Source organism: Coptis chinensis, chromosome 7 (genome assembly GCF_015680905.1).
Source record: "Coptis chinensis isolate HL-2020 chromosome 7, ASM1568090v1, whole genome shotgun sequence".
NCBI lineage: Eukaryota > Viridiplantae > Streptophyta > Magnoliopsida > Ranunculales > Ranunculaceae > Coptis > Coptis chinensis.
The window spans coordinates 32001461-32073549 of record NC_141462.1 but is presented as its reverse complement, the minus strand read 5'-3'; the positions used below and the strand labels follow the sequence as shown (position 1 = coordinate 32073549).

General features: G+C 37.1%; 2 protein-coding genes and 1 long non-coding RNA gene across 4 annotated transcripts; all 3 read left to right on the top strand.

Annotated features, from left to right (window-relative positions):
* The first annotated feature begins 26861 nt into the window (after positions 1 to 26861).
* On the top strand, positions 26862 to 59212 carry LOC147487145 (putative CDP-diacylglycerol--inositol 3-phosphatidyltransferase 2). Its single transcript, XM_086569975.1, has 11 exons — positions 26862 to 27171; positions 27259 to 27409; positions 27494 to 27578; positions 27650 to 27699; positions 36954 to 36993; positions 37196 to 37240; positions 37341 to 37406; positions 37610 to 37724; positions 37809 to 37865; positions 38068 to 38166; positions 58865 to 59212. Exons 2-11 carry the CDS (start codon positions 27349 to 27351, stop codon positions 58922 to 58924), a joined length of 678 nt encoding a protein of 225 aa, XP_086426101.1. The 5' UTR covers positions 26862 to 27171; positions 27259 to 27348; the 3' UTR covers positions 58925 to 59212.
* Positions 59213 to 61795: 2583 nt separating this feature from the next.
* SEX4 (dual specificity protein phosphatase (DsPTP1) family protein) lies at positions 61796 to 68190 on the top strand. Of its 2 annotated transcripts, none has more exons than XM_086569682.1 (14): positions 61796 to 61950; positions 62053 to 62146; positions 62222 to 62266; positions 62365 to 62467; positions 62713 to 62789; positions 62874 to 62950; positions 63120 to 63200; positions 63533 to 63665; positions 63845 to 63904; positions 64507 to 64563; positions 64741 to 64836; positions 67349 to 67408; positions 67530 to 67637; positions 67767 to 68190. In XM_086569682.1, the coding sequence occupies exons 1-14, from the start codon at positions 61925 to 61927 to the stop codon at positions 67890 to 67892; spliced, it is 1143 nt and encodes a 380-aa protein (XP_086425808.1). In that variant the 5' UTR covers positions 61796 to 61924; the 3' UTR covers positions 67893 to 68190. The 2 variants fall into 2 exon arrangements, with proteins under 2 accessions (XP_086425808.1, XP_086425807.1); XM_086569681.1 differs by having other exon boundaries at positions 61797 to 61950; positions 67885 to 68190.
* A 903-nt stretch (positions 68191 to 69093) lies between these two features.
* LOC147487143 (uncharacterized) lies at positions 69094 to 71120 on the top strand. Its single transcript, XR_015200657.1, has 3 exons — positions 69094 to 69304; positions 69702 to 70043; positions 70160 to 71120. It is a non-coding gene; the product is annotated as an uncharacterized LOC147487143 (long non-coding RNA).
* Positions 71121 to 72089: the final 969 nt, after the last annotated feature.

Below are 72089 nucleotides of genomic sequence, written 5' to 3'. Positions count from 1 at the left end.
CTATTTGTTGGGGAAAACGATACCAATCGATCCCCGTTAAAATAGTTTGTATATGAACACTCTAAGTTCCAATCAAAATCTAAATTTTCACTACAACCAACAACTACGTACAAACCTAAACTATGGAATTAACTATTACAAACAAACAATAGCAATGTAGAGTAAAAGCATAACACAATAAAACACAAGATATAACGTGGTTCGCCAATAATACCTACTTCCACAAGAGCAAATTTTTTATAAGAGTGGGAAGAAAAATTACAATCACTTCTCTCAAGTCTTTCCAACACTTACTAGATCTCTCTTCTACAATCTCTCTCCTTACAAGTTTTTTCTCTTTGCAAGGATTTTCTCTCAATTGTGATTGTTCTCAAAATTGGTTTTTCTCTATCTCTTGTTACGGGTCAAAAACCATAACTTCTTTTATATAGTGTGCTAAAATTTCGGTGAGCTATGAAATTTCAATTCATCTCGATTTATCTACAAATAATCGAAACTCTCTTCTTCTCACATGGTGAGGGACACCCAACAATCTCCCCCTCCCGAGCCATAAGGGGGATACATCCACACATTCCCAAATCAATAGGAGGAGTGTGCTACCAATCCAGTGGTAACATAACAAACATCAAATTTGCCCTAGACAAATTTTGGTCAATATATCCAACCCATTTTTGTCGGTATGAATCTTCTCAATGCACAATCGATTTTCTTCGAAAACTTTTATAATCCAATGATAACACAGATGTATGTGGTTGGATCTAGAATAAAAATTCGGATTCTTGCTCAAATATATGGCGCTCTGACTATCGCAAAGAACCGCAAATTGTTCCTGCTTTAGCCCTAGTTCATTGAAGAACCTCTCCATCCATATCATCTGTAGTGGAGAGGGCAACACATTTTTGCAATTTCGATTGTCATGAAACTGCTCCCCCTGTAAATGTAAGCAGATATCCGGAAGTGGACTTCATTGAGTCAATATCACTTGCCATTTTTGCATCTGTGTAGCTTTCAAGTAAGGTCTTACTCCCACCAAAACACAAAAATGCCTTGGAAGTGCCCTTAAGATATCTTAATATCCACTTAACACCTTCCTAATGCTCTTTACCCGAATTTGACAGAAATCGGCTTACAACACCAACGACGAAAACAATATTCGATCTTGTACACACCATTGCATACATCAAACTGCCTACTGCGGATGCATAAATAATATTTTGCATTTCTTTCTTCTCATGTTCACCCTTCGGACACTTACTTTTGGTGATGCGGAATTAGCCACCAAGCGGAAAACTCACCAACTTCGTTTGATCCATGTTGAATCTCTTCAACATCTTCTTAATATAGCTTTCTTAAGAAAGCCATAATTTCCCACTCTTTCTGTCACGAGTGATCCGCATACCAATTATCTGCTTTGCTTGACCCAAAATTTTCATCTCAATAGACTTACTCAAGTCTTTCTTCAACTTGGATATCTTGTTGATGTTTTGGCCAACTATCAACATATCATCCACATACAGCAAGAGCATTATGAACTCCCCATCTGGAAACTTCTAAACAAACACACAGTGATCGGAAGTAGACTTTTTATAGCTATGTTTCACCATAAACGACTCAAACTTCATATACCACTGTCTTGGTGCCTACTTCAAACCATACAAACTCTTTATCAGTTTACATACCAAATGCTCCTTGCCTTTGACCTCAAAACCTTATAGCTGGTCCATGTAGACATATTCCTTAAGATCACCATGAAGAAAAGTTGCCTTGACATCTAGTTACTCAACCTCTAGGTTTATACTTGCGGCCAAACCCAATACCACCCTGATAGAAGTCATCTTAACCATTGGAGAGAAAATTTTATCCAAGTCAATACATTTACTCTGACCGAATCTCTTCACAACAAGGCAATTTTTGTGCCTTGGATGTAGATTACTCTCTTCATGCTTAACTTTGAAAACCCACTTGTTCTTGAGAACTTTTATTCCTTTCGGTTTCTCAACTAAATTATAGGTGTGGATTTTATGCAAAGAACCTATCTCATTTTGCATAGCCTTCAACCACTTCTCTTTATTTGTACCTTCAAGAGTCTCTTGATAGTTATATGTTCTCCACCATCGGATAGTAATACATACATATGTGGTGGGTACCTAGTTGAAGTTTGTCTTTCTCTCTCGGATCTCCTCATCTCATCTTCTTGTGGCTCAGGAGGATGCACTTCTACTTATTCAGGCGGTGGCTCATGCACATCTTTTGCATCTTCTATCTCAATAGGTTCAATCTCATCATGAATAATAGGATCATCATCATGAGCATCAAACCCATGCTTCTCTGCATTCTCAATGGCATATGTCGCTTGTTCCATTGCAGGAACTTCTGGTTCTAAGTCAACGAGGTCATCAACAAAAACTTCTAGTTTCTCACCATTCTCAAAGTCCTATATTACCTGATCATCCAAGAACACAATATCTCAACTTCGGATTACCTTTTTGTTAATCAGATCATAAAGTTTGTAACCAAACTTCTTGTCCCTATACCCAAGAAAAATGCATTGCTTGACTTTGTTATCAAATTTGGACCTCTCATCCTTGAAAATATGAACGAATGTTCTGCACCCAAATACCCTCAAGTATCCATAATAAACATCTCTGCCTGACCATACTCTCTCTGAATAATCTCTATTCAGAGGCTTTGAAGGTGAAATATTGATCACATGTACGGCTGTACGCATTGCTTCTACCCAGTAACTCTTTGGTAACTTGGAGTGGGACAACATGCATCTTATTCTCTTTACAATGGTATAATTCATCCTCTCGGCTATACTATTGTGTTACGGTGTCGTGGGCACTGTCTGCTCATAATGAATCTCATGACTCTTGCAATACTCCTCAAACGGCCCAATATACTTGATTATACTCTAAATGTGTGTTTTATTACCTTTACAATGCTTCAAATATGTCCTTATTATGCTTAATAAATAGTCAACTCGTAGTTTTTGCTACCTTTTGTAGGTTACATGCCTTTTCATACCACTTATCGTAAAATATGCATTTTAGCGCCAAAACGAGCTCTATTAATGCTTGTTATGAATACTCTAGTTTATAAGAGAAAATGTTGAAAAGTCAAAGTCAAGGTCAAAGTTAGCGATCAAGGACCCAAACTCAGAAGACTAAAACTTATGGCCTTGTCTCAAAAGTAGACTTATTTAACCAAAACTTGCTCAAGAAAAAAAACCAAAAGAAAAACCAAAAAATATAAAACATAAAGGAAAAGCAAACTCATGAGGTGTCTTGCATCTAAGAAAAAACATAAAGCAAACTCATGAGGTTGCTTGAATCGGAAGGAAAATCTATAACTTGGAAAAGGTGATGTAGTATATAAACCAAAAAGTGAGATTGCATCTAAGAAAAAACATAAAACAAACTCATGAGGTTGCTTGAATCGGAAGGCAAATCTATAACTTGGAAAAGGTGATGTAGTATATAAACCAAAAAGTGAGAGGAGAGAGAGCACCAAGAATTAATCTGCAGACATGTAGGAGTAGTGTAAAATTTTAATTCAAGTACTTTACTTTTCAATTAATTTGCTTTATTTCCATTTTTTTGTTATCAAGTTCTTCAATCTAATTTGTTATTCAAGCTTTTCAATCTTGTTTCTTTTATCATTCTCTACAAGTCTTATTCATTCAATCATTGCAATCAAGTTATTTCTTTTCATCTCAAGCTTTTAAATCTTGTTTTCATTTACATGCTTTCAAACCCAATCATTAAGTAAGTAGAGTGACACTATAAACCTAACAAACTACCTTCCTCTCTTCATCAAAACTCTCCATTCTCAAAACACAACTCTCCATGGTGAATCTCTACTTCCCACTCAAATCTACTTCATCAGTACTCTTCCCCATTATCTGAACGAATACACTTCAAAGGCTTTCCGGTCTCTCTTTCCACCATACTATAGAAAATCTTGAACACACTGAGAACCTCATATTTGGTTTTCAAACAATATGTCCATACATTACTTGAAGCATCATCAATGAAAGTAAATAAGTATACAGCTTCCCTGTAGGACTTCACTTTTATGGGACCACATAAATCTGAGTGTACCAGCTCAAGAATATTCTCTTTGCGGTAAGAGGGAGATCTTTGGAAAGATACTCTATGCTGTTTTCCAACTAAATGAAGTTATTGTAGTGGTTGAGTTATTGTGGGTTGTCATTGTTCATCTTAAATCTTATGTTGGAGAGAATGGTTTGATGGCTAAAAACAAAAACTTATCTAAAACTTCTCATTTTCATGTTTCTAATCTCTAAAAGGGATTGAAAACAAGTTGTTTAAAGTGCTAGGAAGATAAAAACATTGAAAGTTGATTGTTTTGAATTAAAAACTTGAAATAACAAGAGAAGAAAAAAAAATAACTTGGTTAACAAGTCATGCACACTCATTTGATTGATTCAAATGAGTGTAACATGCTTCTATTGATTGAAATGACAAAAAGGAAGTGTAGAAAACAAGTTGTTTTATAACAAAATTGAAGGACAAGTATTTAAATGTAAGGAAAGACTTTAAAGTAAAGAAAGCATAAATCTTGAATAATGGAAAATAGCAAAACAAGAAATAAAACTTGAAATAAAATAAATCTATCTATTCTTTACTTCTAGTTATTTCCTAAAAGCATGAGTAATGATCTCAACCCTTGGTTTGTCAAGCCAAGAATTGAATAATGATTTCCATCTACACTTTTTGTTTATATACCCCTACTTTTACATTTACATATTTGCCCTCCTCCTCTAGATGTAGGACACCTCTTACAATTGTTTTTGCTTTATACTTTATCTTTTCTTCTTGAGCAAGCAAGAGAAATTTAAGAACACTTTTGAGATAAGGACATCATCTTCAGTCTTTTGAGCTAAGGACATAATCTTCAGACTTTTGGGTTTGAGACCTTAACCGTTGACTTTGACCTTGACTTTTCAGCACTTTATCATATAAGCTCGAGTCTTCCTAATAAGCATCATTAATAGAGCTCCATTTGGCGCTACAGTGCATCTTTTACGATAAGTAGTCTGAAATGGCTTATAACCTGCAAATGAAAGTAAAAGGTATGAGTTGTCTATTTATTATGGATAAGAATATCTGTAATGCAATAATGTAAGGGGATAAAAATGCACATGGGGTCTAATCACTAAACAATGAGTACATCTATTTAAATATGTACCTTTGATGTTTGACAACACATTTTGCTTGGCAAGAACGTCCATGTCGTTCTCTCCCATATAACACAATCTCTTATGTTATAGTTCGGTAGAAGCTTTTTCTTGTGCCACAATTAACTCTATTTTATGCAAACTAGTTTGTGTCTTATAAAACGAACAACACTTCTTCTTTTTGGCTACCACAAGAGAACCTCTGCTTAGTTTCCATACCCCATTATCAAACGAGCTCTATAAACCATCATCATCTAACTTTTCAGCGGAAAAATTAGGCTTAGTCGAAGATCGGGGACATGTCTTACATCCTTGAATGTCAAGGTGTAACCGGCACTAGCTTTCACATGAACATCACCAATCCCTGTAATCATCAAGACTCCATTATTACCCATCTTCACCTTTCCAAAATCACCACAATTGTCGGTAGTGAAGAAACTCTTATGCGGTGTGACGTAATAGGACGCTCCGATATCTACCACCCACTTTGTATCCTGACATGAGGTACTAACATAACACTTACCACAATATGACACAATTCCTAATAGATCATCATCTGAAACTACTGCTGTAATATCTCGGCTTATGCTTCCATTCCTCTTTACCATGTCTTCGTGTACACAGTTATTTTTCTCATCCCTCTTTAATGATCTACACTTATACTTGAAATGACCATTGGTGGCATAGTAGTAACATTGTCTCTCTTTCTTAGAAGTTCTAGATTCACCCCTAGATTTACTTCTGTCATCACCTCTAAAATGAGGTGGTTTTCTACTCCGTGAACCCCCTTCTTGTCTGCTCATTCAACAATACACCGGTAACCATTTCCATTGAAATGATTCCATCCTTAGCGCTCCACTAAGAGAAACTGCCAAAGTCTCCCAACTATCGAGTAGAGAGTTTAATAGTAACAAAGCCTCAACTTCATAACCCATATCACTATTCATCAAATGTAACTGATTGATGGTATTATATACCTCATTAAGATGCTCAGACATTGAAGAACCTTCTTTGTACTTCGAGTTAACAATTGCAAACTTCTTAATGAGTAACACTTTGTCTTCGACAGACTTCTTCTCATAGAGGTCTTTGAGTTTCTTCCACAAGCTAAAAGTAGTAGTCTCTTGAGATACATTATCGTCAATCCACTATTGAATGTACCCAATGGTTTTCTATCAAACTTGCTCTACTCGACCCGGATACTTCATCCAGTTTTACTCTTTCATTCTCAATGGGTTGTACCAAATTCTTGCAATAAAGCAAGTCTTCCATCTTGGTTGTCCAAATGGTGTAGTTACTTCTACTTAAACCAGTTATACAAGTGTTTATAGAATGATCCATCTCAACAAACTATTTCAACTCAAACCTCCTCTTAAGAATTTAATCGAACACCTTTCGAGCAAGATTTGGAATAACAACCTTTGTGATGTATCTAACCACGACTCTGATACCATATGTTGGGGAAAATGATACCAATCAATCCCTGCTAAGATAGCTTGTATATGGACACTCTAAGTTCCAATAAAAAAACCTAAGCTATGGAATTAACTATCACAATTACAAGCAGTAGCAATGTAGAGTAAAAACATATCACAATGAAACACAAGATATAACGTGGTTCGGCCAATGATGCCTACTTCCACAAGAGCAAATCTTTTATAAGAGTGGGAAAGAAAATTACAATCACTCCTCTCAAGTCTCTCTAACATTTACTAGATCTCTTTTCTACAATCTCTCTCCTTATAAGTTTTTTTCTCTTTGCAAGGGTTTTCTCTTAATTTTGGTTGCTCTCAAAATTGGTTTCTCTCTCTCTCTTGTTATGTTATAGGTCAAAAACCCTAACTTCTTTTATACAGTGTGCTGAAATTTTGGTGAGCCACGAAATTTCAGTTCATCTCGGTTTATCTACAAAAAACTGAAACTCTCTTCACACCCAACACTTCTCCTGATACCATGACTGTATATGTTACAATATGTAGTGGAGAAAACTGATAAGCAAAACTTTGTACCGTTGATGAACAAGGTAAGCGAATGAACCATTTCGATCCAAACACCTAGTACAGTGTTTAAAGAACCATCTGGTAAGTATAAATCACCTACACCTTGGTTCTTCCTTAGAAGCTTCCCTGGTACAAAAACAATCAACCAGAAGACGTGCAAGTATGCAATCATAATGCACCCATAAGGTTATAACCATTTTCAGTACCAGTGGCATCACTTATGTCCCCATATCACAAACACATAAAGCCTTCCAAAGAGATAACATCTACAGGAAAGTTCGATCACAATGGAACCGAGTGAAGCATAAAACTAACATTATTCTCACAAGCACTTGGAGGGAATTAAACTTTGTTGCCGACTAGTGTGCTAAGAGAGGAGCAACGCTGCCTAAAGGAGGGAATCAATGGTTTGTCGAACAGGCCTACTTTTGTGCACATGGTGGAAAGCCCTCATTCGACATATTTCAGAGTTCTGTTTTGAACTCTTGTAATGTTGGAGAGCCTACTCAAGGTTCTTACCAGCACACAATGTAACATTATTTCATTTTTGCTATCAATAAAACCAATTACCCTTAGCAAAATAAAAACAAGCACATACAATAGAACATATACATGCAGATGAGGGACAAAGATTTTGGTCAAGGATGCACACGACTCGTGATAGAAACAACACCACTTAGTTGTTGGGGATGATTTACTTAAACCGTTGATTCTTCTAACACTTTCTCCAGAGTATTAGATATCAAGATGAAAGCAGATCTGAACCATCAGACAAACTTTAATATTATAATGCAGGTTCAGTCACTTCAATACTGAGGTTGTTACAGGTTAAGGTATCATCTTACTTGAAAATAATTGTTAATGTGTCCATCTTTGTTGGCGTTTTGGTTTACGGCTCCTCCTTATTTGTTCACTCACTATCTACGATACACCTGTACTCATATCCACTATTCTGTAAGAATGAATGAGCTCGGCTGACACACTTTTTTTTATCCATTTGTACAAGTGCAGGAGCTATTCAAGATTGTTTGGAGGTGCTCGGAGCAAAAATTAAGCTTTTGCATGGTAAAGTATTAAATTGAAAGCAGGCAGAATGCACTTACAAGCAACTCCCTTTCAAGAATCCATGACCCTTTTTCCTGGTCAAATCTTAAAGGTATGAATGTATCCTCTAGAAAATGGCTTTGTCAAACTCAAAGGCATTGATAAATGTAAAAACTATCATTTACTCCTACTTAACTAGTTAAACTTAAACAAAAGTAAATAATAATAATTTACTCTAAACTATCAAAGTTATCTACTCTTTTGAATCATGCAATAAATGGAGTAGAGAATTCGTTCCACTCCTATTCCTTTAAATGTAAGTTTCCGCTAGTTTAATCGATACTAACAAAACAGAATGAGAGTAATGAATTGAATTACACTAATATGGCAATTGAACTTAAATAATATGTTTAACTTATACTATGATAATAGAATATTGAAATGTGAATATGGATAAGGGATTAGGGAGATTTGAATCCACTTGATGTATTCTTAATATGCTAGTGTAGATTATTGCAGTTCTAATCAAATAAGATTAAGTGTTGATCCCTAATTACTCATGGCAATCTCTGCCAACTAATAATTAGCATGTGAGGAAGTCCAACTCATTCTCATGGCGAATCAACTATCCTTCTAGAGTGAAACTCTTAACAAGCAATAATTCTAACTAACATGTCAAGTCTTCATCAAGCTTCATCAAACCCCTCTAATGGAGGTTTAGTTAGATGTCATTAGACTATCATAAACAGATATATAAGAAGGAGACATAATGAAGAACAATAATGAACTTTTATTAATCTAATGAATTCTGAAGAACAATGATTAACTAAGGTTTAAACTAATAACTAAGTCTAAATCCTAACTATTTATCTCTAATTAATTATATCTATCTAAGTCTAAGTATATCCAGAGTTATTCCTTAGTCCTCTTTATATAAGAGAGGTTAGGTCTACATTTTCATGCATGGGCTTTGGAGCTATGTTTTGGGCCCTTAAATCAAGCCCAAAACCTAACTACATAAGTCCAAAAAGGGTTTCTCTGCTAAAAATTACTGTAATAGCATTTTCGTCCACTTTTGCTCTTCTTATTGGATCAAGACCTAGATCGCTAGAAATCTCTTTCTGAGCCGGTCGTTTTGACATATAATAGGTCTAATTCCGAGGTCTAAGTCCAAAGATACGGCCTACGAAAGTTTTGTTGACTTTTCTACTCTATTTACGTCAAGTCAGACTTTTTGACTTTTCAAATTTTGACCGGGATTTAAAAAGGTTTTTTCTCCTTGAATCTTAGCCTTTAATCATAGAACTTCTTAGCAACCAACCTTTGCTCCTTTATCTCGCAAAAGTGATATATTTCTTCACATATTTGACTCCAATGCCTGAAATACATAAACGCACGTAAACAGTACTAACTCATATTTATTATACACATAATTAGTCTAAATGTAATGATATTAATGGGTTAGAACTACAGTTTTGGGCTCTTATCAGGCATCCTCTAGAAAATGTCTTGAGAATAGTATTCATAGATAACTCAAAAAAATCCACAGTTGTACCCTTTAAATGTAATACCAAAGAACAACTACTAACTACACATTTTTTGACTGACGACAAATCAATGTAATTTTTACCTATGAAAGGATAAACATTATGATTTAAGAGTACATCAAACCAAGTCGATGGATTTTCAAATTAAGTACAAAATTTAGTGTTGCTATTCATTTCAAGGCATTAGAAATAGAAGCCAAGTCGCTAAGCCACACCTTTCATTTTTCTTCCTCCAAGCTTGAATATTCACACCAACTATTTAATAGGTAATATAGTTTGGTTTTATGAGATGCTATGCATGTCCTTAGCAAGTGCGAAAATTGGGGATGTTCATTTTGAAATGGTAACAACAGAAAAACTCTGTAAAAGACATGTTAGAACATTTAAAAGGTAGACATCAGATTATATAAATTTACAATGACATTGCAAAATGATCATGCAATTTTTCGAACAAACTCTTCATAACAAAACAAGTACATGTTGGCATAAACGACTTCAGAAAATTAATTTGGCTAGCAAATTTCTATTTATTATGAGTATACATGTTTTTTCCAGCTAATAAATTCTAGCTGAATAGCTCAACTCGTTGCAATACTTTAATAATAACACAAAAAACACATTTGTATTTGTTATTTGCAATCAAAATGAAGGTTATGGAGGACTACAACAAAATTTTAATGATAACATAATAAACACATTTGTATTTGTTTCAGCTGAAGACATAATCAAAGGGTTTCTCACTGAACTACCTGTAAACGAGATAAAAATGTAAGGTTAGTTAGTGTTACCCCCCACTAGATGAGCCAATTAGGATTCCCCCCACTAGATGGACCAAAAAATAACAATAATAATAATAATAATAATAATAATAAAAAATGGTTGGGGAGGGAGAGACCCTAATTTCCCCATGGGAGGAAATCCTAATTGACTCATCTAGTGAGTGGGTAATACTAGCTAATCCAAAAAGGTACACCCACACAAATTCAGCGTGGTATCTATTCAAATCTTCTCAACCACAAGTCCACGACTTCCCTATTAGGAATAAGTATACTGCTATTGTTAAGCTTGCCTATCATGAGAACTCTGTGGACTATGGTTGTCCAACAAAAGAAAGTTATAGAGTAAAGACTGCAAGGAAATCCACCTGATGCAATTAATTGATCAATTAATCTGTCTTCCAATATCCTTTTCGCTAGATTAAAATATTTATGAAATTAAGAAGATGATCTGAGGACTTTCGTTAAATTGCTATTCTTATCATCCAATTGGTCAAATTAGGGAAGCAAAAAATGATACATATCTACATTTAAAGTTTGCTTTTGAAAAATTAAAATATACAAAATAGAGTGAATACATCAATTTCATACTTTACGTTCCACACCCAACAAAACAACACAGATAATTTTTCTGATAGTGTATTCACATACAATGCATCTTAATAAGTCAATAAGAAGGAGCCCATACAGAGGTGTAAACAGAATGTTATAGTAATTATCATTATATATAATCATCCTTGTTGTTGTTTTATTATTTGTTAACTTTTAGCAGACTTCAGTAACATTACCTGTCCCTATCCAATATCAAGCGCAGAAATTTCAACTGAGGAGCAATTGCTACCATCCCACTTCAAGAAATCAAGGTGACTGAGCCTCTTGGAAGGCTTGTCAGCTTCCTAAGAGATTATAAGCCACTCAAATGTGAATAGCTAATTAAAATTCACAAAGTCTAATCCATACAACAACAAAGATGAGAAAATAAACTAGAATAACTGCATAGTAGTGGTCGTAAGTGTAACAGGGGCTAGTTTTTACCCAAGCTACAAAGAAATCGAGTGAAGTCATGTATCGAATCACCCTCAGATGAGTACCCAAACATAAACTAACAACTATCACACACCACTTATAATATGACTACTAAAACTTCAAGTCATAATGATGGAGGTCCCAAAATATAAAAGGTGCATGAGTATAAATAAAACAAAGTCAGCTACTAAACAGCCATAACACCATCAAGATAAATGTTTCTTTGTCATGTTTTTGATAATATAGCGAGATAAACGTTGATGGGGTGCTCACAGATCAAATAATCAGAGCACACAATGGCGCAAACACTCTCAGTAGGAAAACATTAATTCCATGAAATAAGACTAAGCCTTTCTAAACATTCGACGGACCTTACACCAATACCAAAGAGACTTGGATAGTTGTTTAAGTTGAATCATAGTGAAATTAGGTGTTTATTTATCTATTTAAAGGTATCATTGTAATGAGTTTTCCTCAAGATGTTTATTAATTTCAATAAGAATTCGGTGGTTTGTGATCTCTAATCAAATGGTCATTAAATGGTTTGATCTCTAATTCAAAATATCAATTTAGGGTTATTCAATTTATTGGTTAAGAATTGGTGGCAGATGGTGATGCTAGTGCGCCAACAACGACATGTCGGTAGTTAGACATATGACTAAATTTATAAGGAAACAAAATAGTAAATTAAATTAATCGTTGTTGATTAGTTTATAATTGCACTAATATTGTCATGATACACGAAAATGATATAGGAAAAGAAATAAATGACTTACTTCCACTATAAGACGCTCCAAAGACAATATCTGGACCAGATTTGACTGATAAGCTTTTCTTTATTTGCAAATAGCTTATGCATAATCTGATAATATTGTTAAGCTGAACTGAAGTACTAGCCAAGAGTTTTTGCATTCTCAAAACCTTATCCTTCGGCCAAAACGGGATTGATTCACCATAGTAGCGGTGTTGTAAATACAATTTCCATTAATATGATGTCAATTTTTTACTTTTTGTCTAAGCAATGGGAGCCAACCAAGCACAATGTCCCATATTTTTTGTGTTTTTACTTTAGATGAAAATCACAAGGATTTTGTCAGCGCAATCCATAGAAAAAATGGGGTGTCTTCGATCTCCTTAGAACAATGACATACACAATTATTTTGTTTTTAAGGAGTAAATACAATAAAAATAAAAAAATAAAATAAAAGAAGAAACAATATAATATATCCTTAATTAGAACTGTTAAGGCCAGGCATTTGTGCCATTTACCTCTATAGCTACCATAAGACCACTGAATCGAGTCGTAAACCAAATATCTATTACTATACAATCGTCAATGGTCCCAGGCAGTTTAACAAACATTGGATCGGAGCACCAAAACTAGCACTACCCCAGTATGTAAAGTTGACGATGTAATTCTTTTGGAATGTGATATAACTATCCGGTCTGTAGTAAGTAGTAACACATTTATGAAGAAATTATGATACATAAATTTTGACTTACTTTCGCCATATGATTCACCAACGACATTAACAAGACAACTTTATGCTAGTAAGTATGTCTACACATGCAAAATAACTTCTGCGTAATCTGTTATGGCTTAAGCTGAGCTGAAGTACCCAAGGGTGCTAGCATTCTGAAAAGCCATTTTCTTGGACCCAGATCGATTCCCTATATTAAAGGTGTTGTACATATAAAGGGTGACTCAGCTTATAATCCGAGTAATACTTATAACAATAACTAACAAGTGAGCCAAATATGTAAATCTTTAAAGGTCAACATTACTGTTGATTACTTACCTCTATTAATACCATTAGACCATTGAATCATTTGGGTAAACTGTCACACCCCGAATTTCGACAGAATTTGGAAAAACATTATTTGTTCCCGACTCTTCGATCTCCGAGGTGTGACGCACTCTCCACTTCCAAAAACCCATAAACAATTTAAATATGCGGATAATTAAAAACCAATAAAAATTTTAACTTAAACAAAAGTCATCTTCATTACAAAAATTAACAAATGAAAATGCAAATAACTTTATCTCAACAGAAAATCTATATCACCTCAAAGGAAAACAAAGCCTATCTTGAAATGCATGCTAACGGAAACCACAAGCAGCAACCAACCTTCTTCAACACTAAACCTGTCAAGACTTATCAACTGTGTTCATTTAATAAACACACCCAATAAGCAAACATGCAAATCGGGTCAGCATTATAAAAATGCTGGTGTGAGTAGCTCTAAAATACAACATATAATTATACATATATATACACAATCCCTACGGCAGTTAGTTCCTCCACCGAGGCGCCTTAACTTTTAACGACTAATAAAACATCCTTAAGTACAATAAGTAAGGCAGATAGTTCCTCCACTGAGGTGCCTTAACTTCCCACTAACCACACCACAAACTATACGCATCATAAATAAGGCATGTAGTTCCTCCATCGAGGCGCCTTAGGTTCTAACTAAACCAATAACCAACATATTACCATAATTATATTATTTAAGGCTTTCTTTGCATGTCCCTAAAATCACGTTGTATCTATGTCTTACCTAGTTTCCTTGGCTACCACAATCGCTACCCAACGCCGAACATGTACATCCACATGCCTCCCCTTACATAATGTACCACTCGCGGCGACTACCCCCGAGCGGGATGCCGCACACCAGGTAACCCTCACACGAAAGCCATTATGTAAGTAATGCCACTATTCGGCATAAAATATCGCGCGTTCTCATTCTATTTTGCGAACGGAATAATCAAGCCACTATTCGGCTACGCCAGAAGGGCCATTCAGATTCACTAAAACGCCAGAAGGGCCAATCACATTACTTACGCCCGAAGGCCATTCAGCTTTCACTGAAACGCCAGAAGGGCCAATCATATCACATACGCCCACACAGGGTAAATCACATGAGTTGTGGTAGTCAGGTTCTAGGATTTTCGTTACGTAATTTATTCAGGTGTCATTCATTTATGACTCATAATAATTCCACTATATCACGTGCATGTCAATTACCTTATTGCACTACGCCACAATATTTAGAAATATCTCAATATATCTCATAATTATTTCATTCTATCACGTGCCAATATATTATTGCACTACGCCACACTCCCGTGGGAAAATATTCACCAATACTATACTACATCATAGTAGCATCTCACATATATAATAATAGAGTGTTTATATAAATCTATGACTCCAAAACTATTGCATTCAATATATATATCCACATATTACATAGTGTCACAATATCAACGTCAAATCTTAATTAGATAATGACCACCAAATTTATACAAGCTTCCACAGTATTTTAACATTTGATTTGTCCATACAATTTACAATATAAAATGTAGCACAATTAAACAGTCCACAGTCCGCAATCAAAGCCCAATATATATATGCTTTACACACTACTCACGTCAAATTTTAATTAGATAATAACAAACAACGTTATATAATTTCCGATAATATTTTATTACTATATTTGTCTATATTCTTAAATATGATAAAAAAACTGGAAAAGTCAACATTCCACAGTCAACGGTCAAAGGTCAAAGTCAAAATCAACGGTCAACGGTCAAAGTCAAAGTCAACACGTCATGGTCAAAGTCAAAGTCAACATGTCATGGTCAAAGTCAACATGCCATGGTCAAAGTCAACCATCAATGGTCAAAGTTAAACTGTCGTTTCCATGTTCGACAAGTTCAGGGTCATAGCCATGGTTCATGGCTAAGGTCAATGTGCATGGCTCATGGGCTCATGACCAAGGTAATGGTTCGGACCCAACTGGCCAAGCCTAAACCTTAGAACCCAAAAGTCTCAAACATTGAAAGACCCAAAAAGATCTATTTTAAGTCCTATGGACTGGCCCATGCAATATTAGAAACTGGCCCAAAAACTTTAGATCGAATCGCCCAAAACACAACCGAAGTTCGGCCTAAAACTTTAAATTGAACCGGTCCACAAATTTAAAACAAAACACCGCCCAACATCAACTGAATCGCCCCAGTAGGCTAAAGCCAAATTAGTCTGGCCCCAAACAAAACAAGCTAGGGCCCAAGAACTTAAAACAAAACTGGCCCAACAACTAAACAAGCTAAGGCCCAAGCCTCAAGCCCAGACCGACCACAGTTCATCTTCTCCAACTGATCCTCCACCACCAGCCACCAAAACGCCGGCCACCACTAATCCCTTCTCCCTCATATCGGTTTGACTCATTGCAACAACCCTTACAACTTTGTCAAACACAAAAACTCAATTCTTAAATTTAACATCTCGACCAAAACTAGATCTGAGACAAAATTCGGCCACCATTAAAGCTTGTTTCAAGCTTCACTCGACCCTATTTACATCCCCCACACCCACACTACACTACCCCATCATCATCAAACCCAAACAACAATAATATCAACAAAAGCGTTCAAACCGTATTCTTATCAAGAGTGTTTGGTTTGGGAAAGCCGCCATTAACAAGTCTTGGGAGCTTCCACCAAGCTTCCCAAAGACCAATTCGACAAAATTTCATACTCTACACTACCCCACTTCAACCCATCATCACTCAACCAAATAAAACCAACCCAAAAACAGCCCAACCACTCAATTTGCCATTAGTCTTGACGAAGACCCGACCAAACTTCCACTAACACCAATCTTCAAACCAACAATAACCCACCCAAAACAAAACAACAAAATCTAAAGGCGATTAAGATTCATGGTCATACCTCCATGAACGCTGTTCATAGCTTCGACAGTCCACCCAATCAACTAACAAGGTTTAATATCTAACAGTTTCCAATAGTTTAACACTCCAGCCGATTTTACCAAAAACAACAAAACGCCAAATAAAAACAGGAAATTGAATAGTAATAACGGACAGAAACCTTAGATAGAGAAAATGTCCGTATACACCGATACACGGAAAACTGTAGATTTAGTGAAATAGTAAAAATAACTACTCACAATAATGAACAGCTCGACAAAATCCTCCTAGTCCGAGTCGTCGCGTTCCAACAGTCTAGCCAACGAGCTTTCACCTCCGCCTCCATTTTTATTATTTTTTTATTCTCCAAGAACCATATTCTCTATAACAATGTGTTTATAGACTTGGGTCTGAAACCCAAGCCCAACACAGACTCGGGCCTAAAAATCAGGCCCACATGTCCCGAGTCCTATCCAGCGAATTTTGAAAATAAATAATTAAATTAATTAATTAATAAATAAATATGTATTTTAAAAATACGGGCGTTACATAAACCATTAACGTTATATGTGTGATTACCATGTATATACATGCGACTCTGCTCCCAGATGTTCAAAGATTAGAGATCGAACTAGTGTTAACACCCCCCTAGTAGGTAGAGTTGACAATATATTTATGTTGGAAAGTCATGTAACTCTCAGACTTGTAGTTAAAATAGTCAAGTGTTTGCGTGCCGTCCTTAAGCAATGCCCGCCTCCTCCATCCCTGAGTTTAAAGCTGCCTATTCCTTTTCGAAACCTCCTATTTTAGTTTCTAACAACGTCAACAGTGAGGACTACAAGAACACGAATAGAGGTTAACAAACTACTAATAAGACTCTTTTTCTTCTTGACTGAAAGGTTTCGGGCTTTTACTTTCAAGTAGTTTTTTTGATAGTACAAAATATCTAAAAAATTCATATAAGGAAAACCTTCGGCATAGAATCCCCCGCTATGTTCCTTGGATTTGGACTTAGTCTTGGTATCATGAACCTTGTTGTAGACACACATATTAATTGTAAGGAGAGAGAAAAATAAACATAAAAGACTAATTACACCACTTCTCCTACAGTTCGCTACCTTTAGAATGAAAATAAAGTTGCAATTGAGTTTTAAGATTGTGTATAACTTTAAAAAAAATCAATAATAAATTTATAAGTTTTTGCACAAACTTCGTGGTAGAGATAGATAATGGATAGAAAATTGATTGTTTCAATATTAATTACCACTAGAAAACTCAATTATTCTCAACTTTAGATTATGTATAATCACATTCAAAAGTGAGTAACTTTGTACTTGTAAAATGTTAAATCTACAATCAAGAAAAAAAAATGATAAATGAATAATTGTGCGAAGCTTTCATTATGAACAGGGAAATATATTGTCTCTTTCAATTCAAGAATATATATAGTGGGATAAAAAAATGTTTCAATTAAAATCGAAGTTGATGCGATTAGCATACTTAATCATGATCCAATATCGTATGTCTTAGTGTTACAGTATCACCAACACGCTCGATCTCGACATGATACGATGTAACTCTTAAAAATTAAACTTAAATTTATTGTAAAAATTATCATCGTGATCTTGGCCAATTATAAAAACTAAGTCAACACAAGTATATTATCAAATAAGTAAAACATGCATGTTTAGAGATAAGTGAAAATGTATTGAAACTGTTAATATACTATATATAATATTTTGTTAATTCAATAATAGAGAAAATAAAAACATTTGACATCGTATAGATTCCTAAATATGTTTTTCTATGGATGGTTGAATGTGTATATGGACTAACATTAAACATATATAACATTGACAAAATGAATTTAAAAGGCTGGAACTTATTTGCTTACTTGTTGTAACTTGACCACATTGTAGACAACAATTTTAACAAATTGATCAATTGAGTTCAAAACATGTGAATACTAATGAATAATAGAGAGAAATATATATAAAAGGACACTTTAAGATTTTAGCAATGGCAAATGGGGCATAAGTGTCTGGTTAACCAAACTTAGCAGGCTCAAATTTTTCTATGGGCATCACCAATGAGGATGTGTAAAATACTTTCAGTGTAAGTTTACATATTTATATCTCTAACAATGAGAATGAATGTCTAGCCCGATAGAGTGATGGCTGACAGGAGTGACAGCTTATCATCTTTTTTTATTTTGACGTGGCAAAAAGAGTTGGGTTTTGCCGCTTGGCATATATAGAATATAAGATCCATTTTTGCTGCAATTTTTGCAATGCTTAGTTTGTTTATGGCCCAGTTAAAAATCTCCACGTGGCAATATTTACGGACCACACAAAGTTCATCCTGTTTCTCCACCCAGAAGTTGACTTTCTCCATTCTTAGTATTATACTACTATTGCTACTGTGCTATCCTAGCAAAAACAAACAAAACTAAAACAACCCAAAATAAGACAAAACAAATAAAGAGAGTTGAATAGAATATGTTTTAAATTTTTTATCAGTTGAATGAAAGTTGGTGATGAATTAGTAGAGATAAAATGTACAAAATTTTGGAGGAAGATTGTGAGTGTGATTTCATTTTGTATTGTTGGAACAATGATTTTAGTGTAATGTACTAGTTTATTAGCAGACTCCCATATAAACTACAGGTTCTAAAGCACTTGCTTTTCTTGCTCAATGGTATTTGACACAAGTGATCTGATAAAGCAAAAAGGGATATCCTATATCTATATCTAAGAAGTTCTCATGAATTGAAACACCCCATTAAAAAGTTTCATGTGCTAATCATTCCTTAACCTTGTGAAATGTCCTTTGGTCTAGCCTCTCTTCCTGTTCATGAGTAAGATATGTTTTTGACTCTTTCCCTTTGTCCCTTAACTTCTTCACTGAACACAGGAAAGACGCCCATGTAAACAAGAACATGCACAATATATTTGTCGATTATTTTCAAAGCCAAAGAGAATCCTAGTGTACATGTTGCATATGTGTATTTTATTTTTGTCTTATTTAAATTGGTTGTAAGATGGAGAACCATGGAAATGAAGTGCACATCGATGTTGGTGATGAAACAGTTCAAGAAATAGAAAATGGTGGTTTAAATGATTTTAATTGCAAGAGATGAGAGTTATGGGGATGATGAGCAATGCATTTCTATTTTAGGGATGTAGTTTGATACGAATGAAGATGCATATGCTTTTTACAATTTATATGCTCGGTCTACGGGGTTTAGTGTCCGAAAAAACCACTTGTTTAGAAGAAAGACTGATGATAAAGTTGATAATAGAGGTTTTTGTTGCTCTTTCGAGGGTGGTCAATACTATAAAAAGTGAACTCCAATTAAGAAATAGGTAAATTAATAATGATATTAATTAATCGGTAAATTAATAGATTTTTATAGATTTTAAAACTTTAATCTATAAATAATTATCTATGATGTTGTACTTGTGTGGACCCCTTTTTTATAGGTGCCACGTGGTAGCTTATGGACCCAAGTGCATCATCCTTGTGCACCCCGCTCATCAACATCTAAATTGTGCCTAGTACCTTATCAAGATGTGATTAAGAACCTGGATATGTGTTCATTAAGTATGTGATTAAGGAAACTAAAGAGATAAAAATGGAAGCATAAATCAAGGGATTTGGCCATAAAATATAGGAACCAATTCCTTATTCCCGAAAGGATAAGAGCCCCATTATAAAGAGAAGGAGACACTCTCAATACAAAAGAAAAGGCAACGCCATTCTCAAAGGAGGCCTTCTCAGCTCACACACTCTCAACCTGTACAGAGAAAGACCATCATTCTCAATTAAGGGAGATCTCAACTCTTATAACCAACTAGAAATCAAACACCATTAATGAAGATTAATATGGATGTATTCATCTTTTTTGGCTGAACCACGATAAAGTTCGTGCCATGTACTATTTATCTTTATTGTTGTTTTACGTATTATTTGTGGCGTTGTAGAGGTGTATATTTTGGGTTCAATGACTTGATGTTGTGTTTGATAGGGAATGGTTGCACTCTCTCTTGGGACAAGAGTTGCCTACGTATCAAGTTTTTTGGGTCAACTTGAATCAAGCCTTACATAGTTTATCTCTCTCTACTTATAGATGCTTGAGCTGACCTTCCTTATTTCCTCCATGCCGTTATCAAGTGTAGATCTACATTTTGTGCTATCTTGATGACTCGCCATTATTTCTGATGTTACAAAGTAAATGACTCATTGATTGGTGCGTTAACTGAGCTTCAAGATCGTGATGGATCATTTGCTTCCATATATGGCTGTGTTTGATACTTGAGACGATCTGAGTCTGGGTCATTGTTACGTCCTGGTGGTGCGGTACGAGCAGGTGGAGATACGACCTGTGTTGTGGACACGTGTGTTGTAGTGATATGAATGTAGAACGGAGGGTACTTACACAGCCCCCTTTGTTTTATTTATTCTTTGGACAGCTGTGGTGTGAAAAGAAAAGATAAAACAAAGCTTTTTAACATGTGTCCGATAGCTGGTTTGTTTGAATGGTTTTGAAAAATGTGCGGAAATAGTTGGATTTGATCTGTGGGCGAGTTATGATGGCTTTTGTGGGAAGACGAAACGTTTTGTCTTTTCTCTAGGTTTGGGCAACTGAGGGGTTTTGGTGTGCGAAGGTTTCTCATTTCCTCACTCTATCAACAGAGGAAAAAGTAGAGCGAACGAAAAAAAGAAAAAACTTTTCCAACCTTTCTTATCAAGTGCGTCTTCTTGAACCTAAAAAAAATTATCTTTTGTTTCTTTTGTTTTTGTAATGTCGATTACTAGCGATAGCTTGAGTGGGGAAGTGGAGATTGATCAGTGGAGAGAGAGAACGGTAAGTGATGGAGATGATGGTGTTAGAGTTCATAGTGAAGATGAGGTTTCATCGTCTTCCTCATTGGAGACGATGGTTGAGGAGGTGATACCTAGGTCGGTGGATTGTACAACTGCTTTGAGGGAGGAGTTTGGCTGGGTGGACTCCGACCTGACTGTATACGACCTAGGTGGAGAGAGGAATGTGTTTGGCTTGGATTATGTTCCTCGGGATGGGGGTGCTATGGTTTGTTATGGTCAACTGAAGGCTGGGATGAGGCTGCCGTTCTCACAGCTTACTGTGGAAGTTTTAAACTTTTATGGAAAAGCCCCTTGTCAGTTCATAGGGAATAGTTGGAGGGTTTTTCATATGTTGGATTTGTTGAATGAGAGGGGTTACAACATCTGTTTATCAGATGTGCTAGAGCATTTCTCTGTGAAGAGGTCGTCTGCAATGAACTTTAGTTTGCAGGTCGTGAAGGGGAAATTTGATATGATTGTGGGGGGTGAGTAAGGAAGATTAGGAGCGTAGGCCGTTATTAGTTGTGGGTAATTACAACCCCTCTGATTGGGAGTTGGATAACCGTACTATAACGTAGGATGGTAGGTTGTTATTTTATAGATCGTATTGTATGTATTATATTTGATATTTTGAACGTTCTGATAGCTTTGTTTTGTTTTTGCAGAGGTTACTATTCGTGGGCGCATGACAATCATTGGAGTTATAGAAAAGTTTGCTTGTTTGAGTTGGGAGGAGAAACGAGCTATCTTGGGGGAGATTGCGCATTACTTTAAGAAGCATGGAGGAGCGAAGATCAACCGAAAGAAGGTGGAGCAAAAGAAAAGGGCTCGCAAGCTTGTGTTTGACATCTCTGATTCTAGATCGGATACTGGGATGGAGAGAGAGAATCAAAGGAGAGCACCTGTTTCTGGAGTGAAAACGGCTGGAGGAGCTGCTGATAGCCATTCTACTTCTAGACGACCAGAAGGGGGTGACAGTGATAGAGCTAGTCGTGTTGGTGGGAGTGCTGGGGGAGGTGGTGATGCTCCTGCTCCCTTCCGGATGCCTCAGCTGAATAGGCGTTCTGAGGTGGGTGAGCCTGAGGGGGTGAAGATGACCCGAATTGAGTGCGAGGAACGACCTGGTATGATGGAATGTCATACTTTTTCATGTCGGGCTCCTTTGAAGAGGATGAATCTGAAGGAGTTGGCTGTTGATGTGGGTGGCTAATGCCCAGGGCAAGAAGAAAGCTAGTGAGGCTGAGCCAGCTGTCCAGAAGTGCAAGTGGTCGGGGAGTGCTGCCCCAGGTGACAATGCTACTGAGTTTGACGTCCTAGATAGGATGGTCACCTACTACGACCCAATGAGTGGGTTGACAAAGATAGTGAAGAATAGGGATTGTAGTTTCAAGTCTTCACTAGTTGCTGGAGGGCTACTGGAGAGTATTGCCTTGGATGGTGATAAGCACCAGTTGGAGCATATGAAGGATTTGGAGGTGAATCTGAAAGATATGGATCGCTCCATCTGCTTTGTAAGTGTCCCTCCGATCTGACTTTTGTTTCGTGATTTGGGTTGCTGCTTTAGTTTTTTACTTATTTTGTTGGTTTGTCAGGTTCTGGTCATGTATAGGAAGCTGAAGGAGATGACAACTATCTCCGACATGTACAAAAAGAAGTTGGATGCTTGTAAGGAGGCCTATGACAAGTTGCTGACTGTGCAAGAGGTGGAACGGGATGAAGTGTCGAGGCTGATGTCGCAGGTCGGGGATTTGGCTGGGAAGGTGGCTTTGTTGCAACCATCACTTGATGCTTCACGAGTGGAGGTTCAACATTGGATTAATAAGAGCAAACGAGCATAGGACGTTGTTGAACAAGCTCAAGCTGAATATAACGATCTGGTCTATCTGGTAGAGGGTGGGGATGTCTATGTTCTAGTCGATGACTACATGGAACTAGAACGTAAGTACAAAACCCTAAAGATATTTGTTGAAAGTAGGGCTGCAATAGTAACTATGGAAAGTATTGTTGCAGATGCTAGTAGATGATCTGATTTACCAACCAACTTGGGTGTTGCTCCTGCTACTCAATCCACGAAGATCTTTGCCGCCACGCGTCTTTGAATGCCGTGGTGATCCAAATAGTAGCTCATTGGTGAAGAGAGAGCGCCTGAACGGACCCCTTGAATGTGGAGAATCTTCCCTATGTTAAGTGATTGTGCTATTCTTGTAATGTTGAGTGATGGTGGATAAAATTTTGAACTATATCTCCTTTTGATACTGATAAGTCATATTTTGTGACAGGGATGTTGAGGTCGTTTTCCCAGGATAACCTGGGGGCCACTAGTATCTAACCAAATTTGTATTAAGTAAAAATTATATATTTAAATTACTTACTTGTTTGGAATTGAGATTGTGTTTGAATTTTGTGGTGATTGATTCTCCTGCTTTGTGATTTGTTATTTTGACGAGCTGTGTTGCATAGTAGTGGGTTCGATGACCTGTTGAACTATGCTAGATCGTTTTTGCTCACATTTTTATGGTAATATATTTCCTTATCTCTTCATACTTTGAGGACAAAACATATTTCTATTTGGGGGTGGTATAGTAACATTTTGCAAAAACTTATATATTTTCTATATTAGATATAATATTACATTTCTTCTTTTCTAAAAAAAAATCGAAAAAAATACCAAAAATATTTTTCTGTTTAGTATTAAAAGTCTTATTTTCTTTTTCTATGATGAATAAAAAGTCTATAAGTCTTATTATAGCAATAGAGTAAGGATTCGTTCTTCGAAGTTAGACTATATATATATATATATATATATATATAATAGTTTCTACCCTTTTTCATGAATGACATGCATAATCATTTGATTGAATATAGTAGTGAGTTTTCGAGACTAAGGTTAGAACAATTAAGTTACATATCCTGTGATAATCTAACCAAAAGCCTCATCTGAATGATTATTGAGTGATGACACAAATGATGTTCGGATAGAAAGACAACACGTTCACTTGCTTGATCAGTACGTCATATCCTAAGATAGAATTTAGGCCATTTTTGGATTGATGTAGCCAAATAAACGTTAAAAACCCAAAAAGATAGTTTTCCTCTAGTTACCCTTTTTTTAGCATTCACCAATTTCTAAAAGCCTTTTTATTCTTCACCATAAATTTCTAACTCGTTACAACACACAATAAAAAACTTACCCAACTGATGAGTTGAGAATTGGATGGATATAAGAAAAAAAAAAAAAAAAAGAAGACCTTGTACAAAAACAGATCAGTTAGTTACTTCGAAAAGAAAAGAAATAAAAGAAAAGAAATATCCATCAAAAACCAAAACTCTAAACAAATCAAATGAGTAAAAAATCGAATATCCTAAAAGTTCAAAATCGAAAGGAGACGATATCATAAACAAAAGCAAAAAGAAACAAAAGCAAAGTTAGAACTCCCAAAATTTCAAAATCATATGGAGTCACAAAGTCAAAGGGCTAAAAATGAATCACAATTCAAAAACAAATAACAAAACGAGGTTTTTGTCTAGTTACAAGTATCTTGAAGACCCAATTTCTCAATTTCAATTTCTCAACTTATCATATTTTTGTTTTTCCTTTCTTTTTATTTCTAAACCATCACTCTAGCCTTGTAACTCCTAATAAAAGACCTCTAGCTCAATTAAGAATATGATGGTGTGATAATAAGTGGCAAGTGTGATCAATCGACCCCGGTTTTCTTTGGACGTCATTTGTGTATATGAGGAATATAAATGCTCGCTGCATTTGAGAGAACGAAACTTGAGTGAATCTATCAGAGAGTTTGTGTTTTAACACATCTCTGTGAGAACCCACCTCAATGACACTCTCCAAAAGTTTAAAAAACGACTCTGCTTTTGCATTTCATTGCTGATGTTTGTGTATTTATCTTTAGATGATTAAATTACTGTATATATGTTATTCTAAGTTTAAAGAAGTTTGTCCTTATTTCTTGCTAATGAAATGTATAGACTTATGAGAATAAATAAGAAACAAGACCATTTGTACTAGATAGAAGAAGTTTGTGACTACCTTATCTGGAAAACTCTCGAGACTTAAAGCTCGTCCACTAGAAATTCCTAGTGGTTTAAGGCCTTGTTGCATATGGTCAATGCAATTGCACTCCGCAAAACGAGATTAGTATAATAATAATAAATCACTCATTTGCGATCTTAGTTTTTTTCTCTCATCCTTGCTTGAAGACAATCAAAATGCTATTTGGGGGTGATGATCAGCTTCCAAATGTGCGTTTTATTACCCTTACATTACTGCATTACAACCCTTCTTATGCATAATGAAAATATAACTTATAGCTTTTATTACCTTTTTTAGATTACATCCAGAGCAATTCAAACCACTTATAATAAAAGCAGCATCTTAGTACCAAAAGGAGTCTTATTTACGCTTATTATGAAGACTCAAAGTTGCTATGAAAAAGTGCTGAAAAAGTCAAAGTCAATGGTCAAAGACTCAAAACTAGATAACTGAAAGTCACATCTTTAACTCAGAAGACTAGAGATGGATGACTTGGATACAAAAGAAGACTTGCTCAAAACCTAGCTTGATAAAAAAGATATGCAAAAGCAAAAGAAAAAGCAAAAAGAAAAAACATAAAGCAACCATGGTGAGGTGTCTTGATTGTAGAGGAAAATGGCAAATCGGACTTTTGTAAAAGTATGTGTATAAGAACTATAAAATAAGAGAAGAGAATACACCTAGACTTATTCTAGTGTCATGTAAGAGTAGTGTATGATTTATTTTTCAAATAATTTACATTCAAGTTTGTTTTACTTTTTGTTCTTCAATTCAATCATTTTTATTTTAAGTTTATGTTTAAATCATTCAATCAAAGTTATTTATTTCAAGTTTATGTTTCATTCATTCAATCAAACAAGTTTCTTTCGAGTTTTCTTTCATCAATCAAGTTGTTTATTTTCAAGTTTTTCATTTAATACAAGTAGAGTCCATAAAAACAAGTCATAAAGGCTAAGAGTACTACATTTTCTCATTCACAACTCTCATTAAATCCAAGTTATAAACAATTTATGGTGAACGTACAACCTCAATCAAATAATATTTGAAATACTTACCCAATACTTACTTCAGGAATCCAAGATATGCGGGTGTTGGATGTATCCTAAGGGATTCGGAAGGGACTTTTTTAATGGGTACAACTATACCTATTTTATGTGCAACAACTAACGAAACAAAATTCCTCATTCTATTACATGGTGTTCAACTTTTGTTAAGAACAAATTACAGGAAAATAGTATTTGAAACTGATTCTCAACTGCTCTTTAAGGTCATGACAAATGGGACAACTAGTTGCAATTGGATATTGTCAAGAATAACAAACCAAATCAAGATATTACTGCGACATTTTGATGATATCAAGTTCTGTTGGTGCTATAGGGAAAGAAATAGTTGTGCGGATGTTTTTGCTTCATATGTTGTGTCTCGGGTGAAGAACTTTAGATGGCAAGGTCAAAATGTTGAGCAATCAACCTGGCCTTTTGTAAGTATGGACGTCTTCTATGACGCTACTAGAATATGTAAAGATCGGATTATATAAATAAAAATTTAGCTCCACAAAAAAAAAAAAAAAATGTGGGACAGCCCTACACGACATTTGTTTCCTTCTATAAAAGTGAAACTGACAAGGTTAAACCTGTCTTTGTGGAACGGATTAAAATTCTTGGTCCGTTTCAATAACCCACGCGGCAGTTTCGGATTCGGCCAGAAAGCAAACTAACTATTGGAAAACTCCTTTGATTTTATTTATTTCTCTCTCAACTTGCCCAACAACTATTTCCCCGATCCCATCCAATTCAAAATCCAACTAATTAATTAAATTATTATTATTATTAAAACTATGTTCTCTTCATTTATTTATTCCAAATTTCTCCTTACACTTTAGTGTCTCATTTTATAGCTAAAAAAAAAAACCCTAACTCTGGTCGTCACAACAAATTCGTGACCGGTAATAACTAATTTCATTTCCCGTCACGTGCATTTTCATATTAAAGCTTGTTGTTTTAATTTATTTACATTATTTTATTGATTGCAGGAGAGGGAATGGTAGTAGAAGCTTGAATATTTAAAGAATAAAAATAATTATTTGTTGTTGAATTTGAGTATTTGTGTATTAATTCTGGCAATGGAGAACACTTCGACTAAGAGACCGGCGTCTGTGTATCTCTACATTCCCAACATTATTGGTAACTGTCTTATTATTACTTGTTTATGTCAATTTGAGTGTACTAGTTGGACTGATTAGAGTTATATATTGATTGTGGATGAAGGATACATAAGAATTCTCATGAACTGTGTTGCATTTGCTCGATGTTTTACTGACAAAAAGCTGTTTTCCGTTCTATATTTTATCAGGTATGTGTTGAATCTTATGTAAAACCTTAAATACATATATAGACATCTTATTTTTTTTTTTGGTTTTGCAGCTTTATCTGTGATGGCATAGACGGTTGGTTTGCCCGCAGATTTAATCAAGGTAATCTTGCATTATCATATCATCATATTTTGTTTACTTTCATGATTCAAATGTTCCTAGAATAATTTGAGCCAGTCTATTTAGCTACTACATAGTACCTGTTATTTGTTGGTGATCTGTGACAGTGTAGTTACGCATGTGGCCATGTCTGTTTACTACCTTTTCTTTTATGTGAAGAGTGAATAGTACAGAACAGGAATCAAAATATATGGGGACGTGTCATGCTAAATGTAATGACTGAATGACCATAGATCACAGAACCTCCTAAATGTTCTACTCTAGGATAGTAGAACCTAGTCGTGTATTACTTTTGTAATTTGTATATAAGTCCTGTATCGTATTACTTTTATTCTCTTTGAAATGTGTATGATTGAAGAAACACATTGGTAAGCCTGATTCTAAAGCAGTTGAGCTTTATGTCCATGCACCATTAAATTTGCTTTTTGGTTTTTTCATGGTATCCTTATTGAACTGGGTCGTGAAAATACAGCAATTAAAAATTTCAATTCTCTCTTTTTAGGACATTGAAAGGACAACTTTAATATTAGATGACTTCTGAAAGTTCTTCTGATCCATTAAAGTCAACAAATTCATATGATTTTTGTAATTACATTAACACCGAATCAATAGCCAAGGGATATTTCTGAAGGACCAGAAGCCCCATCCCCATCCCCATACAGTATCTTATATGATATACTGATATTTATAGTGTCACTGAAGTCTAGCTTCATGTGTTGATCAATGTTTTATGATTTCACCATTGTTATACATGTTCTTCTGAACTGAGTGGTTCTCATGTTTTCTGAACTGAGTGGTTCTATATGCATCTTATAGAGCCCTTCATTAATGCCAAGGAGGAGGAATATCATTAAGTGAATTTGACTGTCTTTGTCCATCTTAATATTAGCATTTGAAGGATTTTTCAATCTACCTTCTATAAGTTCTTTGGAAAATAATTCTTTAAGAAAAAAAGCACTTGATTCCAATACATTTACCCAAAAGGTTCTAGCAAATCTGTGTCTGGTGAAGATGAAGAGTTTGTTTGTGGAGATGCTTTCTATGACGATGAGATGGCGGCGGAGGATTCAATTGAGAGAATGAGAGGGAGGGAGCAGAATTGGATTTGAGGGAAACATCTAGAGTGGTGGATTCACCAGAGGTGATAGATAACGAAGATACGTGGGTTAATACTGATGTTATGGCGATGGGGGGTAGACTTTAGTCTGTCTCAATATGAGAATGGATAGAAACTGTTTCTATGTTATAAGATATTAATAAAAGGTTGGGTAAGGAACAAAAATTAGTATGTGGTGGAGTAAGAATAGAGAAGCAATTTTTGGGGAATTTTTCTTCTAATGAATTATGATAATCTTATATGGAACATGAAGGGTTCTTGCTGTGATGAAAAAATTAGCAGTTTAAGAAGGGTAATGAGAAAGTTTAGGCCAATGGTGGTAGGGATACAAGAATTGAAGAGGGAAGTGATGACTCGGATTGCTGGAGGAGTTGCTAGAGTTATAGTGAGAGACGGGTTTACAGATAGAATTGAAAGGTTGAGAAATAAGGCCTGGGTTATGGAAACAAAGAAAGACATTTCAAATTGGGAACAGTTTTTGGTTGTGTTATACTGTTAGACTGAGTCGCAAACCTTGTTTGATTGGTATTATTTTTTGGTCGATAAAACAATATTGTATTAGAAAATCAGTGTGAAAGGTTCACACTACCATATAATTGTTACATCCAAATTGCACCATAGCTTCCCAATCGGTTACAATTGAATCAAAACTTAGGAAGATGAGATACCCAACCTCAAAGGATGCCTTCCCAATTACATATAATACTATTTAAATCGCAAAACCTATTATCAAATATTCTTTGATTTTGGCGGAGGAATTGAGAGGGAGGAAGCAGAATTGGATTTGAGGGAAACATCTAGAGCAGTGGAGTCACTGGAACCGAGTGATGAAAAAGATGCGTTGGTTAACACTCAACACTGATGTTGTAGGGATTGGGGTAGACTTTGGTCTGTCTTAATACGAGAATGGATCTGAAACTGTTTCTATGTTATAAGATATTAATAAAAGGTTGGGGAAGGAACAAAAATTAATATGTGGTGCAGTAAGAAGAGGGAAGCATTTTTTTGGGAAGTTTTCTTCTAATGTTTTCGGATATTTTTGTATGGAACATGAGGGGTTCTAGCTGTGATGACATATTTAGCAGCTTAAAAAGGGCAATGAGAAAGTTTAGGACAATGGTGGTAGCGATACAAGAATCGAAGATGGAAGTGACGATTCAGATTGCTGGAGGAGTTACTTGAGTTATAGACTTATAGTGATTGAGGTATTTACTGATAGAGTTGCGAGGTTGAGAATTAGGGACTTGGTTATGGAGACTAAGAAAGATACTTCAAACTGGGAAGAGTTTCTGGTTGTGTTAGAATATGCTTTTAGACCGAGTCGCAAACCTTATTTGGTCGATAATACAATATTGTATTAGAATATCAGTGAGAGGTTCACACTACCCTATAATAGTTACATCAAAGTTCAACTATAGCTTCCCAATCAAACTCAAATTCCTAATAGTAAGAAGTTGAGATACCCAACCTCAAGGGATGCATTTGCAATTACAAATAATACAATTCAAATCGCAAAATCTATCATCAAGTATATTTTGATTTCTTTCCAGCCAAATGGTCCACGTAATAGCATGAGCAATGATTTTACTCATCAACATCCCGTAAGGGATAAACCCACCGATGGCTTCTCAAGGAACATACTTCTCAACCCAAGAGAAGTATCGAGCGGATAATGGAGAGCTGAGAGAGTGTTCCCACACTTTCTTAGCAATGTTGCAATCCAAAAAGAGATGTTGGATACTCTCTTCTTGGGTAGACATCACACACCAGTTTACCATAATTTGCCCCTTTCTTAGATTGTATGTCATGTCTTTTCTAGAAAATAGCCCACACGAAGAAGCAAACTTTTGTTGGAACCAATTTGTTCACGGTTTTAATGGTCGTAATTGTGTATTGGAATTGGAGAGTGAAGTAGATGTTCTCCGATTACTTTCGTCCCCATTGGTACATTCCGAGGTAGTAGAGTGATACTTAAGAGATGGTGACCGTCTTCATCGACAATTAATCCTACATGGTTGCAGCAGAATCGTTGGTGGGTTGAATTCTAGGATTTCCATTACGACTTTGGTCTCTTCATGTTCTCAGGAAGCTGTGTTCAAGCTTTGGTAACTTTATTAAGGTTGATGAAAGTGGTGAATCATTCAGTGAAGTTTCTAGGGTAATAATTCTGGTGGGTTATTGTGACCATTTGAAAACACCTCATATGTTACCCCTGATTGATGAGGGTGTTACATACCCCATAAAATTGATTCCAGAGTTTGATGAGTTACCATTTGGGAAGACAACTGAGTAAAGAGGTTAGTCAGTTCCTGAGTCAACTCGTGAGTTAAACCGATGCACTTAGATACGATCCTGGCAGGGTTTATGGCCGTCGGATTGAAAGGAGTGAAAGAAATAATGCATCATGTAGGTGTAGACGTGTAATGGATCACGACTCTGTAGTGGTCAAGCTGGCGTAGGGTTTGAAATTCAAAATTCAATTTCTCGACAATCTCGGATATATATGGAACCTGTATGTGGATTAAATTCTGTTGTGATAACCAATGGGCTCTGTACAGCCCAAGTGGAAAATGGGCCTAATTGTTTACAGAATGGCCCTGATTCTTTTGCTGGATATGAACATGATGGGCTAGCAAATGATGTGACTAGGTGAGTTGAGAGCCTAAATAAGTCAGAGCACCACGAGGAGCAGTCAAATTGTTGTCCTATTCACTGTTCACTGTGACAAAACGAGAATAATTGGGGAGAGGTGGTCATTGAACATGATAATAATGAAAATCAAACAGGAGATGTTGATGATTGGGGTCCTATTTCTGATCTAGGCGATGAATCTCTTCATGATATTGATTTTTTTGAAGAGGAAATGGTTTGTGATAGTTTGGAGAACTCAAGGGAGATATGGGATGTTGTGGAAGAACCGAAGAAGTTAATTTGGGATCTTATTTATTTAACGTAGGGACTGATTTGGGAGTCTCTGTGGGGGCTGGGTGTTCAACTGATATTCTAAAAGCTATTAATCAGCGTGCTGAGTCAGAAAGGGCAAGGAATCACAACCTAGGAAAGTCTATTTCGGATGTTGTTTGAGCTCAATCATTGCGTAATGAATTCTAGTATGGTGTTCTGAACTATGTTGGGGGGGGGGGTTGTCTAAAAATAAGGATAAAGCTTGCGGTTTGAGGAGAGTAGTTTTCAAGTTCAAGCCTTTGATTGTTGCATTACAGGAAACTAAAGGGGAGAACTGTGATGAGATGATTATACGTTATCTTTGCGGCAGGTCGTCACTTGAATGGGATTACTTTCCTTCTACTTGGTGGCCAGGAGGTCAGATAATTATATTGGATATTGACTGGATACAAGTTGAAAATTGTCTGAAGGGTGCTTTCTCCATTTCTTTCTTATGTTCAACTAATGGAGGTGAGTTTAAATGGGATTTCACTATTTACTATGACCCGGTTAATGATGCTGATAAAAACCAATTTTGGGAAGAACTAGAGGGTATTGGGATCGCCCTTGGTGCTGGGGTGGATTTTTTAGTTCTGTTAGATTTTCTTATGAAAGGCAAGGTGGGTGCTACCATGCTCTACATAAGTCGCAATAGGAGGTTGTTTAATCAGTTTGAGTAATTTAGGGTTAATGTATTTCAATTTGGAGAGAGCTTGTTCTTCTTATTCTAATCGCATGTGGAGCTGGATCCTGCCATGAGTAGGTTGGATAGGTTTTTGGCTTCTCCTACTTGTCTGGATTTTTTTGGAGACCATTCCGAGTTGGCACTGGGTTTGCATATATCTGATCATCGTATGATAGTGCTTCAAAGCTGTATACAAGCGAGCGGTCCTAATCTGTTTAAATGGAATCTGTGTGATTAGAAAAAAAATGATTTGATAACATGGAAAAATGGTGGAACCAGATGCATGTGACATGGAGAGCTGGATTTGCTTTAAGCAAGAAGCTACAACTGCTCAATCATCACCTGGTTAAATGGAAGAGGAATTATTTTGGAAGATTTGATGCTAAAATTAAGGAACAAAAGGAATGTCTTGCAGCTGTACAGGCTAAAGAGGAGCTTGATAATTTCATGATTCCATTTTATTTAGCTAATGCAAAGTACCTGTTATTTTTTGGATATCTGCGACACAACAGTTAGTCATGCGGCCAAGTCTGTTTGCTACTTTTTCTTTTATGCGAAGAGTGGATTCTACTCTCTAGAGTTCAGTTGTGTGAACTTAATATATGGAGAGGAGTCATGCTATATGTAATGAGTTGAAGACCATAGATGACAGAGCCTCCTAAAAGTTCTACTGTAGGATGGTACAACCTTGTCGTGTAGTTATTGTGTAATTTGTATATAAGTCTATTATTTGATGTTATTCTCTTTGGGTATTTTAATATTTCAGAATCTGCTTTGGAAGTGTGTATAATTGAAGAGATATTGGTAAGCCTGCTTCTTAAGCAGCTTAGCTGTATGCCCATGCACATGAAATTTGGTTTTTGGTTTTTCATGGTGTCCATACTGAAACTTTGGGTTGTGAAATCCCAGCAATTCATTTTTTGAAAGGATAAATTTAATCTGATGACTTTTGATCGATTAAAGTTAACATATTCATATGGTTTTTCTAATTACATCAATACCAAATCGATAGCCAAGGTCTATTTCTGAAGGACCAGAAGCCCCAACCTCTGTACACCCTCATCCCTATTGAAACAAAACTGAACCTGCAAATACAGTACTTGATAGGAGTATAGGACATATTATTTATTAGGCTCTGTTACTGAAGTCTAGCTTCAAAGTGTTGATCAATGTCATCTGTATGATTTCAAGAGTATTTTACGTGTTTCTTGGAAATGAGCCGTTCTCATGGTTTTTGTTTTATGTAGCGTTCACAGTGTACCCTTTATATGCATCTTGGTATTACTATGTGGAGAGGCATAACTAGTTTGTTGGGCTGGGGGTGAAGTATGTGGAAGCCAAAAAAATCCATGGTGTTTTTATGGTATTACTATGTGGTATCATTGTAAGAAAGGTGTTAGATTTCAACCGGGAGGAGGAGCTACTATTTTCTTTGGCATGATGTATGGATAGGGGAGAGACCATTTAGGGATCATATTCCTATTATTTATGAGCTGGCAACACCAACAAGAATGCAAGAGTGGTGGATGTTATGAATAGAGGGGAAAATGGAGTCACTTGGGAGTTGGTGTTGAGAAGAAGCTTTAATGATTGGGAGGTTAATGTGTATACTGATTTTTTGGCTTGTAATTACCAAGATGGGATGGTGTAGAGAGAGGAAGATAGTAGAGTGTGGAAATGGAGCAAAGGGCAATACTTATATGGTGAAGTCATATTATGGGGTACTAGCAAACAGTAAAGCACAAGAGAAGGGAAGTTAGAGACCAATGAAAGCATGGTGAATTTCCATTCAAAAGGATCTGGATGCGCTCTATTCCGTTTAAAGTGGCATTCACTTGGATGGCCTATCTTAGGCATATCCAAACTATTGATAAAATTGATGCAAAGGGGATGGAGCTGAGCAATGAATGTGCATTTTGTCGGGTGGATGAGGAGGATGTGGATCATCTTCTAGTTTGTTGTACGGTGCCTAATTGAGTTTGAAATTTTTATTTCTTAACATTCAAGAAACGGTGGATGTTGCCGGACAATATTTGGGAGGCCCAATTTGGAGACAGAATAATGGAGCCCGTTTCTCCTAGAGCTAAGTGGATAGTGAATCCATTACTTAGAGCACTGGTGTGGGTGTTATGGAAACGTAACCGGAGGACTTTTGAAAAGGAGAAGGCTACACATAAGAGCTTGGAGGAAGTTAAGGAAGTGGTGTATGATTGGTCTAGGGGAGCCTCATTGCTAAGGAGTTTCGGTTTCAAGATTTTATGTGTAGGTGGGAAGATATTATGTAAACTGTTTGTATGAGTTGAGGGATCAGTGTAACTAGTCTTAGTATCTTGCCAAGTACTAGTTAATTTGCAAGATTGTAAAAACACTTATTTGGTGGAATGAAGTATAACTTCTATTGATAAAAAAAAAAAGGTGAGACCATGGAATTCTACTTTCACAGCATTCATGGTTGACTGAGCACCATGATTTATACACCAAAGTTGGATTGCTTAGATCGAAAAATTCTTATGTTCATTTACTTTAAGCAAATATCCTATTCGGACTCCTTTAAGGGACTCTTGACTGGATGACATTGATTTGCATTGCAATACACAGGGGAATGTATCTCGATGCAAAGTAATAATGTTCAGATAGGGAGAAAGGATTCCCTGCAAGGAGCGTTGATAAGATTTTTTGTGCCTCAAGTTTTTTAGAACTTAATTACCTTTGAGTGATGCCAAGCACCTAGAGAAGTTGAGTGGGAGATTCATTTTGGGAGGGGAGGTTGGGAAGTCCAAGATGCACCTAGTACAGTGGGATAGACTTTGTCTTTCAAGGGAAGAAGGGGCTTTGGCGGTGTAAACACATTTTGATTTTGAACAAAGCTTTGTTGGCAAAATGGTTATGGAGGTATGTGGAGGACGATGATCATCTTTAGCGGAGAGTTGGTGGTTGACAAGTATGGGGTATGGAAGAGCATCAAGGAACCTAGGAATCCATATGGTAGAACTCTTTGGTGGGGTATCACAAGTGGTTGGGGCAAATTTTTGAAAGGTGTGGTCTTAGTCACACAAACCGTGGGCATCACCTATTGCTCCCGATCTAAAACCTCGCTCTCGCGGTTTTACAGCAAAAGCTCCTCAAAACCGCGCTCCCAAATTTCTGAAACCGCGCTCCTTGTGTTCTTGAAGAAAAGCGTCTATTTACCATCATTAAAAAGTGCAAAATTTTATTTTAAGTTTAGATTTAATCATCATTTTGCTGAAGTTGAGACAACTCCTATTTGGGGTGAGATTGTATAGATTTGGAAGGTTGTGGCATTTAATTTTTCAAATATGCTTCTGGTTTTAAACTTTTTTTGTGTAACTGTGAATTGGGAACGAAGAGAAGAGAGTGACAAGGTGAATAAAATATGGATACTTTAAAACGTCTAACAATGACTATTATTTTGTTTTTGATTGAATTATTATTTGTCTTTAAAGCGTATCTAACAATGACTTGGATTCTGGTATCACTTTATGCCAATTTTATAACATTTGACTATTTAAAAATTAAAATAGGGTGCCACCTTAAATTGAGTTGCATATGAAATTTGTTATTCAACAAAAATGAGATATGTACCATAAGTAATATAGTATGTATTTACTGTGAAATTATTCAAAATATTCTATGTGTATACGCGCTCTCAGGGCGCTTTGGATTATGGAGCTTCCCAAGTTTTCCCGCTTCCGCTTCGCTCTGCCTCGCCTTCGCTCTCGTTACTGGTGAAACTATCTCAATTTGGATGACATTTGGTTGGGGGAAGCTCCACTGACAAAGCAATTTGAGGAGTTTTATAGCCTGGCTTGCAATTGAAATGCAAGAATGTTGGATTTATATGCTTGTGTTGTTAATGGGGTGGAGTGCCATGACTTTTTCGGGTTGTACTTTTGTAGTTGTTAAGAGTTCTAAGAGGACATCTCCCAAGGGGATTTAAGGATTGGGTCACAAGAATCACCGTCAACAGTTATCCGTGTGTGGGAGAGAGTGCTTGTAATAATATGTTGTGATCTTTCACTATCTCCTTGACAGGATATACTCTAGAGAATGAGTGCTTGTAATATTGTTGTGATCTTTCACTAACTCCTTCAGACAGGAAATACTCTTGACCCATCCCCTCTCTTAAATCATTTTCTTGTTAGCCATTGTTCATTGCATTAAGTGGTTGGTTTTGTTATTTCCATTCAGTAAGGCTTCCATCAGATGTTTGTTTCATATTCATTTACTTTTCCTTTTGCTTTTTCAAATTAAAAATTCAAAAGATTGATAGCCTCGTGCATGGATAGGATCTTATCTGAAATTTGAGGGTTAGATCCTGTCCCATTACTTGATTATATCTTGTTTTGAAATCTTACTGAAACTCCTGCCAACTTTTTATAGTGCTGTTCTATGTGGTCTATTCCTGTGGTTTAATTTCTTTATTATTGTTTTTGAAGAGTTACTGACATCGATAATGTTATCCTGGTCCAGTTTCAACTTTTGGTGCTGTTTTGGATATGGTAACCGACAGGTGATCTTTCATCAAATTTCTCGGATTTTCTAATTTTAGAAATTCTTAGGAGTTACTACTTATTCTGGAACTTTCTATGTCTTAGGCACCTATCAAAAGCAATTTATATAATAGATGAGGTTGTTATCTGTTAGTTTATTTTGCATTTGGTTTCTGTTTGTGGCCTTGACCTGATTCAGTTAAGCATTTATCTTCTTCTCAGGGTCAGCACTGCTTGTCTACTTGCAGTCCTCTCCCAACTTTACAGGTTAGTATCATATATTTTGTGACACTTGTACTATATGCTTTTTGCCATGATGCTGGAATTCTTTGTAATGAAAAGGTTGACAGCCTCTGTTTGCTTACAGGCCCGGATTAGTTTTCTTGTCATTGCTTGCTTTGGATATTACCAGCCATTGGTTGCAAATGTACAGGTATTGTCATCTGGATAGCTCATTACATGAAGCTACTCCTTTTGTTTTTCTTTTCACATGTCATCACTCACCAGTCACCACCACATGGAGAAAAGTCTCTTTGAAATGTTTAATATCTAAAGAGTATTTTCTTGTTGGTGTATAATATTTGGACTTGTTGAATTATCCATGAGCTGTGTGTGTAAACCAAGGCTCTTTTGCAGTACTTTCTTGTCAGGCAAGGTTAGTCATAAAGATGTAAAAGACAGCACCAATTGGCTTTTCAAGGCATACTATGGAAATCGTTATTTTATGGGTTATTGCTGTCTGGCGTCTGAGGTAGTTGTCCATTTGATCCGCTTTTGTCAATGCTTCACTTTTCCCTTGCATTTCTCTGAAACCAAGTCTTCACTGATGCTGCAGGTTCTTTACATCATCCTTTTCCTTCTTGTAGAACACCAATCTGAAAGTGTTATTGATGTAAGTCTTGATGATCAGTTGTCAAAGTTCATTCGTTCTATGTTAATTTCCTTGATGCAGCTCCCTGTTACATAATTTTAAAAAATGTGCATTTCGTTTTAATGTTGTTTTCTTCATGTTTATTTATTGAAGAAGTTCCTTGTTATGCTAAATCAATGGAGGAGGACCAGATTAATCTGGTTTCTGTTGTCTTGTTTTTCAGGTTGTGGTCAGTACTTTGCAACAAAGTTCACTTCTTATTATTCCATTTGCTTTTGTTCTGTTTGGATGGGCAATTAAGCAAGCAGTCAATGTTATACAGGTAGACTTTCATGACTCTCACTGCCTCACTGTTTATTTTCCGAGACTGTTGATATGAGCTTATATAGATATTCAAATATCTTCATTCTTTCACCTAGGAATTGACTGATGACATACCATTTTATGTTCTCTTATACGCTTAAATGTGAACCTTGCTTTATTTCTTGAGGCCCTGTTTGGTTCGCTGCATCAACGGTCAGGCTGCATTTGAATGCAAATGCATTCATTTTCTGCATTTTTATATTCAGTGCATCCATTTTCTGCCAAGTTACACTGACACAGATACGTGGATACGGAGTACCTAAAATTGAGGTATATTACATACACAATGTGTCCGATACGGACACGTGGATCCCGACACTGGATTATTTTTATAGTATGGTGTGTCCATGTAACATAGATTTTCAGTTACTTGGTAGGATTTGTGGAAAATAGAGGCTAAGGTTAAATCTAAAAATAATATAATAGTTGAAAAGAAGAACTCGAGGCCCATGCAACTAGTACTTGAGTAGTTGAGTGGTACAGTCATTTCCTCACTGGGTATACCAATCTTTTATGAGTTCAAAGAATTAAAACAAATTAGAGAACTGGAGAGAACTGTTTGTAACCATTTTCATCAGTGTAGTAACCGTTTTCTTCATTATGACGATGACAAATTAAAAAAAAATAGTAATCATCGTGAACAAAAATGTAACCAAAACCGTGAGCACTATCTTGATAATAGACACCATAGTGATGGTGAAGAGACATTTTGGTGTGCAATGGAAGTCTTTCAAAATCTGGAAGGATGATAGAGGTTGTGATTATCGAGCAAGGGAAAGGTTTGTGTGTCAAAATGGTCTCTGTCGAAGCGGCACATTTGTGTGGGTATTTATTCGATAGAAGTGGATTTATGGGTGTTGGCTGCTAGCAGAAAATTTGGGAACACTATGATTTTATTGGAAGTGAAAGAAAAATTTTCAAGGGAAGTTTTCTCATTATCTTTCATGGAAAGAAAATTTAAAAGAGGGAAATCATTGATTTGTTGTCCTGAGGGGGTAAAGGGAAGGGCAGTATTACATTTAGTGATTGTTTGAAGAAGTTGACTCCACCTACTTGTAGAAGAAGAAACAGACATGGTCATAGGGAGGAGGATCAGGTTGCTGTTGTGACTGATCGTGTGGGTGGAACAACAAGAGTGTTGTTGAAAAGGGGCCGGAATATGAAGTTGGAGTCGATGCACAACTATTGAAATTTAAAAAGGAAAGGGATGAGGGGAGGAGGTGGTTAATGTGCTGGGTATGTGCTTGGGCTTCACCAACTCCAAAGGTGTTCCCAATAAATGCTGTGAAGGCAGTTATAGAGATAAATATGAGGAAGGAGGCCGAGAGGATGCTCAGAATTCAGGAGATGTCCTTCAATGGTCTAAAATATCAGATACGGGCATACGGAAGATGGAAAATATTTAATTTAACAAAATATTAATAATTACATCATATTTTTCATTAATAATATATACATTCCATAGTCCATAGTCCATAGTCCATACAATTTCCATAAAGAACTTTATAATTACATCATATTTCCATAAAGATTATATCCATAAATTTCCATTAAATTTTGATAGTTACTGATGGATATAGTGTACTCCAAACCCTGTATTTTTTCCAGTCAAAGTGGCTGGTTTGTCTCCACAAAACGTGGCTGAACTGTCTCCACCAAACGTGGCTAATTTGCCTCCACAAAAATGTGGCTTTACCAAAGCGCTCAAAGCTGGGTCACTTTTGTCAATGTGGCTGGCTCAGCCTTTACTTAGCTAGCCAAAAACATCACAACTTGATGTTCTACTTGACAATAAACTATTTATTTTAAACCAAAACTAGGTTTTTGTCTTCTCCCAAAATTAGGCGCAGCCGCAAAGCATCAGTGGCAAATCCACAACTTGAAAAATTGAAAACAAGTTAGAAACTTAAAGAAAAGGTATTTATGGGAGAAACGCCAATCAATTTTTTCTACCTTTCCTCTCTATTGTGCCGGAGTCAGTGCCGACACAACACAACTTGGGACGATCCCGAGACAAAATGTGCTGACAAGTTTACATGGCAGAATTTTAGGCATACCCATGCATTACAGAGGAGAAGTAGATGATTTAAATTAGGGCATATGTGGAATCTGGAGGGTTGTAAGAATGTTACTAACTTTTGGCAACTTGAGATGGTTGATGAAGAAGTTGGGGAATTTAGGGAGGTCTCAATACTTAGAATGTTGGTGAAGAATTGTGGTCTGACAAAAACCCCACATATAATGCCATTAATGGCAGATGGAGAAACTTATCCTTATCAGGATTTTACCCAAAATTGGTTAAAGACATTTTGGAAGGGTGGAGGTTAAAAATGAAGGTGAGTCGAATCACGAGATAAGGCGATTTGACTCGTTTGCTGATGTAGTGAGACAGGAGAATTAGTGCAGCTGCGGCTGGGACCACGAGATCAAGGCAGGATGCTGAAAGCGAAACAGGTGAGTTTTGAATTTCAAATCTAAAATCAATTGCTGTGCATAATGGGGGAATTTATGTGACATATCTAGTGAGAGGTGAGAATGACCATGCGAGGGCTAATGAAACACGTGCTGCTAGACTAGTTGAAAGGAGATCTAGTTTAGGGTCTGGGTCTAGGCCTAGCCCAATTACAGAAATTGGGAACCAACAGAATAACGAAAAGACCCAGCCCAAATTGAGAACTAGAGGGTTGCACTTTAAGTTGAACATGTAGAGAGTTTGAACCTGATCTTTCAAACTGTATAGTTGAAAACTCATTTGAATAGGCAGTTGCAGCGGGTGAAAAACAGATTAACGAGGTGGAGAGTCATGTTAGACTGAGATGTACTAAACAGGAAAGGATAGTGACTCTCGATTAAGGTAAATGTGATCACAATTCACAATGAGGCTGATTACAATTTTTCCGGTGAGGAGGATGAGTTTGTTTTGGGAGATAGTTTATATGACAATGAGCTGGCGGAGGCTTCAATTAAGGGGAGAACAGAATCGGATTTGAGGGAAACGTCTAGAGCGGTGGAGTCACTAGAGCCGAGAGATAACGAAGATACGTGGGTTAATACTGATATTATGGGAATGAGGGTAGATGTTGGTATGTCTCAATACGAGAATGGATCTGAAATTGTTTCTATGTAGAGGGATATTATTATATTAATAAAAGGTTGGGTAAGGAACAGAAATCAGTACGTGGTGCTGGAAGACAAGGAAATCAATTAATTTGTGGGGCAGTTTTCTTTTGATGAATTCTGATATTCTTATATGGAACATGAAGGGTTCTCGCTGTGATGACAAAATTAGCATTTTAAGAAGGGCAGTGAGAAAGTTTAGGCCAATGGTGGTTGTAATACAAGAAATGAAGAGGGAAGTGATTACTGATGACTCAAGCTTTTGTAAGTGAACTTTTGTGAAGATGGGAACATGGATGGTAATTCCTACCTTCAAAGGGCTTTTCTGGTTGTTTGGTTCTTATTTGGGACACCCAAATAGTGGAGTGTATAGAGAGCTTTGAAAGGAGCTTTTTTTTTTGTCTGCAAAGTTTGTAAACACTGTTGATGGTTTCTAGTGGTCATTTAGTAATATCTACGGGCTGCCATCTTTTGATTGTTTGCAGGATTAGCTGACATTGGGGGTGGTTTCGAATGATTAGTGATATGCATAAATTCAATCAGTGTATTAATGCCTTAGAACTTGATGATTTTCAGTTGAGAGGGTTGATGTTTACATGGTCTAATGGGCACGAGAAAGTCAAGATCAATAGAATTGGTTGGTTCTTGCTGTCATCATTTCGGATAGAACGCAGGTGGAGAGAGCTTTAGGCAGTTTCCTTTCAGATCATCAGTTGATTCTTCTTGATGGGAGGAAGCCACTCTGGGGTTGAGACCTTTCCAATTTGAGGTGATGAGGTTAGAAAATACAGCTATGCAAAACATGGAACAGTGGTGGATTGAATTTCATTTATCTGTTAAGGCTGGATTTGAGCTCTTTCACAAACTTAAGCATCTGAATGGGAGGCTTAAGGAGTGGAATAAGTTGACTTTTGGGAGATTTGATGAGAAAATAAAAATTTGCACTGAATAGCGGAGCTTGAACTAGAAGAGGAAGGAGCAGGGATCTGCAAAATAATGGAAGCTTGAGGAGAGGTGAACTGCTTCGGGAATTTAGGCGATTACTGAGATGTTAAGGAGCATTTTGGAGGCAAAGGGAAAAGACTCTTTGGAGGGATGGATGTGGGGAGGAGAACACTAAATATTTTTATCAAGTGTTGAATGCTAGAAGAAATCACAATCGTATGGTGAAACTGGTGGTAGGTGATATGGTGATCGAATAATTGCAGGACATGGGCAAGGAGGTAGTGGATTTTTATTTTATCCATAAATAGATATTTTATTAATAATAATATAGAAACATAGAAACTGTAGGATGAGGTATCCTTACAATGGAAAAATCTAAAAGAAGAAACAATGACCAAATGTACACAAGAAACAAAACACAACGGTCTCAAGTCAAAATATCTTCCCATCTACACACAAAGTGCTCAAAATAAATAATACTAGTTTCCTCATGAACTTTGTTAGTGGTTTTTTACAAGAAATTGTTCAAGGAAGATGTGATGCGTAGACCGATTCTTTGTGGCCTAGAGTTTGAATCACTGGATAGGGAACAAAGGGGATGGATTGAGAGGGAATTTGATGAAGAGGAGATTTAGGGAGCAATTGATAGTTTGGTGGGAAAGAAGTCTCCGGGTCTGAATGGGTTCCTTTGGTGGTATACAAGAAGTGCCGGCAATTTATGAAAGATGACATTATGAAGGTGGTGAAAGATTTCCAAGATATTTCATTCCTTAATTGGAGGCATAATACCACTCATATTTGTCTTATTCCTTAGGTGGAAGGGGCAGTAACTCTTGCGACTTTAGATAAGATTATTGCCAAAACTCTTACTGGGAGACTAAAGGCAGTTGTAGCCCCTTTCTTTTCTAAGTTTCAAGGTGCATCGGTGGGTAATACACAAATTCTTAATGGAGCGTTGTTTGCTATTGAGGTTATTGACTATTTTTAGACCCCCCCCCCCCCCCTGAATCACAGCAGGACCAAGTCAACAAGGTTTGATCGTGGTCTTGCTGTTTGAGTCATATCAATGTCCTAAGTACTCTTTTGGACCTAAAATTACCAAAATACCCACATGACATCCCAAGACCAAAGGGGGAGTTAGTGACACGTGTCTCCATTGTATCAACTTAATCCAATGGCATAAACCATACCCCCTTAAAATTACCATTAATTTTCACCAATTTCTGTGTTTGGGGGGGTGGTACTAATTTGTTTAAATAAAAGGGTGGAGATTTCTAATTAAAATTTCTCATGTTTTATAGAAAACTACCCAAATGTTCCGTACACATTAAATTTCCACACTAATATTAGTTCTTTTGTGTTTCAAATGTTATACAATTTATATCTTATTGTTACTGGTATCTCACTGATGATGGTTTAGAGTTTTCAAGGGATTTTCTTAATTGCCCTGTGACTGTTTCTTAATTTGCCACGTATTTGATTGCGTAGCCCAGCTTCTTGAGCTTAATAGACCACCCATTCCCTCGCCAAATTTAAATGTGTTATTGAATGAATAAACTTAGTGCATATGCTTTGGCTAGAGGAGGAAGACAATGAGTTAGCTGGACAGTCGAGATTAAAAACAGTAGAAGTGTGAGAATCTTGGGGAAATCTCTAATGAGATAGTTCCTTTTTATATAACTCTAAAGACCTGAATTACAGAATTGCCTTTAGGAATTATTACAATATTACTAAATACATAAACTCCCTATACTCTCCCTCAAGTTGGAGTGAAGATATCAATCAAACCCAGCTTGACCGCGTTGGAGTGAAGAACTGTAGGTCCCAAAGACTTGGTGAACATATCAGCCAACTGCTCTGAAGAGCGAACTGGAATTGTGGCAATGATGCCAGATTGAACCTTTTCTCGAAGGAAATGGATATCAACCTCAATGTGCTTAGTCCTTTCGTGAAGAACTGAATCTGATGCTATCTGAATAGCAGCTTGATTGTCGCAATGAAGGGGAGACCCATTGTTACTAAAGACCCCTAACTCGGTAAGAAGGGAGCGTAGCCATAGTATCTCACAAGCACCATGAGCCATAGCTCTACACTCAGCCTCTGCCGATGAGCGTGAGACAACATTTTATTTCTTACTTTTCCAGGAGACAGGACAACCACCGTAGAAAGTACAAAACCCGAGGTAGAGCGATGATCAATGAGACACCCAGCATAATCTGCATCTGAGTAACTAACTAAATCCGGTGAACCATAAGATGGATAGAACAAACCAAGTCTTGGAGAGGACTTAAGATATCTCAAGATCTGATCTACTGCATCCATGAGTAGATCGTGGGGCATGCATGAACTGGCTGACTAGCAAAAGCAATATCTGGTCGATTGTTGGTCAAATATATAAGATGACCTACTAAACGCTGGTAAGGGCCTGGACCAGGAAGAATATCACCAATATCAGCATGGAGGCGATGATTTGGATCCATAGGAGTTCGAGAGGGTCGACATCCCATCATACCAGTATCAAACAACAAATCTAGTGTGTACTTCCTTTGAGAGAGGGAAATACCATGTCTTGAGCAAGCTATCTTAATGCCAAGAAAGTATCGAAGAGGACTCAAGTCCTTAATATAAAAAAATGGCCCAAATCTGTTTTCACCTTTGCTATGTATATGATGTCATCACCAGTGATGATAATATCTACATAGACCAAGACTATTGTACGGAGATTAGCTACACTTCGATGAATAAAGCATGTATGATCTGACTCACATCGGATAAATCCCATGGATAAGATAACCGTGCTGAAATGATGAAACCATGCTCGTGGAGACTGTTTCAAGCCGTATATGGATTTGAGAAGGCGACACACTTTTTCAGTATACTCCCCTTGAAGGGCAAAACCCGGAGGGTGAGACATGTAAATATCCTCGGTCAAGTCACCGTGAAGGAACACATTCTTTACATCCAACTGGTGAAGAGACCAGTGATGTTGTGCGGCTAGGGAAATAAGGAGCTGTACGGAAGAAAACTTTGCAATAGGAGCAAATGTGTCACCAAAATCTTTTCCAGGTGTTTGAGTGAGGCCCTTCGCTACAAGTCGTGCTTTGTAGCGCTCTACGGAACCATCCTCCTTGTATTTCACTGTGAAAACCCATTTACACTCAACAATCCGTTTTGCCAATTGGATGTAAGGCCATCTCTCATGTGTGATTCTGCTCAAGTGCTTGCATCTCAGTAAACATAGCAGCTCTCCAAAACGGGTGCTCCAATGCCTTAGAAACAGTACGTGGAATCCTAATAGAATCAGTGGCAGCAAGATAGGCACAATAGGAAGGAGAAATACCACTATAAGAGACAAACTGAGCAAGAGGCCATACCCGCTTCCTTTTGCGTTTAGCAATTGGAAGCTCTAAATTATCAATAATGAGGAGTAGGAAGAGCAGAATCTGGATTTACTAAATCAGGATGGAGAGTAGTACCTGAGGACGAGGAAGATTGTGGTGGGGGGTAATATTTGTTGGGCTGCCGTGTGTACACCTTGCCGTATAGTTGTCTCGTGAGAGTCGTGACTATGTAGGTGTGCAGTAGAATCATAAAAAACTAGGAACAGGTAGTACATGTGGAATAAGAAGAGGTTGTTCCAGCTCATTAGAGGGAGAAGTATAATAAGGAATATTCTCAAAAAACGTCACGTCTAGAGTGAATGATACGACATGAGATGGGTTCATAACAACGATAATCCTTAGATTTAGTAGAGTAACCAAGAAAAAGGCACTTAATGGCCTTGTCATCTAACTCCGTCCTCTTTGGAGTACAATCTTGTACAAAACAAATGCAACCAAAGACTCGAGGCTCAGTAGAAAAAAGAGGAAGACCAGTTTGACTAAATGCAAAGGAACCTGGCCATAAAGAATCCTACTGGGAGTACGATTAATTAAAAAAGTGGCTGTGAGAACATCCATACTCCAAAAACGTTTAGGGACATGCATACCGCGAAGGAGACACCTAACAACATTCATAAGATAGTGATTTTTACACTTCCACTCCCATTTTGTTCTAGACTATAAGGACAGGTGAGTTGTTGAATGACTCTTCTTTAAAAGATGTTTAAAATCATAAGATATATACTCTTTAGCATTATCCGAACGCACAAACCTCACAGTAACACCAAACTGGGTTTGAATCATTTGCATAAGTTTAGAAAAGTAGGAAGAACCTCGGTCCGAGATTTCAACAAATAAAGCCATGTAAAACGAGTGGTCATCAATAAAAGTGATATAGTAGTGATATCCATCAAAAGAAGTGACGGGAAGGTCCCCATACATCAGTATGTATCAAGTCAAAAAGTCAAGCAGATTGCTGCATGTGCGAGATATAAGATACACGAGTATGTTTGGACAACTCACAGACAACACATTGAAATTTGTTAGATTGACATGAGTTTCTCAAAATAGGTAGTAAAGAATATAGATGCTGAAAGTTGGCATGACCCAAACGGGCGTGCCATAAATGTAGAGTCTTAGAACAAAAAAGAACTCGACAGGGATCAGAAAACACCGGGGTGATAGAAGCCAAAGCTGTAGGAGGTTCTCCAAACATATAGAGACCATCTCGCTCATACCCCTTGCCAAAAATCTTCCTCGAACTCAGGTCCTGAAGGACACAATGATCTGGAAAGAAAGTTACGGAGCGACCAAGGGATTTGGTTAAACTGCTCACAGATAACAAATTTAAGGCAAGTTTAGGAACGTGCAAAACAGATGATAAAGATAAAGACGGAGATAAAGGAACACATCCAGAGTTCTGAATAGGAGTACAAGAACCATCAGCAAGACAAATAGATGGAGCAATAGATAAACTAGAAGACATTTTCGAAAAAAAATGTGACTCACCAGTCATGCTCTGAGGCACCTGAGTCAATGACCCAAGTGGATGGAGAGGCATGATATGCAGATGGAGTATAAGATCCAAAAGGTGTAGTCCGGTTACCCAGCATAGCCTCAAGTTGGCCCTGAAGATGTTGTATCTGTCTCGATATATGACTATACGCATCAAGAGATGGTATAGTCGAAGGAGCCACACTGGGAGAACTCAATGAACTAGAAGGAAGGTTGACAATTGCAGCTATTGGACTCTTCCCATGGCCTCTACCAGAGGATGATGATTGAGATCTTTCAAAGAAACCAACTGGATAACCAATGAGCTGATAACACCTAGACTTCTCATGTCCTCACCGTGAGAACAAGTAATAAGTTGATAACATCTAGACTTCTCATGTCCAGATTGGCCACAGTGAGAACAAGTAACTGAGTTGCGTGCTCGACCTCTTCCACGCTGTCCTTGACCTCTAAGATAAGAGGAGTCCACGGCGAGCTTTGATTGGTCAATGATACCTTGAACTGCAGCAGACGGTAACTTAGCCTGACGAATACTTTTTCGTCGTCGCAATAGCTGCCGCGCGAAAGCAGGACTGATATTCATAGTAGTGCAAAGGCATTCATTAGAGAGGGGAATGGTCGTGTGTTAACGATTTGTTCACCAAGGGTCTCAAACTCAGGACGCAAACCCATTAGAAAAGCAAACACTTTCTGTTTGTCGGTGCGCTTAGCAACAAGCAACATCGCAACCTCTCCAGTCAACTCAACAATGACCTCATGATGGTCAATCTCCTCCCAACGGGTTTGCAACTGTGCAAAATATCCAGCTGCTGATCGATCACCATGTGAGGTGGAATGGACCTCACGATAGAGCTGAAACACACGAGAGCCATTACTCTTACTAGAGTATGTCTCTTTCAAAGAGGACCATAGGTCATAAACAAAATCATGATATAGAAACATCTGAACAATTGGTGTCTCCATGGACTCATGGAGTTAAACAACCAACCAATAACCATACTATTATGCTTTTGGCATTGAGTGTATTTCTTCTCGGTTGTAACAGCAGGGCAAGCGTAAGTCACATCGACTAATCCCTCCACACCCTTACTAGTTAGATAATGGACAACAGATCTAGATCATGTCTTAAAGTTGATCCCGTTCAACCTCTTCGAGGTTATAGACTTAGGCGTGGTAGTTGCTTGAGGACCTTGTACTGAAATATGACTCTCCCCCAATGTATTCATTTCAAATAAATGATTAGAGTCAAAGTAGGAAGCACCAAAGTTATTCTGGCGGAAGCTACCACAAAGAGTTACAATGACTAACAACAAACTTATAAAAAAAAAAAAACCCAACCAAGCAATAGAGAGTGCAATAGAGAGTAAAGGTGGCACCTTTAAAGAAATTAGCTACTTGATCTCATAAAGGCGGAACCTTTATGTGGTTCCAAACAGTGATCCTCGTAGAGAAAGAAAGTAGAAAATTTTAATTTAGATCCATGAACAATTGACCTGGAATGTTCATGGTGTTGTTGAATTTCAGATCTGTTCCATGGAGAAGTTGGTTAGTCTTTCATAAGAAACGAAAGACTAAAAAAAACCCACAAAGGGGAAGATGTTGATGGCTTGTTTCTTTGGCGGTGGTAAGAGATGGTGGTAAAAGCAAGTTTTTTTCCCCGCTCTGATACCAAGTAGAAGTGTGGGAATCTTGGGGAAATCTCTAATGAGATAATTCCCTTTTATATAAATCTAAAGACCTAAATTATAGAATTGCCCTTAGGGGTTATTACAATATTACTAAATACATAAACTCCCTATATGGTGTAAGTGTTTGGTTTAGTTAAATACTTAAATCACATTGTTTGGCTTAAATTTTATTAATCGTCAAGATGATGAAACGTGTACCACACTTTCATGGGGTGGACTATTTAAATCCAATGCTTGTCAAATTTGGTCTTGGGAAGTTTGTAAATCTAATGCTTGTCTACTTTGGTCTTGGGAAGTCAAGTGGGTATTTTGGTAATTTTAGGTTGAAAAAGTTCCTTAGGACATATCACACGACTCAAACAACAAGATTACGGTCAAATCTTGTTGACTTGGTTCGGGGAGGGGGGAGTTACTTTGGCAAACTCGGTGGGGGGAGAAGTTTAAAAAGTGTAGAAATTTATAATAGAGTTAAGAAACACGCAGTTATATTGTAAGATGGATTATTCTAAAACTTTTGATCATGTTAGTTGGGTGTTTTTTGAATTTGGTGTGCAAAAGATGGGGTTTTGTAATAGATGGTGTTGTTGGATTAAGACTTGTCTCCCAATTGGGACATTTTAAATTCTAGTGAATGACTCCCGGTGTGGTTTCTTTGGTAGTTCAAGGGGTGTGAGACAAGATGATCCTTTGTCTCCTGTACTGTTCATAACGGTGGAAGATGCTCTCAATAGACTAATGGGATTGGGGGAGAAGAAATGGTGTTTATCGGGTCTTAAGGTTGGTAATGGAAACTTCTCAATACCAATTCTGCAATATGCGGATAATCCTTTAATGTTTGTGGAGCCTATTGAGGATTGTGTTAAGAATTTGAAAGCAATATTTTTGTGGTTCAAGGTTTTGTCTCGGCTGAAAGTTAATTCAAACAAGACCATGATGTTTGGGATAGGTGTACTGGAAAATGTTTACGGACTTGCTAATGTGTGGGGTTTAAATTTGGTCATCACCCTTTGAGCCATCTTGAGATTCCCCTTGGTGAAAGATATAAGGGTGTAGCGGCACAGGATCCAGTAATGGAGCGATTCAACTCAAGATTGGCCGTATGGAAGAGGAAGTTATAGTCTAATGGTGGTAGAGTCGAGCTTATAAAGAGCATGCTATCAAATCTGGGGTGGTAGAGTTGGATGATACTTTTGCTTTTGGTAGTGGTTTCCCGTGGTGCATTGCAGGTGACTTCAATGTGATGAGATTCTCTAGCGATAGGAAAAGTGGGTGTAGGATTGACACTAACATGAGGCTTTTGATGAGTTTGTTGGTCAGTGTGAGTTGGATATGGTGGTCGGTATACTTGGTCTGATAGGCATGACGACCCGACATTATCTAAGCTTGATTGTTTTCTGGTGAACATAGACTAGGAGAATAGTGCCTAGACTCTCCCAATCTATTGTCTCTAGTCCAGCCTCACCCTTATATACTGGATAGCGAGTGCGGTTCGCGGAGACCTTCTCCGTTTAGATTAGAGTTAATGTGGTTTGACGATCCCAGTTTTGAGGAGAATATCAAGGAATGGTGGATTTCATTTTCTTTAGTAGGGAGACTGGGGGTTATTTTTTCTAAAACATTGAAAGCTTTAAAAGAGAAAATTAAGGTGTGGAATAGGGAGGTTTTTGGAAGGATAGACAGATGGAAAGAGGAAGTTCTTGCTGATATTAGGGAGCTTGACCTGAAAGAGGAGGTTGATTCTCTTTCGGATGAGGAAAACAGTTTAAGGGAAGATCTTAGGGCTTACTTTGTACGTTCTACAAGGAGAGAGGAAATCTTTTGGAGACAAAAGGCTAAAATCAAAGTGACAATTAAAGATGGAAAATGTACAAAGTTTTTCTACTAGATGGGCTAAGGCTAGAAATAGTGAACTACTTCTAAAGTTTATGGATTGAAGGCAGAGATGTGAGGGGAGGAGAACCTCAGAGATGGTATTGTGGATTTGCTTATATTTTGAGTCTTCAGATGTTAGATCTTTCGTGGAGGCCATATCTCTTGATGGTATCTCTGGATTGGACAAGGAGATGCTAGAAAACCCGTTTGGAGAGGAAGAGTTTTAGGAGGCCGTCGAGAGTTTGGCAGGAGATAGAGCCCCCCGGGCCCGATGGGTTTCCCATTGAGTTCTACAAGAGGTGTTGGGAGACCATTCATATTGATTTCATGAATATGGTTGAGGATTGTTTTGACACTGGATTCTTAACACACCATCTTCATAACACTTTCATAGCATTAATTCCCAAAGTGAATGATTCCGACGATATAAGTGATTTGAGGCCCTATAAGTTTGGTTGGGAGTGCCTACAAGATTATTTCCAAATCTATGGCCCTAAGGCTTAAGCAGGTTATGCACAAGGTGATATCTCAAGAACAATGAGCGTTTATTTATGATAGGCAAATTCTAGACGGTATCCTTATTGCGAATGAGGCCATTGATGACAGACAGAGATGTGATAGCTCTGGAGTCGTTTGTAAAATAGATTTAACCAAGGCTTATGACCATGTTAATTGGAAGTTTTTGGATTATATTTTGAGGAGGATGGGTTTTGGAGTGAAGTGGAGAAAATGGGTTAGGAAATGTATCTCTACAATGTTCTTTTCTTTACTTGTTAATGGTTCCCCAGCTAGCTTTTTTAAGAGTTCTAAAGGAATCAGGCATAGAGATCCGATTTCCCATCTTTTTTTTATCTTGGTTGTGGAAGTCTTAGGTAGGATGATTTCTAGAGTGAATTCCTTTAGGGTTTTTGATGGCTTTCGTGTTGGGCATGACAGGGTTCGCATCTCTCACCTCCAGTTTGCTGATGATACTTTAGTTTTCTTGAGACCTTAGGTGGATCAAGTTAGATGGTTGAGAGGCATCCTTTGTTGTTTTGAGATTGTGTCGAAGCTGCATGTGAACTTGTCTAAGAGTAAGATTTATGGTGTAGGCAATGTTTCTGTCTCGGTGATTTAGGGTTTTGGGGTGTCAAGCTGATTCATTCCCTTGTACTTACTTGGGGTTACCTCTTGGAGCAAATTTACGGTCTAAATTCATTTGGGACCCGGTCATTTGAAAGTGTTATGAAGAAATTGGCAAGTTGGAAGTGTAGATATTTATCAAAAGGGGGGCGGGGCGGTTAATCCTCATTAAAAGCACCCTGGCTAGTCTCCCTGTCTATTTTATGTCTCTTTTTGTCATTCCCAAAAGGGTTGCGAACAAGATTGAAGAAATTATGAGGAACTTTCTTTGGGATGATTTGGACGAGCAATATCACTATCGCTTGGTTAGGTGGGAGTTGTGTTGTTTGGCTAAAAAGGACGGGGGTTTAGGTTTTTGAGAAATGAGTAGTTTTAATCAAGCTTTGCTGGGTAAGTGGTTGTGGTGATTTGGAGAGGAACGCCAGAGTTTGTGGAGAAGAGTGATTGTGTCCCGCTTTGGGAAAACTCATTTTGGATGGGATAGTGGTTCAGTTCGTATCTTTTATGGTTGTGGGGTTTGGAGAGGAATCCTTAATGATTTTCTTATGTTTATGAAAGGTGTCTAGTATAAGCTAGGGCTTGGTGACAAGATTCTTTTTTGGGAGGATAATTGGTTAGAGGAAGGTTCACTTGCCAATAGTTATCCCTTGTTGTTTGGTTTGTCTAGCTTCAAAAGTAAACCAGTTACAGATTGCATGGTTAGAACTAAGGTTGGTATATCGTGGAATCTAGGTCTTCATAGAGCTCTGAATGACTGGGAGATCGATGCGTTAGTTTCCCTTATGGCTAGGCTTGATGCGCTACCTTCTATGACGCAAAACTGTGATAAGAAAGTGTGGTACCCGAGCAAGAAAGGTATTTTCTCTGTTAAGTCTTTTTATTTCAGCATTCCTACTTGGTCAAATTCTCATAATTGTTGTGCTCCTATTCCCTCTTTTCCTAGTCTAGTCATATGGGGAACTAACGTCCCCACCAAGATTTCTTTCTTTGCTTGGACAGTCTCCTTAGAGCGTATTCTTACCATTGATAATCTTCGGAAGCGTACAAAAATTATTGTTAACTATTATCAATTGCGTAGGAAAGATGGTTTGTCAATTGTGTAGGAAAGATGGTGAATCTGTAAATCATGTTTTGTTGGGGTGTTCTTTTTCTTAGAACATTTGGTAACATATCCATTTAGAGTCTTATTTTTATTGGGTGAGTCACGGGCGAGTGGTGGATTTGTTGAAGGGTTAAGGTCATGGTCCTTTTACCTCATCAAGCAATCGTCTTTGGAGCTTGTTACTATTTGCTATTCTGTGGGGTATCTAATTGAGCGAAATCGTCGACACTTTGAAGGTGTTTCCGCATCTAAGCAGGAGTTTATCATATCTATTATTAAGGCTTTATTATTTCAGTGGTATAAGATTTTTAAAGAGTTTAGGAGTATCCCTTTTGAGTATTTTGTGGTGAGGTGGGATAGATTTTTGTATTTAGAAGTAGAATAATTTGTAGTTCTCGGGTTAGCCTCCTGTGGCTATGTTTTTAGTTTTATTTTGTTTATTTGTAATAGTAGGTTTTCTCGGCCTATTTTCTTTTCAATTTTAATGAGATTTCAACTTTACCGAGCAATAAAAATAATCTGCTTATTTAATATGTCTTTGCTTACTATTCCGATAAGTGTGGCCAATAGATTGAAATGGTGAGATTCTCTTTGGGGCACAACAAATGAAGCCCTTTAACTATTTTTGATAGCACTTGGTGGTGTTGTTATGCTCTTTTAGGACTGCTCTAGGTGCAACTTTCCGATATCTTTTGGAAAAACTTGCATCAAAATTTGATTTTGAGTTTTGACTAGTCATTGTCTAGAAGCACCTGACATTTAGCCCTATACCAGTCTATGAATTCATCTGCTTATGTTATTAGAGGTCAAACCAGTGTTACTGCATGCATGATGTTGAACAAATATATAGGTGTATATTTGATGTTGACATTTGGTATGATAAGAAAATTAACTCTGTTTTCTCCTTCCGAACAGAAGGATCATAAACTGCATCAAAATTTGCTTTTGAGTTTTGACCAGTCATTTTAGGACTGCTTCAGGTGCAACTTTCTGATATCTGTTGGAAAAAACTGCATCAAAACTCGAAGCGAGTTTTGACCAGTCGTTGTCTAGAGACACCTGACATTTAGCCCTAAACCTGTCGACATTTCGTCTGCTTATACTGATATTAGAGGTCAAACCAGTGTTACTGTATGCGTGATGTTGAAGAAATACATAGCTTTATATTTGATGTTGACATTTGGTATTGTAAGAAAAGGAAGACCTTTTATCAAAAGGATCATGTTGACATTTGGTATGATAAGAAAATTAACTCTATTGGCTATTCACGGCAGGTCTTCATGACTTGTTATTAATAGAGGCCCGAAGCGGCAAATTCTAGTAAAGATTGCCGGGGTTTGTTGTCAAAGGTGTTGCTGAGCCGGCCCAGGGCTTCAGTTGGGACACAGGAATTGCCATGCCACTGATGACATAGTTCCGTGACCTGTAGATAACCCAGCTATTCCTTACTGGAGGTCAAGGATAATGTGAAACACCCAGTCAGAGCTTAGTTCCCAACAAGATATTAGCTGTAAATCTTCAACTCTTTAAATACCAGGGTAATAACAAGGACAGCCAATTTGTAGAACACGTTCTAGGACAGTCGGTGAAAGAATTCATTGAATGTCGTGTAGTCAAAGTTAACAAACTAATTTTAACTGAAAAGTTCTCTCGCTTACTTCTTTTGGTTGGGGTTGTACCTCCCTTCCTCTGTATCAGTGATATTATGTGAATTTTGAACATTGTTAAAATATTATAGAAGCTTGAGAAGAGGACTCCGAGGAAAAAGAGATGGATGAGGAATGAGTATGTGATCATGAGGGTGTGCACGTTGCTCATGTTGTCTTAATTTTTTACATGGAATGTGAGTGCGATGGGGAATGAAGCGACTTGCATGAGCCTCAGGAAGCTTATACTTAAAACGATGCCTGAAGTTTTTTGTGTTCAGGAAACTAAAATAGTAGATTTATTATTTTGTAGAAGCACGATTTGGAATGACAATTGGCAGTGGGTTGGCGTCCGTTCTTGGGGTCAATCTGAGGGCATGTTTCTGGCATGGATACAAATGAGGTGACAGTCAAGGACCACTAGTCAATTTTCATAGCTCACTCGATGATTTTAAATGGTTGGCTTCTGGTGTGTATGGGCCTAATTAGATCGACAAGGATCTTTGGGATGATTTATGGTTGATATTAGATGATATACGTGCTTGGTGTGATTACCCTTGGTGTGTAGGTGGAGATTTTAATGTAATTAGAGTTGGGGCCGAAAATATGGAGGCACTAGACGCACCACGGGTACGGAAAATTTCGAGGAATTTTTTAATTGTAATCGGTTAATAGCTTATGTCCCTAGCAGGGTGCTATGTTCACTTGGTCGAAAAATCAGGCACGGTCCTCTTTGAGCTTGTCAGATCGATTTTTGTGATCTCTGGAGTGGGATGAACATTTTCTGAACGCCAAAGAAATTCCACTTCCAAGATATTCCTCTGATCATAAAGCTGTGTTATTGGATTGCAGTGTCCAAGTATCATAAAGCTGTGTTATTAGACAGAGATGTATTGGGGAAGATAGAAGATTGGCGGTACTTTTTTGAGTTCAGTGGTTCCCCAAGTGTTGGTGAAGAAAACTAAAAGCACTCAGTCAGAAACTTTCTTTTTGGAACAAAGAGGTCGTTGGGCCTGCGGATGGTATCATTGATTAGTTTGATAAGCTAGAAGAGGAAAGGAATCTCACGCAAGAGGAACCTACTTAAAAAACTGAGGCTAATAGGGAGCAACGTTTTAAAATGCGAAAGCGCAAGGCAAGGCGTAAGCCTCAAGCGCATGACATTAGTCAATTTCAAAAATTTCCCATCAAGTATAAACTTCTCCAATACTATTTAAAGTTGATGTCTACTTAATTACACTAAAAACCAAAATAATCAAAACAAACAAAAAATGGAGTTATAGTCTAATTTTTTTGTGAATGCCTCAACGCTTCGGGATCGCCTCATACTCTGAAGTGTATGCTTTCACTGCATAAACGCCTTACTCAACGCCTTTAGGGCGTTTTAGGTACGCCTTGTGGATCACGCCTCAAACACCTTTTAAAACAGTGACAGGGAGCTTCAAACTCTTTTAAAGGAGGAGGTTTCTTGGAGGGTGAAATCTAAAGTGCAGTGGGCTAAGGATGGTGACGGATGTATCAAGTACTTCTATACAGTGCCAACATGAGAAATAGGATCAAGGATATCTTTAAAGATCAAGGTCGGCAGCATAATATTGTCAGATAAAGCTGAAATTAGAAACCACATAGTGGAGTACTATGCCTCTCTTTACACAGACGGAGATTTCCGTCCGAAGAGGGACTTGATTTTGAAAAGATTTTAGAGGAAAGAAAATGTTGGTTAGAGAGGGATAAGAGGCTCGAGGAGATTGAGGTTGTGTTGAAGGGAAGTCAAAGGAGATAAGTCTCCGCGCCCAGATGGATTTCTTTTGAATTCTATCCCAAATGTTGGCATTTTCTCAAGGACATTCCATGGCTGTTGTGAAGTTGTTTCAGGATTCAGCATTCATTTATTACCGTAAGAATTCCTCGTACATTGCACTTGTTCCTATGCATGATGGGGCAAGGGATATGTCAAATTACATACCTGTTAATTTAATTGGGGGCATTTACAAAATTATCTCCATGGTCTTAGCTGTCCGTTTAAAAGCTATCTTGATAGGTATAATCTTTAAATTTCAAGGTGCTTTCATTGAGGGCGAGAAATTCTCAATGGTGTGTTGGTAGACAATGAATGCATTGATTAGAAGATTTGCCAAAATACTCCAGGTATCATTTGCAAGATTGATTACGGAAGCTTTTTATTATGTGAGCGGGGGTTTTCTAAAATATGTGCTTTGTAAACTGGGGTTGGTGCAAGTTGAATTGAGTGGATGACTTGTGTGTTGACCACATCTTTCTCTGTGATGATCGACAGTTCCCTAACAGGTAGTTTCAAGAGCAATAGAGGCTTAAGCCAAGGGAGACCCCCTCTCCCCCTTTGTTTGATATTGTGGTGGAAGCCCTCCAAAAAATGATTCAAAAAGCGATGCAAGGAGGGTGACTCGCTGGTTTACTGCTGTGAATGAATTGTCTTGTAGTCCCCATGTTACATTTTGCAGATGGTACATTCATCTTCTTAGATGCTTCAGTGGCTCAAGTCTTAGTTTTGAAAGCTGGGCTACTCTGGTTTGTGGCTGTTTTCGGCTTAAAAGCCAACCTAGCTAAAACCTTTATTATTGGAGTGGGGGAGGTGGACGGTGTGGAGCTTCTTGCTAATTCTATGGGGTGTGCTAAGGGACAACTTCCTTGAAAATATCTTGGGTTCTATAAAAACAAGCAAGTATTGGGTACAAAAGTCCGCTCAGAGGCTTAATGGTTGGAAAAAGAAATGTCATCTAAGGGCGGTAGACTTACACACGTCAACAGCACCCTTTTTGCCATTCCTATCTATCATCTCTTGATGCTTACCATTCCGATAAGAAATTGCAGAAATTTATGAGAGATTTTCTATGGGTATCCTCGGCGGAGAATAGAAAATATCATCTAGTTGCACGGGAGAATGCTTGCAAACTGAAATGCATGGGAGATTTAAATATTAGAAATCTTTTCTTGGCTAACAAAGCCCTCTTAGGCAAGTGAATTTGGAGATATGGTATTGATGAGCAAGGGTTTTGGAAAGAGGTTATCACAGCAAAGTTCGGTGAACAAGATTTAGGGGGCTGGCCGAAGAACGTGTTTAGTTCTTATGGTTGCAGCCTTTGGTGCGCTATTCTTGCTAGCAAGGGCTTCATACAAGTTAGTGTCACCTACCAGGTAGGAGCAGGGGGCAAAGTAAGATTTTGCTTAGATAAGCCATTCAGTGAGGATTTTGCAGACATTTTTTCACTTTGCCCGGAAGAAAGATGGGCGAGTTAAGGATCATATGAACACGGAGAGTGGGGGACTGTCGTGGGATTCAAAGCTTAGACATGGTGTCAGAGATTTGCAAATAGATGGGGTCATTCACTTGTTGGAAGTCCTCTAGACGTTTATCTTAAAATGGAATTTTCGATGTCCGGTCTTTATATAAGCTTCTGGCCAGTAACAATCTGTATCCTCCACAGGGGGCAACGCCCACTATTTTAGCATTAGTTTGGCTATCTGGCGTTCCTCCTAAAGTGCAATTTCTGGCTTGGTGTTTATTTCAAGGTAAAATCCTGACCCGTGGCCAGCCTACTGCGAAGGGTAAAAACATTTCCTCATGTTTGCCCTATGTAATTTGGTTTACAAGACTTCGGATAAACTTTTGCATTGCAGATATAGCTGGGAAATTTGGTTGGCATTACTTCAGCCAGTGTGAATCAATATTAACCAGGCCATAGATGCGCAGATGGTGACCTCATGTCTGGGTCTTCTCAGTTGGGGTTGACTAAATTTCTTTCCTCGATTTCTTTTGTAATTTTTCTTTTTCTCCCTTACCCTTTGTGCTTTCATTTGATCAATGTATAAGATACCAATTTATCTAAAAATTATTGATAAATAAATATAAATTAATTAATTAAAATATTGGCTTGGTGAGAAAAATGGTTTTGTTAAGTTAAAGTAGTGTGATCCAGGGCATCACACAGCTGAAAATTGCAAGGACTGAGTTAGGACTTTTTTACATACTTCCGCACGAACAAGAGATGCCCAATCAAGAACTAATGTTGTTTATTTTTAAAAATAATTTGCTTAACCTTTGACTATTTGTCTTCTAGTGGACATTGACACAATAGAATGAGTTAATGGCTGTCAAAGATGATCTCCTCTAAGATGGAGACTCTGGAACATTCAGTTTTTTTCTGACATTTCTAGCGTAATCACAAGAGCCGAAAACTATTTTTGTCCCTACATATGAAACCACAACTAATGTCTTTTCTACTGCTTTCAGGTGAAGACAGCTGCAGATGTGTGCGTGCTTTATGATATAAACAACAGTCACAAATCCTGATGTTGTACCGTTGTTACTTCTGAATATTGACGTGATGTGGGAAGGTGCTTGCGTGTTTGATCCCGTAGTTTCAGTTTCTAACTCAAAATGTATGTTACACTAATTTGTTTGTGTAAAAGAAGTCTTACTTTGTACAACATATTGGATACATGTCCGAGTTACTTTTGATCTTCTCTTTGCAACTCCTGTAATGACATGAATGGTGTGCAGAAGTCTAGTACATGACATGAATGGTGTGCATTATTTTGTTTTGTAATTTTACATGATATAAATATTTTTCTGACAAAAGACGGCATTGAGGCAAGCAGTCTAAATGAGGATACAATACACATGGATTAGGTTATTACCAGTGGTCAGTTATCACATTAAAACTTGGTCTTTATTGGAGTGCTTATAGCAGCATCTAACAAGCTCAAGGAAAGAGCCACGTCATGTGTTTACCTCGACTAGGGTTTATTGATTAAATTACTTGTATGCCACTGATATTCCACAGTATGGGAACGAGGACACTGGTTACTTTTTAAGGGTTTAAGGCTCCATTATGTGCTGCTGAATTTAAGGTTTTTACATCGCACCTGATATTTACAAGGTAAAAATCAGTTTAGAAGCAGCTTTTCAGCAATTCTACTGAGGGACTTGGGAGAGGTTTAAGTGTTGTTTGAGAAAACGGGAACTCCTGTAAGTGCTTCACAAATACTCTTTTATCGTTCCTATGCTTTTCAGCACTCTTGTTCCAATTTATAAGAGAAATATTGCGGACTTGAGTGATGCATTAGTTTCTTGAGTGATGTTCCAGAAAAAGTCATTTGACTGGATTAATTCGATTTCTGTGATTGAAAAAAAAAATGGTTGAGAATTTTGATTTGGTCAATGGTAAAGCCACTGTAAAAGCCATAATCTATGTGAGATGTTGGGCGCATTCCGTTGAATACCAAATTTACAAAATAATTTGCCGACTCATTATAATTATTTAGCTTATAGGGATTAGCCACAGTACTATCTTTATTGAGTTTGTGTTGCTTCTGATGGTGTATGTATTTGTTTGTGGGATAATTTGGTAAGCCTGCAATATTCCTTTTTTGCAAACTGTGGTAGTGTGGTTGCTTTCAAACCATTTTTCGGGTGAAGACTGAAGAGCATATTCTTTATTAATTTAAACAGAATCTAAGAATACGTGTCCTCTGGACTTCTGGAGAGATGGTAACATTACGATTCCCCAGATTTGTCTATGCAATGGAGGGATTTTCAGTTAGACAAATAAGATATGTGTTCACCTAAGCATGATCTACATACACAGAACTTTTTGAACAGGACGTAATGCCGATGTTTCTCGACTTGGGGGCGGTTAGCATATTTTCATTAGAGGTTCTGTGTTTATTTGAAGTGTTCTTTTATAGTAATAGTACTGGTACATTCAAGATGAAATACAGCCATGCACTTCCCCATCAATGGTTATCAGTGGGCCATGCATTTTGGGTCACCATAACCTTTTTATGGCTCGGGTGAAAGTCTGTGCATAGTGAGGGAGGTCCTCAACCAGCAGTCCAGCACTAAGTCTTTACTGCTAAACTTACTAAGTTACACAGTAAATTGCGAAGTAGAAGCTATGTATATTCATCATTGTTCTAAAAATCGGTCTAGGCGGTCTCTAGGTGCTAGGTGGTGCCCAACCGACTCGCTTAGGCCCTAGTTGTTTAAAAAATCGGTGGACCGACTAGGTGGGTCTAGGCGGTCCAGTCAAGTTTTTTTTTTCAATTTTTTGAATGATTAAATGTCGAAAAATAGAGGCCCGTGTAGGCTTAAGATTTGAACGAGTTTAAAAGACTTAAGTCTAATGTAAATTATATGTCACTATAACAAAGAATATGTTTTTATATAAAGTTAATATTCCCACTATTACACAGTTTTGTAATAAATATTTTTGTTTGTGTTTATTTTTTGAGTTATGGTAAATGATTTTTTTCATTTCTTGTAGTATATATATGTACTAGCCTCATGCCACGTGCCTATCACGTGGAACAATCTCAAGCCCCCCACTATTATTATTTTTTATAATTTTAAAATTACAATAAAAGTGAATTACTATTTTATCTCTATATGTGCAATCATTTTTCTCACTCCGGAGCCCACCAAGTCTACACTTTTGTTAGAAAACAAATTTGATAATTGTGAAAATACAATTTTGCCCCCAAAAAAATAGAAAAAAACAAAAATAATTATAAAATTACCAAAATGCCCCTACATCCATACCAATCACTATTCATTCAACCACCTCTCATTTTTCTATATATTAAAGATTACTATATATGTATTACTATATATATTAGAAAAAAAAACTGACTAGCGCGCCTGCACTGTCTAGAAGGCCTAGCGCACTCTCCCACAGCCCGACTACTACCTAGCCTTTTTTTAGAACGCCGATATTCATATGAACTTCTTGACTTTATCACCAGTCTTCTAATGGACAAAGCACATGCCATGTTTTGGTCCCACGTATTCTATTCCGAATTTCTGATTGTTGTTTCTCTGTGCTACTGTTACTGAGTACCTTTCAGCATTCTTTCTTCAGAACCTTTCCTAACCCTCCATCGAACTTGAGAAAGTGTTTTTTTTAAGACATCGGAGCCCACCACCAATTATCCTCATTGTCTCTTTCTGTTGGCAAATCAAACTCAGACGAAGTGACTTCTCCTTACTTTTAATTTCCTCTTAATTCGTAAATTTAAGATTAGGCTCTTCTTCATGCACCTAAACTATATGCGAATCTGCGGTACAATACTACAATAATGTGTACTCGAAAACACAGTGTGGGACTGGGCCCAGAAATCAGCACGTGTACATCTCTCGCCAAAAAACTTGAAAGCGCCACGAGCAAAATATCACAGATTCTCAATCAACTCTTTTTTTTTTTTTCTCTGTATATAAAAACAAACTTTACACTTCTCACTCACCAAAAGCAAACTTTCTCTTTCTCTTTTGTTCCAGATTCTTCGTAATCTAATGAACTGTCTTCAAAATCTCTCAAGGTGGTCTGTCTGTATATCAGAATCTCATTCCATTCTTTTTTTCTTTTCCTCCTTTTGTTTGTTCAATCATTTTATTCATTTCTTTTGTTTCATGTCTTTTAGATCCTTTTCTGCTGCTTCATCACCTTTACAACAATCAAAAAATCTGAAACACCATGGAAAGAAGCCTTCCATCAATATTACTAATCTACCAGAGGTTTCTTCTTTCTTCTTATTTTATACTTTGCCTTGGTTTGAAGTTTTTTGAGTTTTTGGTTTTGTTTGTGTGCAGAGAACGGTGAATTTCAGGGATCTCCATCGAAATCTCAGTATGAAGGTATACATTTAAAAAGTTTCAGGGTAAATTGTGGCAACATATGTTTTAAAAAAAAAATATATCTTTGGATTATAACTGGAGAGATATATTTTTTTCAGACATTTTCCAGTCCCACGTCCAGTGCCGAGATGAGTGGTTCTGAAGTAGATGAAGAGAAGTCTGAGATATATAGTACTAATATGACTGAAGCAATGGGTGCTGGTATGTTTGATCATCCCCAATTTTTAGACATAACTATATTGTCATGTGGGTTCTTCTGAATATTTGTAAACGAAGCTATTGAAAGGCTCCTTGCATTGGGTGATGTATGTAACTAATTCAGATTGATGGGAAGTTGGATTACTTGTCTGTGCAACCACAATGTTTCTATTTAAGCAACGCATTAGCTGGTCTTGACTGGCCAAAGAATCTTTGGATCTGTTAAGTTCTGATTGTTGTTAATGCAGTGTTAACCTACAGACACGAACTTGGAATGAACTACAATTTTATTCGGCCAGATTTGATTGTTGGTTCATGTCTACAGGTGATCCTTGTTTCTATTTCTTAATTGCTAAGAAGAGATTGTAGGCATTCTAAGCTTCCTCTAACTTTGTTCCCACCGATGTAGACCCCTGAAGATGTTGACAAGCTTCGCAGCATTGGAGTAAAAACAATATTTTGCTTACAACAGAACTCAGACCTTGAGTATCCTTCAAGTTCTTTTTGTAGCTAAGTTGGAAGTTTTGTATCATTTTCTTTTTTGAGTGTTATGAGTATACATTTGATAAAGTCACGACTACAGAATGGAAGTAACTATGAATATGTTCATCTTCTTCTTGTTCTTTGTTTAAATTTCCTTAACAGATCTCGCTAGATACTTTGGGGTTGATATAAATGGAATCCAAGAGTACGCCAAACAATATGACGATATTCATCATCTGCGAGCTGAGATACGGTAAGTGTGTGTTTAAATTACTGGTTATTTTTGCGAGCCTTTCACGATCTTCTTTAATTCTTTGCGTACAATATTACATTAACGAGCACTTAGACTAGACGAACTCTCCACGTTCTCGTGTTACTCAAATTTCTTCCATATTTTTGTTATTATCAACTGTGTGGTCTTTATATCAATAAATGACAACTGGTCTCTCGACAGAGTTGAACAAATTTTATCTGTTTATCAAGATCCACTTGAAATGTAATATCTGTCTTCTTTTTGCACTTTTCATAATTAATATGCTTTCCGACCTTTCACTTTATGCAGAAATCTAATAAGAGATGCAACAGGGACTTTGATTCTTTTGATCTGAGACTGAGACTTCCAGCTGTGGTGTGCAAATTATTCAAAGCTGTAAATCAGAATGGAGGTGTGACCTATATACACTGCACTGCTGGCCTTGGAAGAGCTCCTGCTGTTGCGGTATACAGTCAGTAATGACATTAAAAAAAATTAAAATTCCTTATTAGCAAAGAACTTTGGATTTCTGCTCAACCCTCTCCCTCTTTTCTATGGATTATAGAGAGTCTCTGGAATATTTTGAATGTTTCTATCCGTACTTTGTTCATCATAGTGATATTCGAATGTTTTTTCAATTACAGTTGGCATACATGTTTTGGGTTCAAGGCTATAAACTTATCGAGGCGAACAATCTACTACTGGTATTACTCATTTTTTATTCATTGATTTGATGTGGATTTGAGAAGTTTAGCAAAATTTTGTATAAGGAAGTCCATCCCCTTGTCCCTTAAAAAATCAGTTGTATGGATAGTTGGATACTAAAAAAATTGACCGTTAGTTTATGTAGACAAAGAAAGTAAATGTTTTACTCACTTTGAAGCTTATCTGCTTTTCTAATAATTGCTATCGACCTGTAAAGCTATATGTCAGAACTGTCTGAGTGTGTTTAAACCCACTTGATCTTACCAGACCTGTGTGGTTAATCCAGCTCAGGATATCACAAGTGATATTTAGGAGTTAGGACCATGAACCAGACTTTTATAGATCTTTACAATGAATAATGAACACCATATACTGGAGGTTCTGAGAAAGTGTAAACTTCTATACTTCGTATGTCGTAAGCATGCTCCCTCTAAAAATATATATCAGAAGTTTATTTGTGTTTCTAAATGTATATTTGAAATCGGCTTAACCATCTAGATTTAATCTCTCGAAACACAGTGTATAGGATACTTTCTTATTTAATGCTCTATCTGCAAGATGTCCTGAACTCTGACGTATCTCATGGTTTACATGCTTGCAGAGTAAACGCTCCTGCTTTCCGAAACTGGATGCCATAAAAAGTGCAACAGCTGACATTGTGAGTCACCATATTATATATTTGTACAACTGAAAGATAGTCCGCAGTGATAGTTGTCCAAAATCACTCCGAATTTGTCTTATATATGTTTATTATATTGTTCCCTGGTTTATGAATTACACTTGATGATTTTTTAATAGCTAGTCACACTTGATTTTATTATAGTGTCTTGTGTAGCTTACAGGCCTTGCAAGAAGCTTAGTCACCTTGAGGTGGGATGATAGCAATTGCTCTTCAGTTGAAATTTCTGGACTTGATATTGGATGGGGACAGGTAATGATGCTCATCAAGTCTGGCAAGAAACAAACTAAATAAAAAATTCTGGTTATACCTCCATGGCTCCATTATAGCTCCTTCATATTAACCTGATGAGAAAATCTGAAGTGCGTCAATACACTATCAGATAGATGATCTACGTGTAGCTTTGTTGAGTGTAAGACTTAGAGTATCTATTTTGAATGTTTCTAATGTAGACTTAAACAATTGGCGGAAGCAACAATTGTTATGAAATCGATACTCTAATTGAAATAATTAAAGAACCCTAAAAATCACATTTTTATTGAATCACAAAATTTCATAAACATCAACTACTGAACAACCCTAATTACAAGCCCCTTATATAAATTAACTGACAACAAAGCAAAGCCAATTAAATTAAGACACGTGGTTGCTACTAATTAAAACAAATTGGACCAACTAAATTATAAAGGGGTTTGCTTAATGCATGCGACCCATTTGCTTGACTTGATTATGACCTGAACTCATGTCTACATCAGTTTCAATTTCCAACAGCCGATTATAACTGTAGTCATTTTCTCTTTTCTAATTTGATTAATTGGATGGTTAGTTAGTAGAAACTAAACGAAAGTCTATAGATCTCTTTTCTTTTTGTTTATTTATTTATTTTGACTTTCATATAGATTATAACATGTCCGGAAGAAGATCGGCCATACCCGAGTTGTGAGGGTGTAATTTTAAATCAGTTTGAACCAGATTCTGACACTGTAATTCTTCAGGCAACCATTTACTCCCGTCTTTAGCTGAAACAACTAGACCCGTACAACTTTTTACAATTAAAATTAGTAGTCTTCCATAGCCCTCCCTCAGTGATCATAGAACACCGACATCATCCAAGTAATGCAATGGGTTGAGCTTCGTAAAGGATAGAAATGTAATGAAATTTCCAAGCCAAATTCATTTCTTGGTCACTTGTTTGAACATGGATTTCTTTCTTTTGTAGAGATTTTGTTGGAAAGATTGCATGATCATCTCTTAATGTCACTGTTGAATTCTTGCATCTGATATTCGTGTCTAATGATATAACATTTATTTTAAAGACTTGGGCATCCAATGCAAAACTAATTGGTGATGAGTGAAGAGCTATGAAGCATGGACTCTGACACTTGACACGGATATGACCCGACACTGCGGATATAACATTTTTCTCAAAGCTAGAATACTGATACGATAAGGACACGGTTGAAAACATTATTGTAAATACATTTATATAATTGAAAACTAATATTCTCCACCAATTATATTAAAATACCAACATTTTATTCTTCTAATTCAAAGCATGTCCAATTCTAACAAAGTAATTAGTAGCAATATACATGTCCAAAAGTGCAAGCACAACAACAGAAGTTTAATTTTGTTTTTAACGAGTGATTAAACCATATACGGGTCCTGCTTTATTTTAATATTTTTATCTAAAAAAGGAAATGCCTTGTGCATGCCATGGGTGCATCCTCAACATGTCCCAAAGGTGTCTGATATTATAATTTTTACTTATGTTAATATTTGGGTTGCTCCAAATGGAGTTTTTCGACACGTGTCTAAGGCATATTTGAGCATATTAGTGTCCTACTTGTAAGACGTGTCAGACATGGATACTTTACCTCAGTGCTTCATCAGCGGAGAGGCCCCAAGATCTTTATATCATCATGTGAGGCTCGACATACCCGATATGGGATTACAAATCTCATGTGTGACATATTGTGTCTGTGTGAGCCGGACACGTGGACACAATTTCAAATGGGTGACAATGGAGTAAATGGGCCCTTTGGGCTAGAGAAACAACCCCCTTTGATACCATATAACTTTTGGGCTCCCAACTCAAAACCAATTCGTGATGAATGGAGAGGTCCCAAGATCTTTTTATAATCACGCTAGGCTCTATATGCCCAATGTGGGTATATAGATCTCAACATATATTGATTACAAAGAAAAAAATCCCAAAGTTTTTTACTTGCAGAGAATTGTATCTCTAATTTGTCTGAAGCATGCATAGCGTCAAAGTTTTTTTTTTTTTTTTTTGAAATATTTAGAGGGTTAAGGTAGACCCACACCGGTTACATTGAAGGACCCTAGCCCGAAGGCTTACATTGCCTGAATGCTCATCAGCCCCAAAGGCCGATGCGCCATTTTGAGTAGACCCAACCGCCCCCAATGGCCCATCACATAATTACACAAGAAAGAAATTTTAACCAACACTTGGTGGGATTCAAAGTTGCAACCTCTCCCATGAGGAGAGAGGTGCACAACCATAGCATCAAAGGTGAATGGCTTAGCAACCACAGTTTCTATTCTAATGCCCTCGACTGATTAGCAATATTATGATCTGTATTCACAAATTTCATCCTCTTGTAGACTAGAAGAACGTGATTTGTCAGCAGTCCTAAAAATACAAAGTTAATAGTAGTCTACTAGTGTGTAGTCTTTCATATTGCATCTAAATGTATATTTATTTGACTTATCTATGAACTGTTCCCATGGCAATTTTTAGAGGATACCTTTGAAGTTTGACAAGGAAAATGGATCGTGGATTCTTGAGAGGGAGTTGCCTGTAAGTAAATTCCTCCTTTTGATTTAACAATTCAAAAGCTTCTTCCAAACAATCTTGAATTGGTCCTGCACTTGTATAAATGGATAAAAAAGAGCGTTAACAGAACTAATTCATTTTGCAGGAAGGGCGATTTGAGTACAAGTATATTGTAGATGGTGAGTGGACAAACAATACGAAGGAGCCAGTGACAAACGCCAACAAAGACGGACATATCAACAATTATGTTCAAGTAAGACATTAATTCTGAACCTACCATTCTAATTTTTCGAGTGACTGAACCCGCTTTTAAAATATTAAGAACAGTGTGAGAAAGTAAAAGTCCTCACAAACATTTTTTTTAATAGAAATATATGCACAGGTGATTAGTATCAATGACCGAAGTGTGTTCTCAATTCTCATCCAACATAAGAATTTACAAAGTTTGAAGACAAGTAATTTTCAGGATGCATCAATGCTCTGCTCTCCATTTCCTGCAGGTTTTTAGCACGGACCCTGGCAGTTATAGCCAGGAGTTGCGTGAGCGATTGGTTAATGGCAACAGTGATCTTACCAAGGAGGAAAGGCTCGCAATCAGAGGGTTCCTCAAAGCTTACCCAGACGATGTGTAGTTATTAATTAGCCTACAATGATACAAATAAATGCCATATGTACTTTTTAGCTGTAATCTACGAATCATAATAGACGAGTTACTTAACATTCTTAATGTAATAGTAATAGAGGTACAGAGCTTAGAATATTTTCTAATTATAGAGAAAATTTAGGCCAATGAGCCATACTTAAAAGGGTTTGTTTATGCTTATTTTTCTATCTTCGGTCCATGTTAACATTTTTCATGTTCATATGCTGGCGCTCAGGAGTCCTCAAGTTGTGTGATGGTGGCTTTGTTACGTAGACAAGGAAGAGTCCAGGTCCAATTTTATGGCTATGTAGTCTTTGCAGCTGGTGATACCATACATACGTAAAACCTCAGCCTCTTGCTACTCTGAGTACCTACTTCATAAGTTCATCATATCCAGGCCATATCAGATGATCTCAAAATAACCCAATTTGATCGTGCATTTCAAACTTTGATGGTTCAGATAATCTCATCTTGATGTCTTAAACGTTGTTTTGGAGAAATTGTTAAATATGGCTGGAAAACTATACAGGTATATAAATAGGTCGTCTCGAGCAACCCAAGTAGGTTTTTTTGTTCAGCCATGCGTATCCTTGACGATTAATAATCCTTTTCCTGCATCTGCATTTATGTTGCTGTTTTATATGTGCGCTTGTGATGTCGGGGCAGAGGCAATGACATTGCCATTGAAGCTTGTATTTGCATTGCTGAATTCAGCTGATAAGCTCTAAGGTTTGTTGCCATTATGTGGCAGTAACAAGCCTCCAACTCTAACATGCAAGTAAGGAATCAATTCCAACAAGCAGTCAAGCATCTGGAATTCTCGAAAAGAGATTGGGGATGCTCTAGTATGCTTGTTGAGTTGTTGATGATGTTAGGAATGTAGGGAAATTAGAGATACAAGACAAGGGTCCCTAATTTCAAGCCCAATGCACAGGATGTCCAAGATTAATTTAGAAATCTAGAATGAAAATAAGGCAAACAGTTCACTTCAGGCCCATTAATTTTTCAATCCACCAGTACCTCGATTATTCCCAAAATATATTGGCAAATCGTTTGTCAGCAAATCGAATTATTTCAAGGGAGCAATGCAGCTCAGTACAGGAAGGAAGAAATACTATAAGCTTTGGAAATCAAAGAGTGGTCAATTCCTTTTCGATATCTGGGTGTTCCGATTTTTGTTGGAAAACCAACCAAAGCTCATTTGATGCCGCTGGTTGATAAAGTTAGATCCAAGCTTACAGGGTGGCAAAGACAAAGACGATTACTTTCTATTATGGGTAGAGCACAACTTGTTCATTCAGTTATTCAAAATTTGTTGCTCTATAGTTTTGCAATTTGTGCATGGCCTGTCAATTTACTGAAAAAGTTAGATTCATGAATCAGAAATTTTATATGGACTGGGGATCCGGAGAAACGTATGGTTCTCACAGTTAGATCAGTGAGAGCCCTCAATAAAGCATCAATGATTAAGCTCACTTGGCATCTGATGATCATTGGTTTTCTTTTATGCATGGAAAGTATTTTAACAAGCATGGTCTTCCTATTACTTTCTATAGAAGCTCTTCTATCTTACGGGGAATTTGTAACGAAATTGCTTTTGTTAGAATGAATACGTACAGAGTGGTTTTTTGGAAATGAAGAGTATTAATTTCTGGACTAATTGTTGGCTTTCAGAGCAAACTGCAGATAAATTGAATATTTCTAAGGAAGTGCAGTCAACTCTTACAGATGAAGTAGCAGATTTTATGGTTGATGGAAATTGGGTTCTTCCACCAGAGTTAACACGGGAGATTCGAGACTGAGTACTACAGGTGCCTATTTCAAGTAGTTCGCCCTTCGCAACCAGTTGTATGGTGGAGTAAATTTATCTAGAAAAAGTATATTCCACCTTCCAGATCGCTATTAGTGTGGAAACTTCTACACAACTAGGTGCCAACAGATGATAATGTTGAAGGAAAAGGAGTAGTCAATGTCTCATGTTGTTCACTATGTGAAACTCCTTCTTGTGCAGAAATAGTAAGTCATTTATTCTTCCAATGCTCTTTTGCTTCATGTCTTTGGAAATTGGGGTTTTTTCTATATTTCAGATAAGACTATCTTTTGATGAAGACGCATTATGTTTTGTTAAGAAGGCATCTAAGGTGCAATTTAGCAATCAGATCGATAAAGGACTTGTGGCATGCTTCCATAATTAATGGGTTCTGGATCATATGGACAACTCGTAATGGAGTTAGATTTGGTAATCACAAAGTCAAGATTCTCTCCTTACTGAACTTATTGAATCCCTGGATAGTAGAAGCTGGAAAAGTTTCTAGTGGATGTATGTTTAACAGTATGGAAGACATGTCAATTCTACATCAACTGAGAGTCACACTTCACAGGACGCCCAGCTTGTGCAATTAGAATCATTGAAGTTCGGTGGTATCCACCCCTTCTTTCTTGGGTCAAAGTGAATACTGATGGTGCTGCACATAGTTCGCCTGGTCATTCATCATGCGGTGCAATTTTCAAAAATTCAAGAGGGTTTGCAAAGGGTTGCTTTACAGCCTACCTAGGAATTTAGAACTCTATGTTTGCTGAGTTAATGGGAGTTATTTTAGCTATAGAGGAAGCTGATAGAAGAGGATGGAATAAACTTTGGTTGGAATGCGACTCCAAATTGACACTGCACTGTATTTTGAATAGTCAATCGGTTCCATGGAGGGCTCACCAGGTGGCGGAATTGTTTGCTCATTGTCTCAAGAATGGAGTTTCGTTACTCCCATATTTATCGAGAAGGTAATAGAGTTGCAGACATGTTGCCGAACAATGGACTTCGCTCTAAGCCAGTTTTCTCATGGTGGCCTTCAGTACCGAATTTCATTGGAAGGGAGATTATTCATGACATGAATGGTCTCTCTAATTATCGATTTCGTAAATTTTTATTCCCTTTGGGAAATTTTATTTTATTATTATTTTATTTTATATATTTTCCATTCTTCTTGTACTCTCTATTTTCATTTTTTTGAATAAACCCCTCTTGTAATGTGCATTTTTAATGTACTAAATGTACATTCGGGAGTGTTTAGGAATAAAAAAAAAAACGTTTCAGCAGACCATTGTATACTGTCTACTGTTTATACTGCATTGCTAACGCTGGTATGGAGCCAAGGAGGAGAGAAGAAGAGGGAAACACAGAGGAGGAAATAGAACAAGAACTTAGGTTGGTTGTTGGATTAATTTTAAAACTATAGATACTAGATAACCTACTCAAATGAAGCATCAAAATTCCGGCATCTTTACTGAATAATAGAAAATGCTAAAAAAAAATACGAGTAGATCGTGTGCTTGGGTATATACATTCAATTCATAACTCCTAGCAACTATAATGTTTGTACTCCATGAACCGCAACAGAATGTCCAAAAAGCAGTTACTGCGTGCTCGAAGTCAAACAGTCCTACAACTAAATGTTCATGTGCGCACTACCCGAGTTAAATTTCAAACAAAGACTGAATGGTGCAAGGAAAGTACACCTGGACAACTAAATTCCATGTTTGCACCAACGAGGACCAACCAAGAGAGTAGAACATTTTACCAAAAAAAAAGAGAGTAGAACATGCGTTTGCAACTATAGAAAGGTCGTCACAAGTCACAACTAAATGGCTACAGGAATAAAACTGAAAAACGATCGCTTTCTTCAGGATTTAGAGATGACGTTCTCAAGTTGGACTTATCTATTATGCAGGCCCAGAAACAATTGTACAATTAAATTGGTTGTATGATCAAATAAGAACGACAACACATCGGCAATGCAACCACAAATAAAGAAATTCGATTAGACATTTATTCGTTTGAATTAATATTGCCTCGGCGTGGTCCTCTTATACTTGTCTGAGAATTCAATCTCTTTCTGTTTTAGGACGGCTTGATTAACGTATTATATTCTTGTGTTTTGACCTTGAGGATACTGTCAACTGCATAGTTTATATAGTTGTATTAAACAAATTAGTTGTGTTTAATACAGAGAACTGCCTGGCACATTAAACATTTCCATCATCATTCATTCAAATATTGCATCTGCT

Excerpts from the sequence above, each read along its gene's own strand:
- SEX4 (XM_086569681.1), top strand. The coding sequence starts at position 61,925 with ATGAACTGTCTTCAAAATCTCTCAAG. Across the intron at positions 62,267-62,364 it reads ATCGAAATCTCAGTATGAAG|ACATTTTCCAGTCCCACGTC; the intron begins GTATACATTTAA and ends TATTTTTTTCAG. Across the intron at positions 63,666-63,844 it reads GAAGAGCTCCTGCTGTTGCG|TTGGCATACATGTTTTGGGT; the intron begins GTATACAGTCAG and ends TTTCAATTACAG.
- LOC147487145 (XM_086569975.1), top strand. The coding sequence starts at position 27,349 with ATGGAGAACACTTCGACTAAGAGACCGGCGTCTGTGTATCTCTACATT. Across the intron at positions 27,700-36,953 it reads TGCCCGCAGATTTAATCAAG|TTTCAACTTTTGGTGCTGTT; the intron begins GTAATCTTGCAT and ends ATCCTGGTCCAG. Across the intron at positions 37,725-37,808 it reads ATTGCTGTCTGGCGTCTGAG|GTTCTTTACATCATCCTTTT; the intron begins GTAGTTGTCCAT and ends CTGATGCTGCAG.